Genomic DNA, 67,632 nt, shown 5'->3' with positions numbered 1-67,632 from the left:
GAAGGACATCCAGCGCTTCTTCAGCGGCTACGGCCGCCTGCTCGAGGTCGATCTCAAAAACGGGTGAGCGCCGTTGGTCCGTCCGCCCCTGCCGAGGCCCCGGGCCGGCCGGGCCCGTCCATGTCGCGGCCGCTGCCGCGTGGCGCCGGCGCAAGATGGCGGCGGGGGGGAGCGGAGCGGAGCGGCCGCGGCTCGCAGCGGGCACCGGGGCGCGGTGCGCCCGCCGCCTGACCCGGCCTTTCTCCTCTGCCCAGCTACGGCTTCGTGGAGTTCGAGGACTCCCGCGACGCCGACGATGCCGTGTACGAGCTGAACGGGAAGGACCTGTGCGGGGAGCGGGTTATCGTGGAGCACGCCCGCGGCCCCCGCCGCGACAGGGACGGCTACAGTTACAGCAGCCGCAGTGAGTCCGGGCCCGGCCCTCCCCGAGGGGCTCGGGGCGGCGGCGGGCAGGGCCGGGGGCGGGCAGGGCTCGGCTGGCACCGCGCCCCGGGGCTGGGTGGGGGAGGTCGTTAGCGGGGGGTACCCGGTGCACCGCTGGGGCTGCAGCGTTTTCCTCGGCACCAGCGGTGCCCTCGGGTATCCCGGAGCAGTTGTGGCTGCCAAATCGCGGCCTTCTAGAAAGGGTTTGCTCTGCTAATTAACGGCTCCAGTATTCCTGGGAGCATTTAGATGTGACAGCGATGTTGCATCAGTAATGTTACTGTATAAATTATCGTTGTGTAGCGGGGGCCCAGCTGTGAGCTTTGACGTGATTCATTCAGTTGGATATATGGGAGGGGCGGGGGGAGGTTTTGGAGCAGGAATCTGTTGCTCTGAAGGGGGGGCGGGTATTGTAAATATTTCTGTGCTCAGCTCGCTTGTGTAGCTTCTTGAGCCGAGCTGTGTAGAGCTTGAATGGCCTAGTACTGTAACTAAAAGTACTAAGGTTGATTTTTCGTTGGTGTTTGGAATCGTGGTGTTGGGGGGGGTGGGTTTTTGTCTTTTTAAAAAAATCAAATGTATGTTGTTTTAAAATTGTTGCATGTTCAATTCAAACTTTTTAACAAGTCCTTGATGTTTCAATTTAAAAGTGACCAGTGGGGCTGAGGCTGTGTCCACTGAGGCTAAGATGACTGCCTTTCCTGGCCATGGCTTTTCCATACATTGTGTGACCCTTGCCCTATGACCCTTTGGCTGACCTTACCGGAAGCCATGACGACAGCAGCCTTTTGCCATTAGACGCAGGGTGATGGTGAGGATTCCAAGGGTTAGACAAAACTGGTTAAACTGAACTAGGTGACTGTTACCTTGCGTGTTTTGTGGCCAATCCACCACCAAAAACCTCATACTGTGATGTAAGTACTTAGTGTAACTAGTAAACGTTTTTGTAAAATGTAGAAATGCATGTAATCAGTTAAGTTTTATATTTTACAATGTTCTGTAAAATAAAACTTAGCAAGGTGAATCTAATAAGGAGCAGTCACTCTCTAACAGATCTTAGGAGCACAGACTTGTAGGATGTTAGTCTGTTTGATTTGCCATTAATATAGATCATGGCAAAATTGCAAAGTTTATTGGAGGCTTAGCGAAATAAAGTCCTACTCCAGTAAATATGACTGTTAAACTAACTTTTTCAGAACATTGAGCTTCCTTCGTGCTAGGAGACAACCTAACTTTGTTTCTTTGTACAATCAAGGTGGGGGTGGTGGCGGATATAGCAGTCGGAGACAGTCGGGACGAGATAAATACGGACCGCCCGTTCGTACAGAGTTCAGGCTGATTGTTGAGAACCTTTCCAGTCGCTGTAGTTGGCAGGATTTAAAAGTAGGTATTGATGTTCCGTGTGAAGTCTGTTGTGCATATCAGGAAGCAATGACTTCCTTTATTAGCAATGTTGATTTTGTTGCAGTAGAATAATTTGAAAGTGTTTGTGCACATTGCGTGCTGCGGGCACAGCTCCCCGTTCTGTAGCTGCCCTGTGCTCCCTGCAGGATTTCATGAGGCAGGCTGGGGAGGTGACCTATGCAGATGCCCACAAAGAACGTACAAATGAAGGAGTGATCGAGTTCCGGTCATACTCTGACATGAAGCGCGCCCTGGACAAGCTGGATGGCACAGAGATAAATGGCAGGAAGATCAGGCTGGTGGAGGACAAGCCACGCTCCAGCCACAGGAGATCCTACTCTGGCAGCAGGTCCAGGTAACTCGGGGGACACGCTGGTCACTGCAGCAAAAGTGGTTACAATCAGCCTGGGGATGGGTGCCCTACCTGCAGCAGTTACCTTGAGCTCATGGCTTAGGAGTAGGAGGAGGCCTCAGTGTAGAAGGAAATATTTTGCATCATATGGCAGAGCCAGGTTTGAGCAGTTTTTCCACATGTGAAACTTCAGATGTGATTCACTAACAGTATGTTGAATCTACCCTGGTAGGACCACCCTTGCTCTTGAGAAGTTCTGTAGCAGCTTTTCTCTGTTAGATTATGCTGCTAGATAGCACAGTGTATTAAGTGCAATCAGGAAGATTTTCCAGAGAAACTGTGGCTGTCCCTTGATCCCTGGAAGTGACCAAGGCCAGGTTGGACAGGGCTTGGAGCAACCTGGTGTAGGAAATAGATTTGTAGAGAATTTTTAAAGTTTAATAGAAGGTTTATATAATATGTATGTAATCACCTGGGGTAGTGGAAGGTGTCCCTGCCCACGGCAGGGGGTGGAACAAGGTGATGTTTAAGATCCGTTCCATCATACACTTAAAGATGTTGGGCACAACCAGGCCAAGAGAAAGGGAATGACATTTTAAATGTCTGCAGGTCACGATCCAGGAGACGGTCTAGAAGCAGAAGTCGGAGGAGTCGGAGCAGCCGCAGCAGATCCCGTAGTGTCTCCAAAAGCCGTTCCCGGTAAGTGCCTCAGTGTTAGCGCTGCCAGTGCAGGAGCTCCCTCACTGACAGGTGTTTACAGCTGCTGGGAGTGCAGTGCAGGCCATGCAGAATAAACTCTCTCTCTCTTTGAAAGATCTAAATCCAGGTCACGAAGCAAAGACCGCTCCCGTTCCCGATCAAAAAGCAGGAAGTCCAGATCAAAGAGCAAATCCAAACCCAAGTCTGACAGGGGTTCACGCTCGCACAGCAGATCCAAGGAGAAGTCTGAGAAGTCCCGGTCCAGATCCAGGTCCAGGTCTCGATCTCCCAAAGAAAATGGTAAAGGGGATGCTAAGTCTAAGTCCAGGTCCAGGAGCAGGTCTCGCTCCAACTCGCCACAGCAGCAGCCGTCTGCCAAGGCTCGCTCCGAGTCGCCGCCCAAAAGAGCCACGTCCAGATCGCGCTCCAGGTCTCGCTCAAAGTCCCGCTCACGATCAAGATCCAGTTCAAGAGATTAGGACTACAACTCTCCTCTCACCTTGCACACTTACGGAACATTTTCCTACCTGTCAGGCCATTAGTGTTATGTTAGTACTTCAGAAGTTGGGTATTTCGCTTGCAGGAGTGAATGGCCTAAGAACTAAGGCATAAAGGTTTAATTTGTATCCAAGATTTGACAATACCAGGTGGAATGGTGGTACAAAGCAAGAAGAGTCCCCATTTTGTAGAAATTGAGCTGAAAGTTTGATTTTATAGCATTTCTGCAGGAGTAACTTAACTACTCTTCAATGCAAAGTGGTTTTTATATTAAAAATAAACTGAATATAAACAGGCTTAAATATGGGCTTTTTGAAAGTATCCTTTTTTCCTATTTTTTTTCATGGCATTAGAACTATGGGTGTCATTAGTTTCATAGGTTTCAGCTTGCTGCCAAAGGCAGGATTGCCTTGCTGGACAGGTTGCACAGTCTATCTTAATTTTGGAAGCAGTCAGCAAACTGTATAAAACAGTAACAGTACTAGGAAGATTTTAGACCAGCAATAAATTCAAGTTGGAGGACTTAGGTTGACTTAGGTTGTACCTTGACTTGCCAAAAGAACATTCCCGTCATACTGAGACTGTATTAAAGGTAACAAAGGTACTCTGGAACCTGTATCCTACAGTATTGCTGAAAACCCCTTTGTTCCAGACTTGAAAAGAATAAAAACTTTTCTTGCTTGAATCTCAAGTGTCACTGTTGTCAGGCACGAAGGTGTCTCTTGGCTGTGGTCCAAGTTGTTAGTATGCTGTTTGGTTTGTCAGCCTCTGAATCCCCATTGGACATGAAACCCAGGTAAAGAAATCTGTCTTCCCTCACCTTTGACTCACTTATGTTAACGTTTTGCTTCAGACTAGGAGAACTATAATCCTCTTGTGTGTAGGTCCGAACTTTATTGGAAATGTATTCTCTTGGAGCTAGAATTCTAGTTTTAACAAAGGCTTTGCTAAACCACAGTTGCCAGTTCACTTAAATTGTGGAATAAGATTCATCCCAAAAAATCCCCTTTATAGTTAAATTGATTTTTGTAACATGCAGTAGCAAATACTAGAACTGCCTTGTACTCTTTATACAATGTGTAGTTTGACTTGTATAAAATTAAATTGGTGACTCAGACTCTTGTGTTCATTGCAGTTAAATGGGGTTCTTGTTCTGCCTTGTGCTGGGGAAATCACAACATACCCTTCTTTTATGGAAAAAAACTACTTTGGTTTAGTGAAAGACCTGGTAGCTCTTGACAGGCTCTTGGTGGTGTGCTTGAAACAGCACGAGCTCTTTGTGTCCCCATGTGTCATCTTGTTCTTTCTGCAGGTGTGGCTGGGCGTGACATCTGCAACTCTGGTCCCAGGTTACACATTTGCCCAGAGGAATTGGGTCAGCACAGGGCACATGTGAAATGTGACTTGTCTTTCCTGGAATTTCTTTATCCTGTAAACAATTCTTCTGAAATTCAGTTTCTCACCTGATGGCCTCTGAAAAGCTGCATTTTGCCTGTTGCAGGTGAGTGTCCATGCTGGTGGCAGAGGGAGTCCTAGGGAGAGTGGTCAGGTCTGAGCTCACCCTGAACTTGGAGTGGTTCCATGCCTGGTGTTGCCATGAGATCAGGTTGTCAGCCTGGGTGCTGCAGTGTTATCTGTGCCTGACCCTGGTGGTAATTGGTGATAAGGAGTTCTTGGGTTAAATTGGAGCTGCTTGCTAAGGGTGGTGTATTTTAACATGAGTACAAAAATGGTGTTGCAGTATTGATTACTGCAAGATCTCAGGGGAGTACTGGGGGCTTCCTAAGGAATTCACACTGGGCAAGAATGGTTCAGTTCAGGTTTACAGCCTAAGATACACATACTTGAGTTAAGCTGCTTTGCTTATACTTCTGATCATGGAGTAGGTCAGACTTGAGCAGGAAGTGCTCCTCTTTGTAAAACAACTTCACAGAGAACTCTGCTAAAATACACATCACACGCAAGGATTGAGCTTGGAGCTCAGCAAGTTGAATGTGCATATTCCCAGTATGTGTGATAACAAGACATTGACCATTACTTTTTCTGTAGGTACAATCCCTTTTTTTGAATCTGACCCCAGTGCCAACCCAAGATGTCCTGGCCACTCCGAGGCCGTGGGCACCCCAGCCTTGGTCAGGAATGCAGAGATGGCTCCTAACCAGCTGCACTCAGCTTTCTGAGCCAAGCCTGCAGTGACAGTGGCTGTGTTTTGAGTCCTCCTTATTCATGAATTACAGGGAGGGGGCAGATTGTGTTTAACCAATTTACTTTAAGTACTCCTTTAAATATCAAGATTTCTTTCAGTGTTACTGGAGCCACATTGTCTGTCTCGTTTGGCTGCTGCCCTGCACTGTGCAAATGAAGCAAGCATGACTCATCCTTCTGGATGGGTTTCCTCTGGAAAGCCAGGAGGGTTTTGGTAGTGCCAGATCCTGAGCCAGGCAGTGGAGTGTGTGGCTTGTGATAATGCTGTAAGGAACCAGCAAAGCCCAAACACCCACAGTGTTCCAGCTCTGCCAGCAGCACTTTTTTGTGGGAGTGGAACACTGAGGCTGGTGTGTGGTGGTCATCACAAGTGTGATTATTCCTGAGATCTCTTCTGGGTATGATGGAAGGGGTTGGGATAAATCTCTATACAAGAGTAAAAGGCTAGAGGACCTGCATGCTGGCTGCATGGGCTTTGTTTTGCCTGCAGTAGGAGCAGTAGTTTGATGGGGAAAGCACCTGACATTGTCATAACTCGGTTTTTAACCTGACTCTGGGCACAACCTTTTGAGAATGTGTTTCAGAATTGGGCTACCTGACTTTTTTTTGTTGTGTTTTGTGGGGTTTTTTGGGATTTCCTTTTGGTTTTGGTTTGGGTTTTTGTCTTTAAAAAGACAAAAGAGAAACCTGCCTTCTCATCAAATGCAGGGTGCAGGATTGATCAAATCTAAGTGTCCTGTAGTGAATTGTGAAAGGGAAATCAATACTGCAGTTAAAAGTGAAAATTAGAATCTGGGACTGTATTTCCAGTCTGGTCCTGGCCTTTTCCTATATTTGAAAAAGCATTCCCTCTATTGTTAATGTTTTTTGACATAAATACAAGTTTTGTCCTTAAATCAGAGTCACAGGCTGGTTTGGGCTGGAGGGACCTTAAAGCCCATCCAGTGCCACCCCCTGACATGGGCAGGGACACCTGCCACCACAATAAGTCTCTTACCTTGCAATATCACTGCTTGGACCCTCCTATTTCCTACTATAACATTTCTACCTCTAAAGTCTGTGGTTTCAGACTGTTTACAATTGGGAGATGACTGTCCCAACCCTGATTGTCACCATCTTTAGATGAGCAATGGGGAGGGGCATTTAAAACAATTTTTGGATTTATTCTTCACACATGGAATGGCTTGAACTATTTCCAATTCCTACTGAAGTCTAGTTTAGGTTGGTACTATAACATTCACACAGCAATTTCATACATCAAAGAGCAAAAGTCATGAAAGCAGGAACTTGGCTGAGGAGCCTGAAAATCCCAACAAATAGCTGAGGGTGCTGGGAATGTCTTTGAGAGGTGATGCAAACCCTGGGATCATTTGAAAGAGTCATCATTTTGATGTGGTTGGTGATAAAGTTTTTCCTTTGGGTAAGAACTGAGTACAGTGATTTTGGTCCAAAAAACCAAAAACAGGGGGGAAAGGTGCAGGTGGCACAAGGGTTGGAAGTGACAGCCTGTGCTGGCATGTGGATGGAGTTGGGGGGTTGTAGATTTATTACTGGTGTATGCAGCTCCTGGAACAGGATTATCTTGCAAATGGGAATAAGAAGTTAGTGCTGTTAAGCCAGCAGGTGTTCAGTGGGTCACAGCTCATGGGCCTGGTGTAACCACAACTGCACCCAGAGGAGCTGTTGGAGCAGAATGGGGTAAAGTGCAAAATGCTTTCCCCTGCACAGCTCCTGTGCTCCTTGTTCTGCTCAGCATTGGCACAAGAGGAAAACAGCAGTCTCTTGTGATCGCAGTGGTGACAGGGATGCTGTACAATTCACCTGAGGGATGCCACAGCAGCTCCTGATCTGCTCAGCTCTGGTTTCAGCATGGAGCATTTGCTGACAGTAACGGGAGACACAAGAAAAGTATTTTTGAAAGAGCCTTCCAATTACCTTGTCTGGATTTATTTGCTGACAATTAAAACCGGTTGCTCTGTGACACTGAAAGTGTAATCCACCACTTGCCATCATTCAGGTGTCAGCTTTGTACATGTGGCAACCCAGACCCACTTCTCCACACACATACCCCTAGAAAGCATGAAAATGATACACAGCACTGCAGTGACCTTCCCAGTAGGAATAAAAGCTGTGGATGGCAGCAGCTTCCTGGGGCTTCAGGTTTTATGAAGTCTGTGTCAGGCTTTGGGACATGACTGTGGGTGAAGACAGGATGTGTGCATGCTGCTGCCATCCTGGGAATAGCAGGACGTTGTGGGGATGAATCCCAGCAAAACAAGTCCCAGAGCAGCACAGCCCTGCACACATTGGGTCTTGGGGGACTAATAGACCAGCAGGGTTGAAAAATTCATGTCAGAATAAATTAAGTCATAAAAGCATTACAAAGAGATAGGTTTACGTAAACAAAAGTTCACAGAATCCCAGGACAGGTCAAGCTGCAGGGGATCCATAAGGATGATTGAGTCCAAAACCCTGATCCTGCCAGGAGCACCTAAAATGAAACCAAAGGACCAAGTGTTGTCCACACACTCCCTGAACTTGGTGCTTCCCTGGGGAGCCTCTTCAAGGCACTGAGCAGCCCCTGGGTGAGGAACCTTTTCCTAATGTCCCACCTGAACCTCCCCTGAGGCAGCTTTGTTCCATCTCCTCGGGTCCATTGCTGGTCCCACAAGGGAGAGATCAGCACCTGCCCCCGGGAGGAAGGTGCAGACAGCAACAGGATCAGCCCTCAGCTTCTCTCCTCCCAGCTGAACGGGCCAGGTGGCCTCAGCTGCTCCTCCCAAGTCCTGCCCTGGGGACCTTCCACCATCCTGGTCCCCTGGACACAACTCCAGCCCTCAGCTGTCCTTTGTGTGCTGAGGGGCCCAAACTATTCCCAGGGCTGGAGGTGAAGCTGTCCCAGAGCAGAGCAGAGCAGGACAGTCACCCCCTGATGTCCCCCAAGGCAGGGCTGGCCCTTGGGGCTGCCAGGGCTCTGCTGGCTCCTGTTCCACTTGCCCTCAGCCCAAAGCCCCTGAGTCCCTTCCCTAGGACAGCTCCCCAAGCCTCGAGGTATAAGTTGAGATCCCTTCCAACAAAGGTCACAGAAATGGAAGTTAAGGCACAGAGAGGGAGATGGTCTGAAGTTACATCAGTGAGAGGACTCACTGGGAAGCCAAGGCTGTTTCCTGTTTTTTACCTAATGTAGCTGCTCCCTAGGAATTCATAATTCTGAATTCCTGATTGTTTTATTTTACAGCAAGCTCAGCCAGGAACAGGGAACTGATGGTTGCTTTTCAAGTGACTTAGTTTCACTCTGCTCCTGATTCAAATCTGTTTGACCTTCCCTCTGCAGCATAAAAGGATTGATATTGGGAAACCTTTTTCTACACTGTGCCACTGGAGTTTGATTTGAAAGTGGGGAAGAAGGCAGTAGCAGTGAAGGAAATATATTGTTACTTCCCTCCTGATTTGCAGGATCTGTTGCTTCATCAGAGTCTAACTCAATATTTTTAATATGGTAAAAATTTTGGAGTAGAAAACTCAAGGAACTTGCAGATGCATTAAAACTGTGAGGTTGTTCCTAGAGTCTCCAAATTGAGCAGGAACACTGTGCCCTGGGTTTAGAGCAGCCAGAGTTTTGCTGCCGTGGTGAGCAAGCAGTCACCTCTCTCCAGCCCATCCAAAACACAGCGAGGGTTCTTCTCAGCAGCTTTTTGTACATTTGGCCCTTGCGCTTCCAGCCTTGGTTCCTTCCACTCCCACTTTCTGCAGGTAAGTGGGACAGACCTTGTGTAAGTGTCTGAAGGCACTTCTCATGTGGCCACAGAATACTGAAGGGTGGGCAGGTGAGCAGCCCTGGCTTTGACCAGAACTGTTTGGAAGCACTCCTGCACTGTGTCCACCCTGCATTTCCACTACAGGACCAGTCAGAATGATCCTTTCACTTCCCAGGGATCTTGGGGATGTCACATTAACATCCTCTGGTCCTTCTTTGGGGCTGTGGTTGGAGTGCTGGGGAGTGGATTCTGCCCTGGTACTGAAGCCAGACAAGGGCTGGGGAGCTGCTATGGTCTCCTTGACTGCTGTGAAGGTCACGTCCCCAACTGATCTTGTCTGATTCCTCTCAGAGGGGTGTTTGGTTAATCACACAATCTTAGAATGGATTGGATTGGGAGGGACCTTAAAGGCTCATCCCATTCCACCCTCTGGCATGGGCAGGGACACATTCCACCATTCCCAGGGTGTTCCAAGCCCCCTCCAGCCAGGCCTTGGACACTTCCAGGGATCCAGAGGCAGCCACAGTTTCTCTGGGCACCCTGTGCCAGGGCCTCACCATCCTCATTCCTTCCCAGTACCCCATCTAAGTCTGCCTGCTGGCAGTGGGAATCCATTCCCTGTGTCCTGCCCCTCCATCCCTTGTCCCCAGTCCCTCTCCAGCTCTTCTGGAGCCCCTTTAGGCCCTGGAAGGGGCTCTCAAGTCTCCCTGGAGCCCTCTCCTCTCCAGGTGAGCACCTCCAGTCTCCCAGCCCGGCTCCAGAGCAGAGGGGCTCCAGCCCACCCGCAGCACCCGCGCCTCAGCGAAGCATCACCCCGCGGCTCTGTGCTCTCCCGTCCCGTCTAACCCTGGCGCCGCGGCCCGGGGCTGCCCGGCCGGTCCGGGGGGCTCCCGCTGTTGCCATGACGACGCCCCCCTTTCCGCATCCCCCCGAAAAGCTGCGGCGGGGCTGAGCGCGGCCCTGCGGATGCGGCCCCGCGCGTTTCCACGGCGACGCCGCGGCTGAGCCGCCCCCTCCCCGCGCTCCCCGCGCACACTCGGACCGGCCCCGCGCCCCTCCCGCTCCGCGCCCCCCGCACCCCGGGCCGGGCCGGGCCGGGCCGGGCCGGGCAGCGCCGCCGGGCTCGCAGCAGCGCCCGCCCGGGTGCAGGTAAGGAGCGCGGCCGGGCGCCGCCGGCCCGGGCTCGCCGCGTCCCCGCCCGGCGTCGCCGCAGCCCGGAGCCCGCACGGGCGAGGCCCCGGCCGGGCCGGCGGCGCCGAGCCCGGCGCTGAGGGGGGAAGCGCCGACATCGCCGTGCCGGAGCCGCGGAGGGAGCGGGGGGCTGGCGCAGCGGGAGCGGCTCGCCGGCCGCGGCCGGGCCGCCGCTCCCCGCCGAGGATCGCGGCGCTGCGGGCCCGGGCCGCGCTGCGTCCCGCCGGTGCGAGCTGCGAGGCGCTGCCCGCAGGCACCGCGCTGCCCCGGGCCGGCCTCCCCGGACCGCGCCGGGCCGCAGCGCCTCGCACCGGGGACGCCCGGCCGTGTTTCTCCGGGCGCTTCTCAGGCGGCGGGGGAGCGGGTGCTGTCCGGAGCCTGCGGTGACGGCACTGCAGCCCTGCTCGGGGCCCTGCGGCGTGCAGGGCTTTGCTCCAGCCTAGCAGTGCACAAACAGCCCCGGCTGTGGACAGGGTGCTCCACATGGTCCAGGAAAGGTCCTGGACTGATGTTACTAGTTTTTACCTGGATTTCTTTACTAGTTATAAAAGAAAGTAAAACACTGGACAGTTAGAAACAGTTTGAGGTCAGATATCCATCCTGTTTAGATGTTTCCGTCTGCTTATAAGCGTGGAAAAATACCGAACTGTGGCGCTCCGGGTGGTGAGCGGGGCTGGTGCTCTCAGGGGCAGTGGGAGGTGGGTGTGGCGGTCCCTGTTGTCCTCCTCAGAAGTGCCCGGGCTTCAGGCTGCCTGCTGGCCTTGGCGTCCAGCTTGGATGGTGTCACCTCGACCCCTTTGGGGTGGCACATGGGATGGCTGGCAACTGCTCATCCTCTCCACCTGTGGATCTGAGCAGATCTACAGGCCTGAAAGCTGATCCTGGTGACAGTGAAACTCCTGGGGACAGCAGGTGACACCCACCTGAGTGTCTCTGCTTTGTCGTCCGTGTCTGAACCTAAAGCTGAAGATGGCTTGCTGCTTTATTGCCCTTCTCTCTCTCATCTCCATTTCCACAGAACCTATTTTCTCTATTGAAACGTGTAACATGAACAGCCTCTTACTGCACAGAGGGACATTTCATCTGGTTTTGAGATGTTGATAAATACCGTGGCCTACTCCAAACCTCACCATGCTGCTAAAGAACCCAGCAGCAGAACTTTGTGGCCCCTGGTTTGTTCCAGAGGAGGCATTTGCTCCTGGCTTTGGAGCAGCATTCAAGTTTGGAAGGGAAGAAGTGTGTCATCGTCTTTCTCCACTGGGCCACCTGCCTGTGCCAAGGGTGTTCCTGAGTGCTCATGTGTGTTTACAAAGCAAGTATTTTCTGCCATTAGTTTCCTAAACACCTGCCCTGGGCAAGGCCAGAAGACAGGGGAAGATCTAAAGGAGCAGCTCTCAGCCCCACAGGTCTCTGTAGTACTCTGTGTGCCACTTGCAGCTTTAGCATGATCCCAATTAGTGGTCATTCTCACAGGCTCAATTTTGCCACTGGAGGGAATTAAAAATCCATATCTCTGCTGATGGCAAGGATGGGGAAGTTCTCTGTTACGGCTGAGGAAATTCCTGAGAAAAATAATTTACAGAATATTGGGCTGGGGGAGGCTGGAGGCACCTCTGCAGGTCACCTTGCCCAGCCCCTGCTCCATCAGGGCCACCCAGAGCCAGCTGCCCAGGATGTGTCCAGGTGGCTTTTGAGTGTCTCCAGGGATGGAGACTCCACCACCTCCCTGGGCACCTGCACCAGTGCTCGGCCACCCTCCCAGTGCAGAAGTGTCTCCTGAGCTCGGAGGGCCCTTCCTGTGTGTCACCTGGTGCCCGAGGCCCCTGGGGCTGTCCCTGGCTCTGTCCCCTCTGCAGCCTCCCCCCGGGTGTTTATCCCCAGGGATGAGATGCCCTGAGCCTGCTCTGCTCCGGGCTGGGCAGTGCCAGCTCCCTCAGTCTCTCCTCATGGCAGAGGTGCTCCAGTCCCTCCATCACCTTCATGTCCCTGAGCTGGACTCTGTCCAGTCTGTCCCTGTCTCCTGTACTGGGCAGCCCAGCTCTGGGCCCAGCACTCCAGGGCTGGCCTCACTGGTGTGGAGCAGAGGGAAAGGATCCCCTCCCTCCACCAGCTGTGTCACAGCTGCCAGTGCAGCCCAGGACGCTGTTCTGCATTGTTGAAGGAGGGCATTGCTGGCCCGTGGGCATCCTGGTGGCCAGCAGAACTTTTCCTCCCAGCTGGGTGGCTCTCAGCATGTACCAGTGCAGGTTTTAGGAATATTTAAAATTCTGAGAAGCCACTATGTGAATACTCATTAATATTGTTTGAATTAGACTACTTTAAGCCAATTTTGTGATGAACAGAAGCACCTCTCTCGAGCAGATCATGCTTTATAAACACTGTCAGGGCCGTGCAGCAGCTCTGTGCTGGGAGCTGCTCTCTCCATACTCCTCTGTGGCCTGTTGCACACAGCATGTCCTTCCTCTTCCCAAGGAGCAGGTCATTCCCTGGTTCTGCTGTGGTTTGGTGAGAGGGTGTGTGAGGGTATGTGTGAGGCCGTGGCAGAGCTGGAGGCTTGTGTGTACAGCAGCCCTGGAGATGCTCTGCAAGCCCCAGGGTCACTGCTTCAGAATGTGGCTATGCCAACAGCTAGCAATCCCTGTTGCACAGCTAAACCTCTGTGAGCAGCAGGACCAGTGATCCTGGTTGCCTTTAAGTGTGTGTTTTGTGGCCTGTGTCCTTGGTCCTTGTGACTGTGTGCACAGGCTGGTGTCCCCAGCTGTCTCAGGTACTCAGGGTGGTCAGACTCAGGTGCCCTGTGCTGACACCCTTCCCTGCTGGGTGAGAGGCCATGCAGGGACCCCTTCTCTGTGCTGATGCCTTGTTTCCTGAACCTGAGGGTTTGTCTTGGACAGTTCAGAGACACTGATCTTGCTGTCAGAACTGGTTAGGATAGGCTGGTGGGGTCTGGCTGCAGACAGGCTCCATGTGCACAGCCCTCTTACACAGAGCATGGGATTCCAGGAGCAAAGCAGGAGGGAGCAAAGCACTCCCAGATGAGAATTGTCTTGAAAAATTCCACCCTCCAGCAGCACATTGTGGTGCTCTCTGGAGGGACCATGTGTATGTGTGTGGGGTTTCTTGGGGTGGCTTTCCTCCTTCCTGGCTTTTCCAGCCAGGGATCCTTGGCTGTCCCTCAGCAGAAGGCAGAAGTGAGGAGTCTTTGTGGATTAGTTGGGTAGGTGGTTGAGGAGTGGGGCTCATCTGCACCCTCTGTAAGACGTGGAGTAACACCCAATACCAGGAAAAATTGAGAAGTCAGGGCCTCACTGTAAAGGCCAAAACAGCTGCAGCTCCACTGCTGGTCTTTTAAAAGCTGCATTGGGGAGGAGGGGTTGAAGGTTGCTGAGCAGTCTGGTTCTGTTTTGGTTGGGTGGGCAGAGCTTTATCAGATGTCACTGGGACATGTGTAGGCCAAAAGCTTTTCAGACAACAGCTAAAAAAAAATCCCATAAAGATTAATAAAGCTTTTGTTCAATATCTAGGGCAATCAGCAGAACAAATCATAGAATATCCTGAGCACAAGGATTCTGGTCCACCTCCTGGCACTGCACAGACACCCCAGCAATCCCACCCCGTGCCTGAGAGCATTGTCCAAATGCTCCTGGAGCTCTCCCGGGGAGCCTGTTCAATGCCTGGCCACCCTCTGGGGTTAAAACCCTTTCCTAACATCCAAGGAAAAAGTGTGAGTTTGGTTTGCTTATTGTTGTGCTAATTTGCAGATTTGCATCCTGGTAGGCTGGAGAAGGAGCAGGCTGGGTAAAGCCCTGGGCAGCCTGGTGTGACCCCACCCTGCTGGGAGCAGAAGGTTGAATTAGAGACCTCGGATGTTCCTGAATTACCCTGTGATGATACGGGGTCAGGTCGCTCCAGGGCTTGCAGGATCCCCCTGAAGGGATCTCTGGGGCAATGGTACCTCCTGGGCTCTGGCTCCAGGGGCTGAGGCCACCAGGATTGTCTGAGCTCTGGGCATCCCCTCGATGACCTTTTCTCCTCCCAGGGAGCAGGGTTATCCAAAGTGTCTTTCTCCTGCTATGGCAGTGGTGCTAGGGCACAGCTGTGGCAGAGCCCCTTTTCCTCATGTAGCACTCCTGACCTGGAATACTTCACAGCAGGTTGTTTTTATTACAAAAACTAGTGAATTTACATGATATAATTAATATATATTAGTAGTAAGTGTTTGAAGGTGTTAATATTTTTAAACATTTATGTAATATTAAAAATAGTTACTATGTATTGGTATACTTATAGAAAACAAACAACAGAAGTTATAAGTTTATAAATAATAATTTCTAAAACTTTGAATCATTGGGGAATTAGCTGATGACTTTGTATATAGGATTTGATTGAAGTTTTTTAAATGTTTTGTTTTTAGAGAAATTTCTGGTAATTGAATTATTACTAATACTTGTATCTTTATATGGTGGTTTCACTCGTTGGGAAACACTTTTTATAGTAAAATATTTGTATTTATGTTGTATTTGGAATAGTACTGATTTGTACAGTGTCCTTCCAGGGGGTTTTATACCAGGATTTAAAAAACTGTGAGCACCAAACAACACCTCCAACCTGATTCTCAGTCCTCCAGGTGGGGATGGAGCTCTGCAGCCAAGGTATTGTCATGCCCACACCTGTGGGGCCATGGTCCAGGGGCTGTGGGGGTTCTCCCAGGAATGCTGAGTTAAAAGTTTACCAGCGTGTGCTGTGGTTGATGGGAGCAGTGTCGGTGGCAAATTGTTGTCTGACACCACGGAAGCCCCAGATGAGAGGTGGGAGAGCCCTGGGAGCCGCTGAGTTTCAGCTGTGGCAGGAGTGTGCTTAGGCAGCTCATGTGTGGCCTTGGAATAGTTTTGGGCTTGGAATAGAATTTGTGCTCCGTGTGTGCTCAGAGGGTAGGAATTGGGACAAGGAGTTAGGGAGGGAAAGGTTTCCACCAGCAGGACAGAAGTTGCTCCAGCCCAGGGTGCTGGGGCAAGCACTCACACTGCTGCTGAGGGACAGGCGAGGGGAACAGGAGGCACAGTTTGTGGTAGAATGATGGCATTGTTAAGGTTGTAGAGGACCTGTAAGATCACCAAGTCCAACAGTAGAGCAGGGACGTGGGCTGGACGGGCTCCTCTGACTCTTGGAGGGCTCCCAACCCTCTGAGCTGGGCTGCCCCAGTGCTGGGACATGCCCTTTGCTGCAGTGAGGCCTTTCCCAGGAGGCTGTTGAAGGAGGGCTTGGCTGGAGGTTAAAGCCTAAATCTCAGTTGTTTAGCTTTTCCAGTTTAAAGAGCAGCACCACAATATGTAATCCAAATTCATTCTGTTCACCCTGAGCTCACAGTGTCCACAGCATCAGCCTAGTCCTGTAAGGCTGTAGAGAGCGAACCACAATTGCAGAATATCTCAAGCTGGAAGGACACCAAAGGACCATCAAATCCAACTCCCTGCTCCTGGCACCCAAAATTAAACTATAATGTTGACTACTGCTTTGCATTTCCTGAGCAAATATTTGCTCTTGTGTTCACACCAGAGACTGTGAGAAATTCAGGTGAAGCATCATGAACCTGAGCACTGGATCTAGTTGTTTCTCTTCCTTTCTAGGCATTTCCAGTCCCAAATTCTGTTTGAATTTTTAAAAAAGGCAAAAGTTCCCACAAAATGAAGAGCTGTCCTTGAAATATTTGACCCAATGATGAATCAAGGATTGACTGGATTTAAGTGCCAAAAAAAGCAGATAGATTCCTACTGGCTATTAGGAAGCACTGAAACAGGTTGGCTGCTAAATTAATTTAGTCTTTCACTTGGGAGTGTGGTGTCTAGATTAGTTTCTCAGTTCCTTCAATTGTCCTGACACTTAAGAGTGTTTTTCTGCACCTGGAGAGCCTGAAAGGTCTGTGCTGTTTGCCAGTTGACTATCAGGTGTTTCTAGTCACAAACCTGACAGAACTGGGAGAAGTAGATCATCCCCGTAATCTGATCACACCATCCCACTCTGTACCCTCTGATTGTAACACCTTTATCTGAGTGTCTCAAGTTTTAAAATTCCAGGCTTTATCCTTTGTAGCCCAATTCTTAGCTAACCCTCCTTCACCAAAATGATTATCCTGTTTTCCCCTTTCAAATTCAAATTGGATCAGGAGGGGCCAAGACATGACTGTGGTCCTCTCTAGCCCTGCCTCCATCCTGGCAGCAGGTGCTTTGGAGAGGATGCTGCTGCAACGTGGAGCCCCTGGGCCCATGGGTGGGGGGCTCGTCACAGTCAGAGACAGCCAGTCGTGCCCTCGAGGCCCTGACACTTTGCTTCCTCCTTGAGATTCATGGCTAGACAGGTTGAGCATCACTAGCCCCCTGAGAAACTCAGGGGGGTACAGGGACATCAGGTCCCCCCCACTCACACCCCCAGTAACTCCTGTCACTTGTGAAATTCTCTTACAGCTGCTTAGAAGATCGAGGGTGACACCCAACGGGAGAACAGGAAGGGGCCCTGCAGGGAGCTCTGCCTGCTCCAGGGTGGGAGTTGGCAGCCCTCAGTCACAGTCTGTCAGAGCATTGTGGGCCCCCGTGGGAGCCAGGAGCAGCTTGTGGTGGACCTGTTGTGCTCGTGCCATCTTATGGTGGTGCCAGGTGAGAAAAAAATCCTCACCATTTGCAGGCTCTGAGCTGGGACCTCACAACTGGGGCTTTCATGGGGCATGACCTTCATGTGGGTTCAGTGGACCTTTAATACATCTTGCAGGGATTTCTGCTGGAAGAGACCATCCTGTGCAGTCACATTCTTGCTCCTTTGTTGTGTTTATACTGGTATCCAGCTTGATTTGTTCCCCACTGCCCTGCAGGGCCTCGCTGTGTGCCCAGGCAAGGTGATGGACAGCAGGGGGGAGATGGAGGTGGTGAGGAGCACCAAGGGCAGTGCTGCTGGAGAGGTCAGTGTCCACGTGGTCACCACCGAGAGCACTGTGCAGAGCACCCACCTGCCCACCACTGCCTTCATCATACCAGGTATGTGGAGCAGCCCCCTGCAACTGCTGCCTTCCCAGCCTGGGTAGCCCACACTCCTTGGGGAGCTGTGCTCCTCCCAAACCTTGGGAGGCAAAGCCAAGCTGCTGTTGCCATCTTGGATGTTCTCTGTGCATATCCCACATCACTTGGACTGTTTGTGGTCAATCAAATCTTCCTGAGCTTTAAACTGAAGTACTGGTGTGAGGGGCCCTGAACCAGGGCAGCACAGTGTGCTGGTTCCTGCTCTGCAGGGCTGTGAGCTCCTGGACTGCTGCATTAGCATGGAATCCCACAATAGCTCAAGCTGCAGGGGATCCATAAGGATGATTGAGTCCAAAACCCTGATCCTGCCAGGAGCTCCTAAAATGAAACCAACAGGACCAAGTGTTGTCCACACACTCCCTGAACTTGGTGCTGAGCAGCCCCTGGGTGAGGAACCTTTTCCTAATGTCCCACCTGAACCTCCCCTGAGGCAGCTTTGTTCCATCTCCTCGGGTCCATTGCTGGTCCCACAAGGGAGAGATCAGCACCTGCCCCCGGGAGGAAGGTGCAGACAGCAACAGGATCAGCCCTCAGCTTCTCTCCTCCCAGCTGAACGGGCCAGGTGGCCTCAGCTGCTCCTCCCAAGTCCTGCCCTGGGGACCTTCCACCATCCTGGTCCCATGGGGACAACTCCAGCCCTCAGCTGTCCTTTGTGTGCTGAGGGGCCCAAACTATTCCCAGGGCTGGAGGTGAAGCCGCCCCAGAGCAGAGCAGAGCAGGACAGTCACCCCCTGATGTCCCCCAGGGCAGGGCTGGCCCTTGGGGCTGCCAGGGCTCTGCTGGCTCCTGTTCCACTTGCCCTCAGCCCAAAGCCCCTGAGTCCCTTCTCCACAGTAGCTCCCCAGCCTTGGTCCCCATGTCATACAACTTTTCAGGATTATCCCATCCTAGGTGCAGAATCCAGGTCTTACTCTTGTTTCATGCATATGGTGATTGTATTGCCCAGCTCTCTGGTCTGTCCAGATCTCTGTGTAAGGCCTCCTTATCCTAAAGGTTGTCCACAGCTCCTCATAATAAAGTGTAATTGATAAACTTACTTAATGGATATTCTATTCCTCCATCCAGATTATTTATAAAAAAATTAGGAGCACTGTGGGGAACCCCACTGGTGATGGCCACCAGCCTGATGTTCCCCCAGTTCCTGTAAGGCTTTGAACACAACTGTAGGAGAGCAATCACCCACTTGTTCACCTGATGGACAATGGACTGGATGAGCTCTGTACTGGACTTTTTGTCCAGAAGGGTACTTTGACAGGCAGTATCAAGGCTTTGCTAAAATCCAAAAACTCACATCTATTTGCTTTGTTTGGTCAGCCTAGTGGGGTGACCTTTCCATAAGGGGAGATTCAGCTGGTTAACCAGGACTTTTCCTTGTGAACCTATGTTGGCTGTGACCAACAACTTTGTTGTCTCTCCAGTGTTTTTCAGTAACTCCCAGAATAACTTTCTCCATAATTTTACCAAGCACTGTAGTGAGACTGACAGACCTGTAATTATCAGGGTTGTCCTTCTTACCCTTCTTGAAAATTGGGACAATTTTGAGTGCAGCTGACCGGTGTCTTTTAGGAGGTGTTTGAGCAAAGCATGGTTGTGTGTAAGGTGAGATGAGGAGTGTTCTCATCATAGAATATTTCTCATCATAGAAGCAGATCTCCCAGTTTTTCCTGGTGCCTTGGTTCTCACTGCAGAGAGGCCCTAGGTTGCACAGTGTGTTCCCTTGAAACGTAACTTAACTGGAAATTGCAGCCCAGGAGCAAACTTCTGTCACATCAGGGCACTCTAGGCACAGAAACAGTCTGAGATCAGGCTGAAGTAGAAACCCTTGAATGTGGATAGTGTCGTTGCCACCTTCCAGCATGAGCTATTACTGGCTGCAGATTTTTTTGCATCACTCTGCTTCCTTTGTGCTTTGGCCCACAGCAGAGCCCTCACCTGGGAGACCATGTCCTCTGGGATCCTGGGCTGCCTTTGAGCCTTGTTTTCATCAGTGAAGTGTTCTGTGTATGCCTCTGGTTTTTTGTCTCCTTTCTTTCCTTCTCAAGCAAATGCCACTGCCATCAACCTTCCCACGAGCACCTTAGAAATCCAGCGATTCCCCCGGGAGCCGCAGAGAAGCACAGGGGCCGAGAAGCCAGACAGGGGAGCAGGGAATGAGCCCATCACAGCTGCTGTCATTCCCCAGATCAGTGGGGTGCAGACCTGCAGCACAGTCCGTGTGCTGGAGTGGAAAGATGGGGTGGCAACTTTGCCTGGGAGTAACCTGCGGGTAAGTGTAGCCTTGGGCCACTGGGTTTCACCCCTTTGCCTCTCCTCACAGATGCTTGTGCTTGTAAATCCCTCAGCCTGTGCCAGGTAAGGAGCACCAGGATGTGCCATGGGCCTCCTGCACCCCAGCTGGCTGATCCCTCAACTGTGCCAGCTCTTCTTCTGCCCCTGCCATCCTGTGAGCTTAGCACAGAGCTCACCGAGGTGCCTGAGGGGCTGCAGCAGCTCTGCCCTGCACAAGGAGGCACAGGGGTGCTACATGCTGTGCAGGACATTTTCCCTTCCAAACTGTGCTGTGGACTTGGCTCTGCCCTAGCTCCTGCCCTCACCCTGGGAGCAGCAGCCTTGTCCTCATCTGGCAGCAGGTGCCTCAGTGCATGACAGCTTGTAGAATATGCAACCATTTCTTAGCTGCTACTCAGCCTCAGGGCACCTCATCCTCCAGCCACCCACCTGCCAGCTCCAGCTGAGTGCCCAGCACAGGCTGCAGGCAGGGCACCTTCACAGGGCCTGGGGTGCTGTGCTCACCTCTGGGCTCAGAAGAGTTGTCCTCATGTTAGACACACTGATGAACATCCCTGTCCCTCATTTTCAGACTAGCCACCCAGTTACACGTCTGTCCTGCTGAACTTTTTGTTTGCTTTCTGTTCAATGGCAGTTCCGGATAAATGAGTACGGCACTCTGAAGGTGGTGAGTGCTGATAAGATGCCTCCTGTGGAAGCTGTGAAGGAGGGTCACACAGAGAAAGATGGGGACTCTGAGGTGGCACCTACCAGCAGAGACAATCCTACTGTGGCTCAGGGTAAGGGCACCGTGGTGGCACTTGTGTGGTGGGTACCAGCATCCAGCAGATGCTGCCTGCTGTCTCCATGGGTGAGGCAAATGTCTCCTGTGTCTGCTGTCCTTCTGTGTGCCTCACTGTTGCTCCTCTTGTCGCAGACGTGCCGGAGCAGCCCACGGCAGAAGGTCTGTGCCACTGCGATACCTGCGGCCGCAGACACGTGTGGGACGGGGCCCGGGAGGGCAGGGGCTTCTGCAGCGAGCACTGCCACCAGCAGTTCAAAGAAAGGTAAAGGAAGGGGGGGGTCTGTGCCCTGCAGAGCCACATCCATCCCTCTGCCCTCCCTCCCTGCCCTGCTCCATATGCTTCAGCGAGGGTTGGGAACGCCTCTGCCTCCGGCAGGTGCTGGGCATCCCGCGTGTTCCACTTGTTCCTGGAGGCAGGTTGGGGAGGGAAAGCTTCCCAAGGGGTCAGCGCGAAGCATGGGAGCTAGATTTTCTCCTGCCCAATTTGTGGCCTCGTAAACACATATCTGCTGGAGCAGGAAGTTGCTGCAGTGGGGGCTTCCAGGCTGAGCAGCAGTGGAAGGCCACAGGTCACGGGGACATTTCCAGTCCTATTCCTGACCACTCTGTGGCTCTCAGGACTTGTTTTCCAGCATCTCCGGTGCAGTTTAGAGCCCTGCTACTAAACTAGATCCCTTTTGATTTATCCCTGGGTTCAGGTTTCTAACACCCAAGTGTGTCAGGGTGACTCTGGCCTGTGCCCTGTCTATAACTCTTGACAACTTACGTGTGTACATCCCCCCACAGGAGGGGTGGGGGCACATGTGAGTAAGAAATGGGGGGACAGTGACTGTCCAGCAGCCCCTCCCTTAATGAGACCCCAGGCAGTGTCACTGTGCTGCACTGGCTGCAGTGCTTGGCCCTGCCTCTCTCTGTGCAGGTCTGTCATTGTGGAAAACTCTGCCAGCAGCACCAATGTCACTGAAATCCTCAAGCCTGTGAAGAAACGAAAGAGGAAGGACTATCAGAGCCCCTCGGAGGATGAATATGAATCTGAGCAAATGGTAGGACAAATACGGGGAGGGGGTGGGTGCAGCCAGTGTCCCGGGGACTGGAGGCCAGCCCTGTGTGCACAGATCTCATCGTGCTGCTCAGGGCTCTGTCAGCTGCAGGTCAAAAGGGAAACAGGTTGGCCAAAATGCCAAGAAGACTTGAATGTGTGGAGATGAGGGCTCCTAGCACCGGGCTGGTTGTTTGGCATGTGGAGCACTGAGGCCTGGGCAGTGCCAGACTGTCCAGGCTGGGCTGTAGGTAGTGACCACTCTCAGCTACTCTCTTGTGTCTGGGCCACCAGAGATAGGGTTGAAGTAGGGGAGTGTCTGTGTGCTAGGTGTCTTGGGGAAGGGAGAAACTTTGACAAGGTAAGGAAGCTCTGCTTGCCAGCCCTGACTGTCTGTAGCAGGTCCAGTCCAGGTGTGATTTCTACCAGTCCCTGCAAGCTCCCATCACCAAATTCTCTGGCAGTCCATTTCTGGGCCACACATTGGTCACACTGTGGACCTTGTTGGGGTGCACTATGGTCCTGGGCACCAGTGTGAGGATACAACACATAGCAAAAAAACTGTGGGTTCTGTTCTGTCTGCTCTCATGTTTAGGAGGAAAAGCAGGATGAGAAGAAAAGCTCTGTGGAAGACTCTGCCATGAGCAATCTGGAGGCTGAGGCGTGGAACGGGAGCCAGCACGGTACGGAGGGCAGGGTGGGCTGTGGGATGAGCACTGCTGCTGGGGCTGGGGGGTCCCCCTGCAGGGTTGGACCGTTTTGGTGCTCCTGCAGGGTCAAACACTCACTGCAATGCGCTGGCATGTGGTCCTGAAGGCGTGTGAGCTCCTCTGCTTGCTTGATCCTGCTCTCTCTGTCTCTTTCCATTTCTCTCCTTTCCTCTCTCTCTCTCCATGGGAAGGGGGCACCGTGCTGGACAGAGCTTCCTGTCCCTCCCCTTGGGAGCTCAGTTTGTTACTGGCTCATGGGCACTGTGTTTGCTCCCAAGAACACTGTCCTGAGCACAAACAGGACTGCACCACGTGTGGCTTTGCCCCTCTTTGGGATGGGCTCATGGGGAACTTCTCTTGTGGCATCAGGAGCTCACAAGTTTGGGAGCTGCTCGTGTAGGTGCAGTGCCACTGAAGCCCTGTAATTTGGGGTTGTCTCATTCTGTGGGGATCTATTCCATGACTGTATCAGAGATCTCAAAAGCAGAGCTGTCGACATGGAAGGAAAGGAGACAAGCTGAGGGATGCAATGCTTTCTTGGTTGGCTTTTTCCCTGCAGTGTCAAGCAAAATTTTGGGAAACACTGAAAATAAACATTTATGGGAAACCTTTTGTCTTTGAGTACTGAAAGTCATACTCAAAATAATTTTAAAACTAAACTGTTCCAACTTCATACTCCTCTGCATAACCAAGTGGAGGGACAGTGGCAGGGTCCAGGTGTCATTAACACCTGGTGTTACAGTGAGATCATTAAAAAGAATCTCAGATCTCATACCTGCTTGTCACTCTGAGCCCTGAGCATGTAACCTTCCCTGCTGCATACAAGTAAGCAGTGGTGGTCTTTGTTACTTCAGCATTTTATTTTCTCTTAGAAGTACTTCAGCAAACAAAATACACACCTGGCTGCCTCAGTGCAGCAGTCAGTGTATGCTCTGACTCTTGGTGTATTTGCCATTTCCCAGAAGTACAGAGCTTATACTCACAGATTGCCCAGCTATGCCTGGCACTTTTTCTGTGTCCTAAAGAATAGTAAAAGTGTTTTTCAATCTGAAGATGTCAGCAAAGCAAGTTTAGTTACCTTGTTCACTGAAGTTCACCTTTAAATTCTTCCCTAAGTTTCTGTTTTTTTCCATCTCTTCCTCCCCTAAGCCCAAAGGAGGAAGGAGTAGATATGTTTTTCCCCTGCATTTCTAGCCTGCCCTTCCTGAGGCTGTCTGCCATAGCTGATCTGCAGCTGGAAATTCCTCAGCTCTGGAATAGGCACAGCACCCCTGGAGTCCTTCAGCTCCTGCAAATTAGGGAGACAAAGAGGCTGGAGAGCAAGAGACTTGGGTTGTGTCTCTTAGGTCTTGGGCAAGGCCTTTGTGGCCTTCTCAAAGGCATGAAGGCTCACCTCCCTGCCTATGAAGAGACAGTGCTGTCTTCTTTGTCATGGGCAAACACATCTCTAGGGCATCAGAGTGGCCTTGCTGTGCCACGGGGACTCAGATGTCTGTCTCAGAGCAGAGGATGGCAGAGCTGGTATGGGAACCTGCTGCTGGTTTGACTGTCTAGGAGGCCATTGGAGCTGGGAATGATTCCCAGACCTGTGCATGGATCCTGGCTTCCACAGATCCATCCTCTGTGGACACAGCATGTGTTCTGGCTGGAAGAGGGTCTGGTCAGGTCTGGTGTCCTGATGGCTCATCCCTCACACTCCCTGTAATCCCAGACTTGTTGGAAAGGACCTTAAAGCCCACCTTGGTTCTACCCCCTGTCATGGGCAGGGACATTTTCCACTAGCCCAGGTGCCTTACTAGGACATGGTTCAGGATATTCGGGTCATGGGGGCTCCTGGCTCTGCCCCTCGTCATGCAGCTGGCCAGGTTTGCTGGAGAAAGGGCTCTGGCAGGATGGTGCTGAGCTTTGCAGGGATGCAGGACCCTGTGTGAGAGTGGGACAGGGCTGGAGCGGCCCCTCAGCAGCGTTTGTGTGCGTTTGTGCTGCGCTCAGGTGCCAGTGAGGAGAAGAAAGAAGGCTGGTCTTGGGCGTCCTACTTGGAGGAGCAGAAAGCTGTCGCTGCCCCTTTAGATCTCTTCCAGGATGTGAGTTGGGATTTTCCTGTCTTTTTCCCTCTTTCATCTTCTCTTTTCTTTCCCTTTTTTTTTCCCACCCCTCCTCCTTCTCCTCTCTTCCTTGCTTCCCTGTTTTGTGGGACTCTGAGCAATAGCCAAGTTCCCATTGTCACCTGGAAGTGCCTGGGCCACCTCCAGTTCTGATTTGCCCAGAGTCCCACTCCCCAGCAGGTGCTGGCCCCATCCCAAACACCCCACCTTTGTCTAGGACACTGCTGTGACTCTGGCAGGGTGGTGGAGCCTTTCCAGCCCTTCCTGGAAGCCAGGTGGGCTCCCCTGAGGCTGTGCTGCAAACAAGTCAGGCCTGTGTCCTGCTCCCCCAGCTGCAGCTTTTACCCCAGGGACACCTTGTCCTGCCAATAGCAAGAGATGTAAATCCGTAAGGAGGTGTAACACTGTTTTTTTTCCTATGGGAAAAAATTAAAATTTGTATGAAACCTAACCTGTGGCCCAGAGTCTCTTGGTCCCAGCAGCTCCCATTGCTTGGTGGTTGCTCCCCTGGTGGGTTCTAGACCCAACTCCCTGTGTTGGTTTTACATTGTAGTTTAATTTTTATTTCCAGTACCAAGTAGCTTCCCAGCACAAGAATGGCTTTAAAGTGGGGATGAAGCTGGAGGGGATCGACCCGCAGCACCCATCTATGTACTTCATCCTGACAGTGGCTGAGGTGAGGAGCCTCCAGTGCCTGTGTTCCTTGGTTCCTCCTGGCTCCCACTCAGCCAGAGGCTCTGGGGCAGGGGAGCTGCTGCCAGATGGCCCCTGGAGGAGACAGGGCCTGACACTGCAGGAGATGAGCTGCTGCTCCAGCACCTCAGGCAAACAAGCTGGGAGTTCCCTGCCAGCTTGGAGGAACAGGACACAGCACTGTGGGCCTGTGATGGTCTCTGTCACCCTGACACAGGACAGGGAGAAGGATTGTGGTGATGGCAACAGCATATGTCCCTAAGACAGGTCTGAGCCCTTGAGGTGGAGGATGTGGAGGCATCCCGCTGCTCTTCTTTGTGTCCCTGTAGATCCACTTTCCACTCAGCCACGTGGCAGCTGGACCAGCTTTGCCTTGCAGAGCTCCCCAGGCAGCCAATGTGGCATTTAGCCAAAATCTTTGCATCAGCAGCTTCCTAGGCTGCAGAAAAAGGAGTCTGTGCACTTGCTGGATCCAGCAAGGTGCTCCACCATGGCATTTAATGCACCCTGAATATCCCTTCTACGGGCTGGCTTGTGGTGGCTTTGCACTGACCTTGCTCCATGCTGGACACCGTTTGGGACTGGTTTGTGCCTCCCAGTTTGGGCACTGGCCTGTGACTGACTTTTGGCTTCCCAAAGTGACCCATGCTGAGCGGATGTGTGGGAGGGGGTGTGATGCTCAGCCAGGGACAGCAGCAGGTCTCCATGGCTCTTTCCCCCTCCTCCCTCCCTGCTGGCAGGTGTGTGGCTACCGGATGCGTCTCCACTTCGATGGCTACTCGGAGTGCCATGACTTCTGGCTGAATGCTGACTCCCCTGACATCCACCCTGCTGGCTGGTTTGAGGAGACGGGGCACAAGCTCCAGCCCCCCAAAGGTAAGGAGATAATTCAGCCCCGGTGTTGGGTCCTGCTGAAGGAGGGGGATGAAGACTGGGCCAAATGTAGAGCTTGAGGTGGGGACAGGCTGGCTCCATGGGGCTGACTCCACGTTGCTGTACTGGTGGAGTTCCACAGGACAACATTTCAGGCACCCATCTCTGTTTGCTCACATTCTGCAGCAAATCCCTGATGCTCTGGACCTCCCACTGCCACCAGCTGTGCCCCAGGTCAGGCCGGACCGGAAGAGGAGCTGTGTCCTTCTACCCCACTGCTCATGTTTCCTAACACCCCTCCAAAACCACCCATCAGCCCTCAGCCATGGGCTTTGGGCATCCCAGGGCTGCTGCAGATCCTGCTGCAGCAGGATATGCTGGCAGGGTGACAATTGTTCAGGGATGGCCAGGCTTGCCCTCACATCCTCCTGGCTGTGAACTCACTGCTCTCATTTCTCTTCCTGAGGGGTTGTAGGTTATAAAGAAGAAGAATTCAGCTGGACAAACTACCTGAAGTTAACAAAGGCTCAGGCAGCTCCTAAGCACCTCTTCATGGTCCGAAACACTGTGAGTAGCAGCATCGCCTTCCTGCCAGAGCCTACAGGTTCAGGTGGGATTCTTCCCCTCCAGCTGAGCAAAATGCTTCCACCAGCACTGGGCTTTGGTTTGTCCATCCCACACCCCTCAAGCCCACAGTGCTCAAGAGCCAGGAGCATGTGTCACACCATTGCTCAGGATCTGTAGCAGTGTGTGTGATGCAGTGTTTTGCACAGAATCTGGATCCAAGAAATAAAGGCAAGGAAGGGAGAAGGGCCCCATCCCAGCTCTTCCTGCCATGCCTGAGTCATTGGTTGCTGCTGACTGACCACAAACAAGTGGTTTGAGACAAAGCAGAACTAGTGTCAGTTGGAGGTTTTTTTTTTTCTTGGAATTTACTAGTTATAGAAGATCCTGAGGGTCTGAAGATTATTTTTTCTCTTTGTTTGTGTGGCCCAGCTGAGTTATTTACCCACTTCCTCTTTCCTTGCACCGCAGCACGCTGCCCATCTGGGAGCCTCAGTGGTCCCAGGCCTGTCTGGAGGTCAGATGGGGTATGGCTTTGGGAGGGTTTGGGCAGGTGCCTCCTTGCAACAGGCATAGGCAATGGTGAGGAAGGAGCTGGGGCTGCAGCTCTGAAAAAGCCCTGCCCCTCTCTCCTGCCAGCACGAGGTTTCTCCAGGCTTCAAGGTGGGCATGAAGCTGGAAGCCGTGGACCGCATGAACCCCTCCCTGATCTGTGTTGCCACAGTGACTGACGTGGTGGACAATCGCTTCCTGGTGCACTTTGACAACTGGGATGATACTTATGACTACTGGTAAGTGCACTGAGGCTCTTGGGAGCCAGTGGTGGGGAGACTTCCACAGGGAGCCCTGTGTAAGAGCTTGGGTATATTTTCTAGGTGTGATCCCAGCAGTCCATACATCCACCCAGTTGGATGGTGTCATGAGCACGGCAAACCCCTCACACCTCCTCAAGGTGAGTCAGTGATCAGTCAGGTGCAGCCTGGGAGTGCATCCCCTTGGGGACAGGCTTTTCAGGGTGGCATGGGGGTCCCAGTGCACAGACCTCCTGCCAAGGCTCCTTTACACATGTTCAGGTGCAGCATGGTGCTTGTGTTAGGCCAAGTCTCCATTCAGATACAAGGAGGACCTCAGCTGTTTCTGTTCCTTGTACTGTGGGTTGCATGGTCCATGAGAAAATAGCAACACTTCTTGGTGTCTCTCAGGTTCCCGTGTGCCCAGCAGATGTGGTTGGCCCTCGAAGGCAGTGGGGCATTCTGTGGTACTTTCTGAGTTCCTGCAGGCGTGTCTCACCTTCTGCATCTTCCCCCTTCCAGATTATCCTGATCCTGACAACTTCACCTGGGAAAAGTACTTGAAAGAAACTGGAGCATCTGCTGTCCCAGCTTGGGCCTTTAAAGTGGTGAGTGTCACATCATCTGCTCCACCCCACCTGGGCAGGAGTTTGCATTTTCTTCATTGTCAGGCCTTTGCTTTTGTGACAACTTCTAGTGATGTTCTGTATTCTTCTGCCAGAGGCCTAGGCTTTGGATCTACACTCACAGAAATCAGGGGTATCCTGGGCAAATAGTTCAAATTTGGGAAAAATGAGGAGTATGAGTGTGCCCTCAGCTAAACAGGGACTGAGTGATGGGAAGAATTTTAGGTTTGCTTGATTAGTTTTTGTGTCAAACTACACCACCAGCAGCCATGTCCAGCCAAACGTGGTTACAGTATAAATCCCCAAAATGTGTCTCTTAGAGACCTTCTTCCCTGGAGCACATCTTGTTAAAGACAGCTCAAATGTTTCTGCTTTCTCCTGTTGGCACTGTAAGCTGGGATGGCTCTTCCTGGGCAGGCCAGGGCTGGGAGCTGGGCTCGAGTGGGACACAGTGCTGGGAAAGCTGCTGAGGGGGCAGGAGCCTGAAGCTCTCTGCTCCCCCTGACTGGGCTCTTCCAGCGCCCGCCCCACGGCTTCCTGGTCAACATGAAGCTGGAAGCAGTGGACAGGAGGACTCCTTCCTTCATCCGAGTGGCCAGTGTGGAGGATGTGGAAGATCACAGGATAAAGGTGGGTGCTGGAGCATCGGTACTGAGCCTGTGTCCAGGCTCTGGGCTGGCTCACTTCTGCCCTTCTGCTCTCTGGGACTGTGCAAATGTGGGCAGGTCCCAGTGCCTGGCTCCAAGAGTGGAGAGCCTTGTGCTGCACTTCAGCTCTACCCTGCTGCTTGCTCTCAACTAGGAAGGCTCCAGAGCTCCTCTGAAGAGAGGTGTCTTGGCATTTGAAGGGTGACCCCTCTACTTGCTTCCCCAGGTCCATTTTGATGGCTGGAGCCATGTGTACGATTTCTGGATTGATGCGGATCATCCGGACATCCATCCCATGGGCTGGTGCTCAAAAACAGGACACCCATTGCAGCCTCCTCTCAGTAAGTGCTGCACCTGTGTCAGCTCCTCTCCACAGGGCACAAGCACGCCAGATACCTCTGTCACTGCCACCTGCCCGTGCACTGAAACAGGAGGGCAGGTTCTGGCTGAGAATGGGCAGGGAGGAGAGGCCACTCCATGGATTTGTCAATTGGAAAAGCCCTCCCTGTTTGGTGCAGGCAGGGAGCCCAGAGCCCTGGCTCTGCCTGGGCTTGCAGCTGTGACAGCCTTTCTCCTGTTCCTCTCCTCTGGCTGCAGGGCCAAAGGAACCAGCCTCCTCTGCCCATGGGGGCTGCCCAAGCCTTGGCTGCAAGAGCATCCCTCACTCCAAGAGCTCCAAGTACAGCTTTCACCACAGGTGAGCTCTCTGGCACAGCCTGGAGGGGCACAGCTTCTTCCCTGCCAGGCTGGGCCAGCTCTTCCTCTGCTCTTCCTCACCTGCCACCCCCACCAGCATCCAGCCTTTCCCTGCACTCACCCCACACCTGGCTCTGCCCCCTGCTCCCCTGGGCAAGGCCCCGGGGCAGAAGCAGAACCCCAGTTGCAGTAACCCCTGTGAGCCCCTCCTGGGCCTGTCCTGTGTCCCCAGAACCCCTGAAGGTGTCCTGTGTGCCCACCTACCACGGGCACCTGTGGGCTATGGAGAGGATAGTGCGGATGCTGTTCGCTGACACCAGCTGTGAGAATGCTGTCCCCCCACCCCTCCTGGATGCCTTTCCCTGTCAGGCTTTGAGCTGGGAAGTCCCAAGAAGGAGCAGTGTATGGTTCCAGCTCCCTCACTTGAGGGGCCTTTTCCAAGGGAAGCCAGTCTAGTGCCAAGCCCAGCACTAGGCTGGTGTCAGGAAGAGCCAGTATGGTGGAGTATCTGTGAGGATGGGGAGGGCAGGTGTGCCTCCTGGGGGTTTCTCTGCTGGCCACACTCCTGGCACATGCTTACTGCTCACTCTGAGGCTGGTCTGGATGCCTGTGGGGGCAAGGGAAGATGGAGACTCTGGGAGCTCCGATGAGCTGCTCAATCAGCACATGGGTGCCTTGCCCAGGCTTGCAGGTTTGTATCTGGAGGGACTGGCTGTGCCCTACTCCTGGCCCCAGCAGCCTGGCTGTGGGAATTTGCTCAGCACATTTTTCCTTTGCCTTCCATGGCCAGGGCAATGGCTGCCCATGCTGGGGGGCAGAAGCATGGCCCTGCTGGCTCGTCCCCCGATGCTGCTCCAAGCTGCGCCCAACGCTTGTGTCCCCTCTGTTCTCTAGGAAGTGCCCCACACCGGGCTGCGATGGCTCAGGCCATGTCACGGGGAGGTTCACAGCCCATTACTGCCTCTCAGGGTGCCCGCTGGCAGAGAAGAACCAGGGCAGGCTGAAGGCTGACTTGTCTGACACCGAGGCCTCGACACGCAAGAGGAGCCCAATGGGTTTCCCTCAGCGAAAGAAATCTCGGCACCACGGGAGGTAAGGTAGGGGCACGGGCAGTGAGCCCCGTGCGGGGAGGGCCCCTGTGCCACCACTGCCCGCCCTGGCAGGGCTCACCAGGCCGCAGACGCTCCTTGGCCTCGGTCCTGCCAGCTCTGCCAGGCACCTCTCTCACTTTTTCTTCCCACGGTTTCTGGTTTGGCTGTCAACCCTTTGGGTCAGGGCCCAAGGGGTCCCTGCTCCCTCTGCTGAGGTGTTGCTCTGGGCGCTGGGGAGGAGGGCCCTGGGGCCGGTCCCAGCCCAGCTGGACATCAGTCTTCCTGTCTCTTTAGAGGGAGACCTCCAAAGTACCGGAAGATCCAGCAGGAAGACTTCCAGAGTAAGTGCCATCCTCTGCCATGGTGTCATTGCAGGGCAAGGCTGGAGCAGCTGGGGTGGGTGGGGGTGCTGGGGAGGGGTCTTGGCTCACACAGGTCCACCCCAGGGAGGGGCTGTGGTCAGCTGCCAGAGGTGACCATGGGTAAGAGATGTTCCTGCCTTGTGCCAGGGCTCACAAAGCTCCCTCGGTTTGGCTCTGGGGTTATGCCTGGGAGTCTTTGAGTGCTTTAGAGCATTGAATTAGGATCCTCTCTATGACACTGTATTTTCTGTGCTGCTTTGTCCTCTTCAGGCAGGGATAGTGGGGAGTTGTGCCCCAAAATTTCAGTGTGGTTGTGAAGTGCTAAATTATTACTGCCACACAGAAACTGATGCTGGACGACAGTTGGCTTGGCATTTAGTTCTGATGCCTGACAGAAGCAGATGCCTGATGTATATTCAATCCAGCATCCCTTTCACCGTGGGCTGTCTTGCCACCTACCCCACTGCTGGGAGTGAGTGGAAAATGAATGATTAAAGGTCATGAGAACAAGGCAAAGCCAAGCTTGTCTGAACTTCTTTTCCTAGGATCCCTATTCCCATCTAAGTGAACACTTGGATACACTGAAACCCTGTTGACTCAAGGGACAGCTACTAGCTCTTGATACCTGCATTGGGATGTTCCTGTCTTTTACCTCATATCACACGTTGTGCTTTATCCCCAGCTGTTTCTTCAGACAATGTGCACCAGTCGCTCTTCATGTCTGCCCTGTCCGCCCACCCCGACCGCTCCCTGTCCCTGTGCTGGGAGCAGCACTGCAAGCTGCTGCCAGGGGTGGCTGGCATCACAGCAGCCACGGTGGCCAAGTGGACCATTGATGAGGTGAGGTGCTTTGGACAGCTCCATGCTGGCCCCTGATGTGCTGGCATGGCTGGGAGCACCCTGCCTGGCTGTGCAGTACTGTGGCACACGCACCAGGCACTTCAGTGGCCACGTCTCTGGGCTAGCAAGGCGGGGTCTACTGGACACGTTGTCACCTTTGTTCACTTTCTTCATGGCTTAGTGGTGGCCTTGGCAGTGCTGGTCAGTGGTTGGCCTCGATGATTACAGAGGGCTCTGACAATCTTAAAAATCCTCTGATGTCCTTGTGAGCCCCCATGGTGCTCCTCTCAGGCCAGTGCCTGTGCCTGGGGCCAGGGGTAGGCTCTGGCATGGGAGGGCAAAGCAACTGCATCCTCTGCCCCAAGAGCCCCGTGGCACCTTGCAGAGCTCAAAATATGAGGATGTGGGATTGGGGGGGGTCTCCAGCCAGAAACATTGCTCTGTCTTGACATTTCTCTCATTTATTCCAAGGTTTTTAGCTTTGTGCAGACTCTGACGGGCTGTGAGGACCAAGCCAAGCTCTTCAAGGATGAGGTGAGAAGGGTTGGTGGCTGAGAGCAGGGGGTCAAGGACCGCTGTGTGCCACTAGGGCTGGGAGGAATTGGCCAGTGGCCTCCCTGCAGTGGCTTGCTGCTGGATGCTAAGGGCACATCCAGCACCTGGCAGTGGTCCTGCCCTGCAGCTCCACTGCATGGGAGTGTGCAGCCATCTGGCTGTGTCCATGCAGGGCAGGAGGGAAACTGCTGAGCCTGTGCTGCCCTGTTCTCCCCGCATGAGGAACTCATGGGAGGGCCTCTCTGAGGGGATGCAGATGGGGGGCAGGAGTAAGATGGTGCTGCAGCCTGAAGAGCACCATCACCTCCAGTGGGGAGCTGCTCCTCCTCACCCTTTCATCCTTCCCCCTCTGTCCCTCTCACCAGCACAGCAGCTGGGTGGCACTGCTGCCTGTCAGGGTCGGTGTTTTTGGACCCTCTGTGGGCAGATGTGGTGGGGGTGGCTCTGGCACCCGACACCCTCTGCAGCACCCTGGCTACAGCCACTGTCACAACCTGTCTGGGAATAGCCCCTGTGCTTTAAGGGTGCTCAGGCAGGCAAAGCTGAACCGGGGCAGCGTCCACGAGTGCTGGTCCCTGGAGTAGGGAATGGACAGCTGCTTGCCCAGAGCAGGTTGTGGTGGCTCTGTGCTGTGCCCGTCGGGCTCCAGCACAGAATCCCAACCTGGCTGTAGTGTGGGCTCCTGGGATGGCCTTGGAAGGGCTTCTCCCCCTCTGCCCTGTTCCTGGGCACATGAGCTGCCAGCTGGGCTTCCCCTGGGGAGTGCTGTGGGTGGGCCCTGCCCTGGTCTCTGGAGTCACCTGTGGTTTCTGCCCAGGTCATGCTGGTGCTGGCTGTCCCCAGGAGTGCCAGCCCAGGTTTGCAGTAGTACCTGTGTCCCTGCTCTCCTTCCCAGATGATCGATGGCGAGGCGTTCCTCTTGCTGACGCAGGCTGACATCGTCAAGATCATGAATGTCAAGCTGGGTCCGGCACTCAAGATCTACAATGCCATCCTCATGTTCAAGAACGCTGATGACACCTTAAAGTGACTTCTCTTGGCCCAGCCGGGAGCCTCCCTCATCACTGGTGCTGCCAAACTGTCCAGTCAGGACAGAGATTCCCCCAGCCGACTGCAGCTTGTCACGTCCTGCTCGTGTCCTCCCGGATGCCACACCTTGCCTCTCCCACCAGTCCATCTCCCACCGTGTTCCTTGCACGCTGCCCTTCTGCAGCGCTGGGCCCAGGCTGGCTGCAGGCCTCGGGGGCGGTGGCAGGAAGGAGGGCAGATGTGGCACTGGCCTGTCTTGGTGCCACAGCTGTCCCCACTGTGTCCTGCTGTGCCTGCACCGGGTCGGAGGTGCTGAGGGCCAGGGGAGCACTGTGGAGGGTGTCACAGCAGCGGGCTGACACCTACTCGAGTCACCCAGGCAGGGCAAGGGACTGACTGCCTGCACCCATGCTCACACCCACTTAAAGGCTGCTCTTGCCTTTGCTCAACAGCTGAGAGAGATTTGGGATTTTTCCCTCTGTATGATCCTCTGGGGGTACTTGTACTAACATAATTTCCAAGGAACATTCTTTAGGAGCTTCTGCTCATTTTGCCTTTTTCTCTGAATTCTTTTGACTTTCCCTTTTTAAGGCCAGTTGATGACTGCTTTGCCCCTGCACTGCACTGCAAACCAGTGGCCACCTCTTGCCCCTTCAGGTAGCAGCTGTCCTGGCAGCTGCTCTGCTCATGACCATCACCTGTGCTTTCTTCCTCTTTCCTGAAATTCAGCAGCCCCAGGGCCCTGCCAGGCCAGGGCTGGCTGGGTGCAAAAAAGGCTCCATTTCTTCTTGTGCTTCAGACTGTTTTGTCCAGCACTTCTCTGGGAGAAAGGATGCTTGGATAGCTTGTTCCCCCTGTACTATTAAAGAGTCCTTTACAAAGGAAGTTGGGCCCACTTTGGTCCTTGTCTTAGAAGCAAGGCCCTCTCTAGGATGGAGACAGCTGCCAAGGACAAGAAGCATCCATTGCTCCAACAGGCAGATCACAGTCACTTCTGGAGGTGTTCCTGAGTTGGCTGAGTCAATTCTGCCAAGCTGCCTTCTCCCCACTCTTTGCCCTCACAAGGCACCCAGGTTTTGCTGTCTGAAGAGCAAGATCTTTTGCTGTCCCTAGATCCCTTACCTGCAGAGCTAAAAGAAATCCAGCACAGAACTGGTTTGTTTCTGTCCTTTTCAGAACATAGCACCTTTCCAACAGGGCCGCAGGCAGTTTGGGAATGTTCATGTAACACTGTCCCTTGTGATGGAGGAGGGAACAAAGGGCTGCAGAGCCAGAAAAGCCAACATTCCTGGGGGTCCTGGCATAGTTCCAGCAGCTTCTGATAGGCTCCTGTGCCTCCTGGCAGTCCCCACACTGGTCTCCATGGTCCATCACCCTGGCACAGCTGCTGTGGGAGCTGTTGGAGCAGGGGTTGGCCATGCAGTGCTGCAGGATGGCCACCTGCCCAGGCATCCAGTCCCAGGTCCACTTCCTTTCCCATTCCCAACAATGACATTCTAGTAATAAAACAGCTTCCTCCCTTTTCCAGTGCCCAAAGACAGGGATGCAGAGGTGTGAGCAAGTGCACCAGCAATGTCTCCTGGAGCTGCACTGCCCTGGGGAGACACTGTCACATCTGGGTCAACCTGTTTGAGGCTTCCCATGGAAATGTAGCATTTTGACTCTGTTACTGAATATCTGGGGTCATGTTTGACCTGTTCTTGAAACGTCTGCTGCTTGCTCTTCCCACAGGACTTGCAACTTGTCCATGCCTTTGTTTTGTCATTGCTTGGGTTTGATTTAGGCAGCTTTCCTTCTCCTTGCCTTTTTTATGTCCTTGCATCTTTTCAAGCACTGCAGTGTGGCCAGCTGTGGAGAGGGCGAGTGGGAAGAAACAGCTGTGTCCCCGAGTCACAGAGTCACTCCCTGAGCCACCCTTCATCTGTAGGAAGTGGTGTGGAAGTTGGTCTCTTCAGCTGATGGAGAGTCTCTTTCTAGGCAACTGTGTGCTAGGGGAAAAGAGGAGGAGGCCTGGGACCTTCAGCCCAGGCTGTGAATGGTGCTGAGACTTTTCCGTGTTTGATCTGGAATGAAGAGGCTCCCTCACACTGGACATAGACCTTGAGTGTGCAAGGACCTATTCTAGGAAAGCATCCTGTTCTCATCTGCTGTATTCCCACATGTGAAGTTGTTCCTCCTGCTGGGGAAGAGACTGAGCACCATCCCAGGGTGCTGGGAGAGGAGCTGCTACCCAGGCATCACATCTGAAACTACTGTGAAGGAGGGAGAGCCTTGTGTCTCACAGGGCTGCCTGAGGGAGCAGAGGTGGTGAGGAGCTCAGAAGATCCTGCTGAAGAGGAGCCATGAGCCAAGCCCTGGCTGCCCTCCAGGGCTGGGTACAACCAGCACCACTGGCTCTTGCTCTGCTCCTGGGTGCAGCCAAGCTGTGCTCTGCCTGGGCACCAGCCACACAGGCAGAGGTGAATCCCCCCACTGTGCCAGCCACGGCACCACCTGCCCTGGGCTGTCCTCACCTTCCTCTTAAAAACAGACATGACCTGGACTGGACTGCCAGGGTGCTGCCCCTTGTCTGGGGGGGTCTGGCAGTAGAGCTGGAGCCCAGGTCCCCACCAGGTCTGAGCTCTGTGCCGGGAGCAGCTGTCAGGAGCACCAGTCCCTTTGGAAGGGTGGTGGGAGGTGGGAGGCTGTGTCACACACCTGCTGGATTGAGCATCACTTCCTCAGCCTCTCAGGCTGATGTACCTGATGGGGTACAAAGCTGCTGGATTTGTCTGGGTGAGGGAGTTACAGGGTTTGTAGGTGGTCAAGGGCTATTTACTGTTAAAACTTATAACCTTCTGTGTCCTTTAAAACCAAACCCAAAGCATCGTGTACACGTGGATGGGTGATTGTGGGGGTACCATGACGCCATTCCCCTGCTGTTGGTGTGTTGCTGTTTTAGGGTGGGGGTCTCTAGGGCTGTGGAGGCAGCAGATGCCCATCCCACAGTCTCATGTGATGTGTCCTCTGTGAGCAGTTGATCCTGGTCCCAGCAGGGAGGCCCTGGTCCCAGCAAGAAGGAAGGTTTGCTGCACCCCTGGCCTTGGTAGGTCCTCCATCCCCACAAAGCATTGAGTGGGAATTCCCCCTCAGGGACTGTTAAGGACAGTTGTGACCAAGGCAGAAGCACCAAAGTTTTCTGTCCTTCCCCTGTTGCCTGACCAGATTCCTCACAGAGACGTTTACTGCTGTGTCACTAACAAGCCAGAGAGGACAGTGGGCTGGGTCTGGCCCACACGTTCTTCTCTGGGGCCTTTCTGGGAGTTGTGACTGCAGCCAGCATTTCTAAGTCAATGAAGAATTCTACAAGTCGAATGTTTTTCTGAGTGAAGGCCCCCAAGTCTCTGTTTCTGCCATTTCTGCCCCTGCAGCTGGTGTAGGCAGGGCTTAGCTGGAGCCATGGGAGAAGTCCCACTATGTGCTCCAGCCTTAGTTTTGGGGTGTCTCCTGTGGGGGCTGGTCTGTGGCTGACTCTGGGTGTGTGGGAGCAGTTGGAACCTCTTGGGAAACTGTTTTCTCCTCCTTGTGGAAATGGGCAGCACTGGGACAGTGTGAGCCAAGGTCTCCATTTCCACAAGAGCAGCCAGCCTGGAGCTCAGCAGGAAGGGTGGCCGTGCCTGCCCCAGCAGAGCACAGCCACATGCCCTCGCCTTCCTCCGCTGCTCTCCATGGCAATCACAAGCACTTTCAGAAGAGAAATGCACCCTCCAATTGTTTAGGAGGGCTGGGGGCTTAGGGCACCCGCTGCCACAGGGGCACATCTGGGCCTGTGGGCACGATGAGGTTGTTGGAAGAGGGAGCCAGGAGAGGGGTGTGACTTTGCCACTTGGGTTCCTCACTCCTCATCCTCCAGGAGAGCTCCTTGATGCAGAGAGGGAAGGACAGGAGGGCTACAGCTTGGCTCCCTTCTTCCAGCCTAGCCCTTCCTTCTGGGCCTGAGGCTCGCTTGTACTTGGAGGGGGGAATGGGAACCATATTGTGGAGGGAGTGTGATTATGATAACAAAAGCTTTTTTGCACTTTCATTCATTTTGCACTCTTTCTTAATTTCTTTTTTTCTGTGTTTTTGATATCAGCGCCTCCTCCCTGTGTTTTCATAATGAAAATCCTGTTGTAGCCAGTGCAGCTATTCTGGAACTGTGTGTCCTGAATGTACAGTAATTTAAAGGCTCTATATATATAAACTTATAGTGGTACAAAGGTAAATTTATATATATAGATGATGGTGTGATGTGTTTTGTCAGTGTTTTAAAATAATAAACAAATGTGAGCAACAGAGGCCTGTGAAGCAGGAGTGGTCACTGCGCTGTGTCAGCAGTCGCTGCAGGGCTGGAGCAGTCACTGTGCTGCAGGGCAGTGGGAGCAATCACTGTGCAGTGGGGCAGCAGGAGCACTCACTGCGTGGTGGGAGAGCTCAGTGCACTGCTCATGGTTTGGGACCAGTCGCTGCATGGCCAGTGTGGTCACTGTGCAGCAGGAGTGGTCAGTGCAGTGGTCAGTGCAGCAGTCAGTGCACAGCAGGAGTGGTCAATGCAGTGGTCAGTGCACAGCAGGAGCGGTCAGTGCAGCGGTCAGTGCGCAGCAGGAGCGGTCAGGGCACAGCAGGAACGGTCAGGGCAGCGGTCAGTGCGCAGCAGGAGCGGTCAGGGCACAGCAGGAACGGTCAGGGCAGCGGTCAGTGCGCAGCAGGAGCGGTCAGGGCACAGCAGGAACGGTCAGGGCAGCGGTCAGTGCGCAGCAGGAGCGGTCAGTGCGCAGCAGGAGCGGTCAGTGCGCAGCAGGAGCGGTCAGGGCACAGCAGGAACGGTCAGGGCAGCGGTCAGTGCGCAGCAGGAGCGGTCAGTGCGCAGCAGGAGCGGTCAGGGCACAGCAGGAGCGGTCAGGGCACAGCAGGAGCGGTCAATGCAGTGGTCAGGGCACAGCAGGAGCGGTCAGTGCACAGCAGGAGCGGTCAGTGCAGCGGTCAGTGCACAGCAGGAGCGGTCAGTGCAGCGGTCAGTGCGCAGCAGGAGCGGTCAGTGCAGCGGTCAGTGCGCAGCAGGAGCGGTCAGTGCAGTGGTCAGTGCGCAGCAGGAGCAGTCAGTGCGCAGCAGGAGCGGTCAGTGCAGCGGTCAGTGCGCAGCAGGAGCGGTCAGTGCAGTGGTCAGTGCGCAGCAGGAGCAGTCAGTGCGCAGCAGGAGCGGTCAGTGCAGCGGTCAGTGCGCAGCAGGAGCGGTCAGTGCGCAGCAGGAGCGGTCAGTGCAGCGGTCAGTGCGCAGCAGGAGCGGTCAGTGCAGTGGTCAGTGCGCAGCAGGAGCGGTCAGTGCACAGCAGGAGCGGTCAGTGCAGCGGTCAGTGCGCAGCAGGAGCGGTCAGTGCAGCGGTCAGTGCAGCGGTCACCGCGCTGCCCAGGGGCGAAAACCCCACCCCTCTGCGTGTTCCTGGGTGTTCCACCGCCCGCCCGCCCCGCGGGATCCCCCAAGGCAGCCGGGATCGGGACCAGGACGGGCACAGGAGCCGGGACAGGGATGGCGACAGGGTCGGTTTATTCAGGCCAGCGCGGGCCGCTGCCGGGGAGTGCCCGCGGCGGTGCCCCGCGGGCCGGCGCGGCTGCCCCAGCCCCCGCGGCAGCGGCTCCGCGCCGCCTCCGCCGCCATCAGCCCCAGCAGCAGCAGCAGCCCGGCCGCCAGCGCCAGGCGCACGGTGTTGCACAGCGTGTAATCTGCAGGGACGGAAGGGACCGTCACCGGGGAGGAACCCACTGGGAGATCCTAGTCCTCCCACGGGGGCAGCAGAGGATCCAAAGGGACACATAAAGGATCCAAAGGGCTAGGGGAGACCCCAGGGATGTCCTCGGCTAAAGAGACACAAGCGGAAGTTCATAGGGAGCAAAGGGAGCGCCGAGGGGACCCCCAGCTGCAGCTCCCACATCTCTGTCCTCTGGGACACCCCCTACTCACAGCCTCTCACCTGTGACCCCACCAAGTGGGGCCAAAGATGGGAAGGAGGGAAAAAACACGGACCTGGTCCTCAGATGCCACTGCCAGCAAGATAATGACACTAAGCCATGACAAAACATGACTGTCCCTGGGGCTGGGAGGTGCAGGGATAGGTGTCCTCTGACTCTTATCCCCACCTGGCAGCCCAGCAACCCTGGTCTCTAGGTCATCTATAGGGTCCCTGAGGAGCTGGCCAGGCTCAAACACAGGTGAAGGAAGCTGGAACCCTCTCCTTGGTCCCCTCATACAGCTGCTTTCCTGCCCTAAATCCTCTTTTCTAGTGCCCCCAGGATGTACAGATTGCAGGGAGGAAGAGCGGAGCAGGATGTGGCTGGGCGGATGTCTCACCTCTCACCACCAAGTGCAGGGTGTTGCTGGCAGCAGACCATTCTCTCGAAGCATTGAAGGTGTAGCACTGGCAGCTGTAGCGGCCGCTGTCACCTTCCTGCACGAGGGAGAGGTTGTAGTCCTCTTGTTCCCTGGGGAGTAGCTGGGCTCGGATCTGGCCCTCCAGGTACAGGTAACAGCCGGTGCTGGGGTACGTGGTGGTGCAGCGGAACATCACGTCAGCTCCCGGAGCCACCTTGTGCCCAGGCAGGACTGAGAGGCTGGGTCTGGGCAGACGGAGCTCTGTGGGGACAGGAGAGGGAATGAGAAGGTGCAGAGAGCTTTGGTGTGCCAGAAGCACCAGGATCTCTCTGAAGCCACCAACTGGCTCAGGCAGAGGTGAAAATGGTCCCCAGCTCTCCAAGCCAGGGAAAAAGAAAAAAACCTTGTCCATCATGGGAGTGGCCACAGGCATCCTGGTGTTCCCTGGGGCATGTGACCTCACAAGAGGGGAAACAGCACAGCCCTCACCTTCCACAAAGACTTCCAGTTCAGTGCTTCGAGCCACCTCAGTGCCTCCCTCCAGGTAATGGCAGTTGTAGCTACCTCTATCCTCATAGGTGGCACTAGAGATGGAGAACTCGGCCATGCTGCCACTCTGCTCCAGGGCAGGGACCTGGTCACCGTTCTTGTACATCACAAAGCTGCCATAGCTACACTGGCAAATGCAGCAGATGGTGATGGAGCCTCCAGGTGGGATCACCCCAGGTGGCTTCTGGAAGATGGAGATTGTGGGGGCACCTGCACAGGGAGAGAGATGCAGCCAGCCAGACAGGGAGCCCCCAGCAGCTGCCCTGCTGTGAGCCTGGGGCTCCACCAGGCCCCATCTCCACACAAGGGTGAATTTTGTTCCAGGGGACTATGGAAGAGCCCTGAGAGATGGGTTGGCCCAGAAATGTGTCTAAACTCCCTATCCACCTTCTCAAGATACTCACTTGGTGTAGCCTCACTCTGTGACACCAGCCAAGTACCTGCAAGAGAAACAAGCACCGCTGTGTAACATCTCTGTGGAGTGTCTGGACACCTCCTGTTGCCCTCTGGGAATCCCCACAGCCTCTGGCACTCACCTAAGGCCAGCACACAGGTCACAGGCAGCATCACGTCTCTCTTGGCTCCCTCTGGATTCAGCTCAAGCAGGGTTTCTTCAGAGCAAAGTGCTGGCCAGAGGCACGAAGCAGCTGCGTGGCTTCTTGTGGCTCCTGATACAACCTCGTCACAAGGCACCTTCTGTCCCACGGCTTGGGTTTCTGCAGCACAACTGCAGGGCTGGGAAGGTTGAACTGAGACCACAACGTCCCAGTCACATGCCCAGGGCTGGGCCCCTGTGACAGCTTAGGTTTTAGGCTCTGGCAGACCTTGGGCGAAAGGCTATCAGAACTTTTTGTTTCTCTTTCTTAGGGACGGTCACTTGATGGTGAAATGGCTTCTTCTCTGCATTATGAAATAGGGGGTTGTTTTGCAACCACAAACCCACAAGCTTGGTGGCTCAGCAGAATGAAATAGGAGGTAAGGAACTTGACTTCCTTTTTGGCCTTTTCCTGGGCTACAGTGTCTGTCTTTGCAGGAGGGACAGCAACACTTCCTACCTGTAGGTCTGGGTGCACCCCACAGGGTTGGTCCTGCTCCTCATCCATCCAGACCCCTCAGCCCCACACTGGAGCAAATGATGGTCCTTATTCCAGACAGCTGCTCCCTTCCACCCACTCCTGGAGCCAGGTGCATCTCAGCTGCATCTTCTCTGGGTTGGCCAGTGATGTAGGCAGAGCTCCCTTTGACAATAATGAAGAGCTAATGAAACAGGGAACGGATGAATCCTGGCACTGGGGCTGTGTGGGACATGTGCAGCTTGTCCAGGAGTCCTGTTCTGAAGGTGGCAGCGTTTGTAGCTCCCTGCCTTCCTGTGAGCTGCAGGCAGCACATCCTGATCCCTCTGCACCTGCAACCTCTGCCACAACTGGTCCCTGGAGGAAAAACAGGGAGTGCTCAGGGCTGGGTGGGTGGGGTTATATGTGTGCAAACCAGGGGAAAAAGGCAAAGCTATACTTCTTCCAGACCCTTTTCTTTCTTCCCCCTTTAGCCCTTTTGTTCTCCCTTGGAGATTCCATAGGCAAGGAGAAGTTTTGGCAGCAGGGTGCCCCATGGCCTTTTTCTGTTCTGGGCGCCTCTTCTGGCCCTCTCTCCTGTCTACCTGCCCTTTGCCTCCCCCAGCCTCAAGTGATTCTTGGCATTGATGACTTAGCATTTTAGCTTTTATATTTTTCATATATTTGTAATCCTGAAATTCTTTAGTGTATAACTCTAAACTCCATATTCAGTGTGAGATGCTGCTTTCCCATTTTGGGCAGACACAACAATTCCTCTCCAGGCCTGGCAATCAAGGACACCTCACTGTCTCAGGCCCCAAGAAATGTAAACAAAAGTGAATTGGGGGGAGCAAACTGGGGGTAAATGTCTTCATTAGCTGAAGCTGTAATTGGAAGATTAGCCCCCAATATGCAAATGGATCAAACTTATGAAAGTTATAGAAGTATAAAAACCTGTGAACCAAAATCGATTTTGGGTGTAGCCCCTGGGGGGCTTTGTCTGCCCAAAATGTACCTGAAGGCCCTTCAATGAATACAATTGCTTAATATGCCCTTAATTTTGTCTGGCCTCTGGTTTTAGGTAGCCCCAAAAAGGCATCAGCATCTCCTTGGAGAGCCTCCTTTCAACCCCACAGCCCCCAGTGGCCACACCAAACTACTCTGGCCTCACCAGTGCCCAGTGGAGAACAAGCCCTGGCCATTCTGTGGCTCTGGCTTGGCTCACACTGTCCAGGATGATGTTGGTGGCATTGCCGTGGGCCCATCCATGGGCACACTGGAATCCTTGCTCCCCTCTCCAGGCCTTTTCTCACATCCCTCAGCCTGAGACCGACCTCTGGGTGCACATCCAGGGCATGGGACCATGGAAAGAGTTTTCCCCCCTCCATAACCGCTGTTAGGAGTTGCCTGATCCAGCAGCCTGAGAAAGAGGAGTCTGCCACAGCTCCAAGGCCCCAGGTCCAAGCAGTCATGGAGTCCCCAGAGGACAGGTGGAGTCACACACAGACACAGCCAGTCCCACAGGTCTGGACAGGCACAAGGGCCTCCCACAAACAGCACCAACAGGATGCACCTCTTACTGTATCCCTGCAAGCACATTTGAGCTTAAATACCAAAAACTTTAATGAACAATGTACCCCAGAGCCCCACCACCATAAACGGTTGTACAGGCAATAGGGAAAGATGTGGCTGGAGACAATTCCTCATCTCCACTTAAGCAGCTCCAAAGAACTCCCCTGTGATCTGGGCTTCACCTCCAGCTACAGCTACACCTCCCTCTACTGCCCAAAGGTGGCTCCTCGGCAACTGCATTGCCTACAAGACAAGTGAAATGGCTCCCTCTGACAGGGGTCAATATCCCCAGCATTCCTGATCCCAGCCAGTTTAGCTCTTTCTGCCATTGGACAGTCTCACCTCAGAATCACAGAATATGATGACTTGGAAGGGATATCAGAATAATCGAGGCAAACTTTTGGCTACAGTGCAAATATGTGAATCAGTAGGTTCTTCTATTTTCAGCCCTGAAGGAAACCATTGTCACATAATATTTTCCTTTCAGTCATCTACCTTCCCCAGTTTAATTCTGTAGCCTCAAGTCACTGGCTAGAACAGAAGTATGTCCATACTAGGAACAAAATAGGGAAGAATAAAGAAATACAATCTGTTTCCAAACCTCACAAGAAAATATCACAAGAAACTACCCCTGCTGCAAAATCTAGCAACTGCTGCAGTGCTCCCAGTCAGCAAAGCAGACTCCAGCAATGATCTTCCACCTGCTCATTGGTGGGACCACCGCATTCATAACACCTGATAGCCCGCAGGCCTTGGCTAGCGCTTCCCACCTGGATTCTCCCTGGCTGTCGATGGAGGTCTTAATTACAAACTCTAAAGACACGCAGAAGCATCTTCAGACAAGCTAAGCATCTACCTGCCTGTTCACAAACCACCAGGTGAGCTTGCAGCCATGTCTCCCAGTGCCGAGGCCAGAGAGCAGCAAGAACCAGTCTGCAGCAGACCTCCCAGGAAAGTGACTTTAGAAATGTCTGGGCAGACTTCACAGCATTCTACACCTGCCTCTGCTGAAGAGAAGCAGCAAACTCAGGCTCCCAAGGCAAGCAGCATCAACCCACAGTTCACTGAAGTACAACCAAAATGTGACATGGTGCAACATTGACTATAATTTGTGCCACAGACATTTTGAGATTTTAACCATTAAGCTAAGCCACAAATGATTTTTTTACCTGTCACACAAATTTTAGAACTGTGATAAAAAAAAGCTAAAAACTTGGGAAATAATACCGTCCAAGAAGACAAGTGAGAAGACATTCCTAAGATTAAATTTTAGAAATATTTTATGTAAATGATATTTTTATCTTCTTTTTTTGGTTATACTTTAAACTATGCATTAATTCAAATACTGTGATAAATGCATCATCTTGAATTATAAAATAGTAAAATATTCTTGTTGAAAATATCAACAGGAAAATGTTTTTTCCATCTGAGTTATTTCAGATTAGTTCAGAAAAATAAGAATTGATTCTTTCTTACAAGCAGGTTTTATTGATTTCTCAGTGAACATGCATTTTCCAAAAGAGAAAAAAAACAATTATAATGTCTGATTTGTTTTGGGTTCTACTTCCTCTTCTTGTGATCTGCCTATTTTTGCCTTTCATTTTCAGTTTCAATTTTACAAATTTTCCCTTAATTCTGAGAGCTAAGATGCTGGAGAATAACTATCTAATTAGATCCCTCCCTATCCCTCATCTCTGAACACCGGTGTTTGTCCTGGCCATGCTACCTCTGCAGAGAACTACAAGGAAGACTTTGCTCCAGACATGAAAAACTGTTCCAAACAGCCCAGGAGGTGCCTCAGCTTGCTCTGTCCACCTCTCAGCCCAGCACATGAGAAAAAGCAGGGAAGAGAAGGGTCAATTTTATTGCACCTATTGAGGGAAGAACTCGTTTTACTTACCTTCTGTCATGGTATAATCCCAGACAGCAATTACACACGATCCCTGGTGGGATGGTAGAGAGAATCAAATGGCCAAAGTGACAAAAAAGCCCCTTGCTGTTTGAGATACAGTCGTTTAATAAGGGAAGGGAAAGCTGCACATGGAAGAAAAGCAAACCACAGAATTTATTCCCTATGGCAGCAGCTCTGTGGTCACAGAGAGCAGGCACAGACTTTCCCAGGTATTTCCCAGGGAAGGCTGTGAGAGAAGCAGAGAAAAAAATGATCAAAACAATCCTTATCTCCCTTGCTGCTGCTGGGTGTTTGTGCCCATGTGGAATGTGTTCTGGAGATTGTTTACCCAAGGTGATTGCTTGATTGGATTCTGGTGATGGTGTTTGGATTCATTGATCAATTGGATCTACAGCTGTGTCCAGACTCTCAGGAGAGGGAGTCACAGGTTTTCGAGTTAGTAGTGAGTGAGAGCTCTTGCTAAGGGAATATAGTGTAATAGAAGTAGAATAGAATAGACTATAAGATACTAAAATAATAAAGTGTTATAAATGAGAGTTTATTTTGGCCAGATTAAAAATAAACATAATTTTATTAGCGGTCAAATTCTATCTAGCAGGCCACACAGAAAGGACAGAGCCGAGCCCGGGGTCGACCCTGGGTGTGCAACAAGGAGTCAGCCTCAGCAGAGGTTTTCCCCTATGCCCACACACCTCCATCTTGGCCCAAGTGGTTTTTCTAGGGAAAATTCCGCCTGAGGCCAAGATTTTAGCAATCAGTCCTTTCTTCTATTCGGAGTCCATATGTTAATAAGGATTTCTTTTTGGTGATGAGGAGAAAAAATTCAATGTTGAGCGTTTAAGGGAAGGCTTCATTCACATGGATCTGTCTGAGTATTTCCATGATATCCATCTTGGATGATCAGCACAGATGATCAGCACAGACATGGCCCATCTCCCGGCCGAGCCACATCCGTTTACTTTTAAATCAGTTTCCAATATACACCCAGTCTCGCCTGCAAAAGGGGGGGGGGGGGGGGGGGGGAGGGAGGAACTAATACAACGGGCATGATTTAACAAGCATCCAATATTACATATTTCATACAAGGAATGGCGCGAATTATATTTACTATACATAACATAAAGCAATTGATCAGCCTTCTGAATCATGGAGTCAATGCTAATTATTACCCAGCTGGGGGCCTGCAGCAACAATTCCCCACCTCCCACTGTCAGGTTCAGCCATCCCCGGGACAGACTGGCTCCATCACAGTAACAGTGACTTGGGAAGACAAATGCCATTACCCAAACATCCCCTTCTCTCTTCCCTGGCCTTCCACGTGAGCTCAATGCCATCCTCTGGCACAGCAGCAGCAGCTGTGTGTCCCACTGTCCCGCAGCTGGCCAGAGCTCCTGGCAGCACTGCAGGGCTCATCCCCCTCCCTGCAGAGGGGAAACACGGAGCAGAGGCCCATGGCTATCTGCAGTCCCACCACAGCTCTGAGGGTCACAGGGATGAGGATCTTGGAGGAATGGGAATCTGCCTGCAGAGGGGTCAAAGCAGTGGAGCACTGACGTGAGCACCATTGCACTCAGCAGAAAGATGAAAGAAGGAAGAATTGAGGAGGCTTCCCTGTAGAGGTGCCTCACTGCATCCCCTGAAATTTGTCCTACATTTGCCCCAAGTCACTGTGTCCTACAGGCTCCTTCTTCATACATTTCAAGTGGTCTCATGTCTTTGTGGTCTTTTTGCCTTCACTCTGCAGTCCACATAGCCTCAATGTGGTGTCCTTGTGAAGTCGTGTGGTCCCCACATGGTCTGTAACAGTCCATGGGGCTGATATTTGTCTTACGTGATCTCTACAGTGCAAGAGCTCTGCATATGGTCCCATGAGCCCTTTGATAGAGCCCTTTGGCCCAGGACAGTTCAGGTGCTTCTGCAGGCCAGTCTGAGGCAGGAGACCAGGACTTGATGGCCCTGGGCCCACAGCAGTGTCCCCACATATTCACATACTACATCCCTGTAGCCATATCCCCACGTATTCACATACTACATCCCTGTAGGTGTATCCCTACACATTTCCATATCCCTGTAGCGCTATCCCCACATGTGGGAAATGGATTTGTAGAGAGTTCTCAGGGCCTGACAGAAGGCTCACACAGTATGCATCCATATGCAAACTTTGAGATAAGAAATGCTGAATTAGAAATGCCATGGAATAGGTCAGATATTGTTGAGAGAGAAATGGAGCTAGGGAAATGTTTCAAAAGATGGCCTTGCAAATAAGACTGGATACTTTAGAGAAATAGAACTATGAAAGATGCAGGTTCCACAAGAAACTTCACAAGGAGTCATTTTAGATGCTTGGCTTTAAAGCATCTATAGCATGACTAAAGCTGATAGGCCAAGAAACATTTGTAGTGTTTTGTAATTAGGAAATAGTTGGCTTCTGATTGTGGTGGTGTGAATTATAGTATCTGTATTGTCTCATCCTTCTCATGAGACTGAAACTAGAATAAAAGTTTTTTAAACACCTCTCAGTTACCCCATCTCTAAATCGAAAAAAGTATTATCCAACATCCATGCATTCCCATACCCCATCCAGGTATCCACATTCCCATATCTCCGCTCTATAGGCAAGTTCCTGCCCCGGTCCTCCCCGCCGCCTTTCAAGTCTCCTTGCTCCTCGCCGCTATTTTTGGGAAAAAAAAAAAAAAAAAAAAAAAAAAAAAAAAAAAAAAAAAAAAAAGCACATTTCCCCGAATGAGCGTGTGCAACGGGAAATCGAAACTCGGTCCGGGAGACGGGACCAGGGAGGCGGAGCAGCGGGCGGAGCGGAGCTCCGAGCGCCAGCAGCGCGCTGCGGCACCGGGCAGCAGCAGCGGCTGTTCCAGCTGCTCCAGGAGTGGGCAGGGGTCCCCCGCAGTGCCCACCATGGCCCTCAAGCAGCCGAAGGCGTGAGTGGGTCTGGGGGCGCTTCTGGGTGTTTGTGGGGGGAGACAGGGCATGGCTGGAGTGTTCTGGGGGTCACAGGGGCCGTTGGTGGGGCAGGGGGCTCAAGGGGTTCTGGGGAGAACTGAAGGGTGACTGAGGGAGGTGGGGACTGCAGCGGTCAGGGCTCACAGGGAGGGTTTTTCACTGGGGGCTGCTGGATGTCTTGGTTTTAATTGGGAGAGAGATAATTTTCTCCCCAGAAGCTGCTCCAGTGCTGTGTTGGGGATTCAAAGTGAGAGCAACGTTTGTAACACGCTGAGTTGGAGCCCTGTTGAGCTCACTCCAAGTCAAGACTTTTCAGTGTCCCGTGCTCTGCCAGCAAGGGGGAGCATGGCCAGGAGACCCAACTCAAACCGGCCAGAGGGATATTCTGGACCACCGAACCTCTTGCCCAGTCCAGAAACTGGGAGGGGGTTGGCCAGGAGCCACCGATTGCTACTGGGGAACAGGCTGGGCATTGGTCAGTGGGTGATGAGCGACTTCTGGGCACTGCTGGTTTCTCTCAGGTTTTATTCTGTTCTCTCTCCTTCCCATTACTATTAATAGTAGTAGCAGCAGTAATGTCAATATATTTAGTCTTGTTTCAGTTATTTAACTATTCTTTACCATTTCTGGATTCTCTCCCCCATCTCACCAGAGCAGCAAGCAGCTGTGTGGGATTGAGTTCCCGGCTGGGGTTCAGGCACGACAGTCCTTGGTGCTCAACTGGGGCAAAAAGAGTTGAGATAACAAGAGATCTGAGCAGAGTGTGTTAAAACAAAGTTGTTGTGAGCATCTCTTGTATTTCTTTAACAGCTGTGGTCACAGTTTGGTCTCAGAGTTCCTGCCCATGCACTCACAGGTGCATTTTATAAAAACCCTCCCTGGTGCGTGCAATCCCGTGGGAATGTTCATCCTCCCTGGCTCTGGGCTAAGGTTATCATTCTGTTGTGGTTGGTAACACGGGAGAGAACGGCTGGAGCTGAATCGAAGCTGCCGGCTGTGCTCAGCATTGCCGTCCCCGCTGGGCTTCGGGAGCCATCCAGTGGGAACTGTCAATAATTACACCTTAGGCTTTTCTCCAGAGAGAGCCAAGCTATGAGACAAGTCTCCCAGCATAGTCTTCCCCTTCCCTTTCCCCTTCCCTTTCCCCTTCCCTTTCCTTTTCCCTTTCCCCTTCCCCTTCCCCTTCCCCTTTCCCCTTCCCTTTCCCCTTCCCCTTCCCCTTCCCCTTCCCCTTCCCCTTTCCCCTTCCCTTTCCCCTTCCCTTCGCTGTACTCTGTGGTTACCCAAACCCTCAGGACAGTTTAACCCCTGCCCGCAGCTCACACCATAAAGCCACTTGCTGTTCCCAGTGGGGCAGAATCAAAAAGGAAAAGGTAAAGCCTCTGAACTGACACAAGAACAGTTTAATGATTGAAACAAAACTAAATAGATTGATATTACTGCTGCTACTAATAGGAATGAAAAGGACAGAGAATGGAATAAAACCCAAGAGAAACCAGTAATGCCCAATAGTTGCTCATGCCCCACTGATCAATGTCCCACCCATCCCACAGCAGTGATCGGTGGCTCCTGGCCAAACCCCTCCCAGTACTGTGCTGGGCAGGAGATTCTGTGGTCCGAAATATCCCTCTGGCCACTTTGGGTTGGGTGTCCTGGCCATGCTCTCCCCTTGCTGGCAGAGCACGGGACACTGAAAAGTCTTGACTGGGCTCCAACTCAAACCTCAATGTGCAGCCAACACTGTTCTCATGCTAAATCCTGAATGTAGCCCTGGACACACTTCTGGGAAGAATATTAACTCTATCCCAGGCAAAACCAGTGCACTGGAGCATCCCAGGAAGAGATAGGGCTTTGGGGAAGTGTAGCTGTCATGCTTGGAGGTGGTTGTTTCAGTGTGTCCTGGAAGGAGATGGGGTCCTTGACCCTTTCCAAGGAGAGACACATCCCGTGGGATCCAAGGAGAACATGGGCATCTTGGTTACAGAGCCTCCCCCACACCTTCTCTCCCTCTCTCTGCTTTACAGGGAGACCTTCTGCCAGCGGGCACCCAGCTTCCTTGACTACCTGCACAGCATCCTGCAGAAGTACCCGGACGGAGGGCAGATCCTCAAGGTCAGATGCCCATCACCCATCCGGGATCTCCTGCCCAGCGGGGCAGCGTTACCGCAGGCAGTGCGACTGGTCCCTGTCCAGCACCAGCCCAGGGCCTCGGTGCCCAGCTGGGAGAGAGGGTTGATGCTGTTCTCAGGGCCTGGAGGGCCCAGGTGACCGGGCACTGATCTCTAATTCCAGGAGCTGGTGCAGAACGCAGACGATGCCGGCGCTAAGGAGGTTGTGTTTGTGTCTGATGAGCGGGAATTCAACATCACCAGAGGGGGCCTGGAGGGCACCCAGGGTGAGAGGCACTGTGGGCACCGGGAGAAACGGGATAAAGCCCTCGGGGGGCACTGGCTGCTGCTGGGAGGGACTGGGGGAACTGGAACTGGTGAGGGGTTCTGGCATGTGCTGGGAGCACTGAGGGCACTGGGAGGACTCAGTGCTACTGAGGGGAGTTTTGTGGGACTGGAGCTTGTGGGAACACTGAGTGTGAATGACAATTCCCATGCCATGTCCCAACTCCCCCCTTACCCACGGATGGTGCTGACCACCAGGCCCAGCTCTCTTGGCCTACAACGATGCCGTGATGTCGCCCCGGGACTGGACAGGGATTCAGCGCCCAGGGGTGTCACACAAGCGGGAGGATCCTCGCAGCGTGGGGCGCTTTGGCTTGGGCTTCACCTCTGTCTACCACCTCACCGGTGAGTGGCACTGGGAGCCCCAGCTGGGACTGAACTGGGGATGTGGGTTTACTGGAGGCACCAAACTACAGGTGCTGGGGAGAACTGGGGGGCACTGGGGGTGTGCAAAATGGAGAGCTGTGTACAAAGTGAGGAAACCTGAACCTGGAAACCTGAAGCATTAGGAGGCTGGAGGGAGGCTGGCTGGCAATGGAGAGCAGGGCTAGGGGGACAAACTGAGGGAGGACTGCTGAGTTGGGATTAAGCTTTGGATGGTGGGAGGCACTGTGGGGATAAACTTGGGGCCATTGGGTGGGCATCTGGGGCTATGATGGCTTGGGATGATCTGGGAAGGCAGTGGTGTCCATGTCATCTCCTTGGCCTTACGGTTCCCTTGTCTCCAGACCTACCAGGTGTGCTGAGCCCCCCATACTTGGGGGTGCTGGACCCCGAATGCCAGGTGCTGCCTGGTGCTGGCAAGCGCTGGGACGTCTCTGAAGCCCAGGACCTTCCTGGCCTTTTTGAGCCCTTCTGGGCTGGGCTGGAAGCTGTGGGACAGCACCGTGCTTCAGCCCAGGGCACCCTCTTCCGCTTCCCCCTTCGCCGGCAGCCCTCAGAAATCGCTGCAGGGGTCTCCAGTGCTGAGCGCATCTGCAGCCTCATGCAGACTTTCCTCACAGAGGCCCCTCTTGCCCTCCTCTTCCTCCGCCATGTCCGCCGTGTGGCCCTGCACCGTGTGGGCCCTGATGGGGTCCAGACACTCATGGGAACACTTGTGGCATCCCCTCAGCCTCTCCCTGTCCCAGTGCCGTTGGGGGGTGAGGGGCTGAGTCTGGTGTGGTGCCTGGTGGCCCTGCACAGGGATGGGGTTGGTACTGGCAGCGAGTGGCTGGTGGCCACGGGCAGGGCCACTGAGGGGCCAGTTGTGGATCTGGGCAGACGGCTGGGGTGCTGCCCTGAGCTGAGCCTGGCACACCCCCTCCAGGGGTCCTGCCAAGGGCGGCTCTGCTGCTTCCTGCCACTGCCAGTCACTGATGAGACGGCCACAGGGCTGCCCGTCCATGCCAGTGCTCCCTTTGCCCTCTCCGATGATCGCCGCCATCTCCGCTGGCCCCAGGAGGGTGAGGAGGGTGAGGAAGATGCCCGCTGGAATGCTCTTCTGCTGCTCGACCTCCTGCCCCGGGTCTACAGCCACTTGGCATCCGTGGCCATGGTGCTGCCTGGTGCAGATGCCTACAGCTTGTGGCCAGACCCCGAGCGCACGCCGAGCTCTGGCCGGATCCACAGCCTGGTGACCCGTGTGTGCCAGGAGCTGGCGGCTGCCCCCGTCCTGCTGCCGGCCGCAGACGGGGTGGCAGGGCGGCTGCGGGCCCTCGAGGCTGTGCTGCTGCCAGAGGCTGCAGGCGATGCAGCCACACGGCAGGCGATCCAGGCCTTGCTGGTGGCAGCTGGGGAGACCGTGGCTGAGGTCCCACCCCACGTGTGGAGAGCGCTGACTTTGGGAATGCCCAAGGGTCTGCGGGAGGCCACAGCGGGATGTGTACGGGAGGTGCTGCGGCACCACGGGGCCGCGGAGCTCCCGGCTGCCGGCCGCCTCTGCCTGCTGCGCTACGTGGCCGGGGATGGCTGCCACGCTGAGCTCCGGGGCCTCCCCCTCCTGCCTCGCGCCGATGGAACCTTCGTGGCCTTTGGAACTGTGTCAGCCGTTGTCTACGTAGAGACATCCGACTGCCCCAGGTGAGCCCACAGCCCCCAGCAGTTCCGTTCCTTGCAGAGTGGGCAGCACAGCCAGTTGCCCGCAGTGACAGCTCTTGCTCTTGAATTGGGAATGGGACGCACGGCCAAACCTGGATATTTGGCCCTGGATATTTGGACTCCTCACTGCCCTCCTTCTCTCACCTAGTGTCACCAAGTGGGAGCTTAGGCAGGTGCCCAGAAAGCTGCTCCCCATTACGCTTCTGGTCCCCCAGCACATCTGTTTGTTCCCACAGGGAGCTCCTGCCTGGCTTGGCTGGGTCCTTCCTGCCCTCAGACCTGGAGCCAGACTTGGACAGCCTCCTGCGGGGCATTGCCAAGGAGGGTAAGAGATAGGAGTCTCTGGACCACTTTTACATCCCCTGCTTGCCCCCCCTAAATCCCAACATCCCCAGGCAACCTTGTACACCTTGGGTTCCTCTGCAGCCCCTGTACCTCCCTATCTCTCTGGAGATCCATGTCCTTGTTGTTCTTCCCACATTCCTCTGTCCCCTCTGTGCTCCCTTGGGTCCTGGGTCTCACTGTGTTCCTCATCTGAAGATCTCTGTGCTCCCCAATACTGGTTCCCCTAACACCTTTTTACTTCCCCCATCTCTTCCTTATATCCCCACCCATCTGGGCTTTCTGGGTTCTCTGTGCTCCTACTAAGGGTATCCACCATCCCTTCAGAGCCCAGGTCCTCCCACATCCCCCATAGGGGCCACTCATCCCCTGCAGTTCTTTTTCCCCCATCCTGTGTCTCCCTCCCTGCCAGGTCCCAGGTGCCACAGGTTTCTAGTCCAGCCTCTGCCTCTCATACACAGGTCTCTTCCCCAACCTGGTTCTGCTGGATCCAGCCGTGACTGTACAGACCCTGCGCTTGGCTCTGCCCCCCACCTGGACATCCCAGTCTTCGACCCCAGTGACCTGGTGCCCAGCCCAAGGCCCCCCCCAGCCCCCAGCCTCCTGGTTCCCAGCCCTATGGCAATTTCTGGCCCACCACATAGAAGACCTGGGCGCTCTGGAGAGGCTCCCTCTCATAGCTCTGTCCTCACTGGATGCCCCCACTGTCCGTCTGGCTCCACTGATACCTGAATCCAGTCTTATCTTCCAGGCATGGGAAGACCAGCTCCTGCCACTTGCTGTGGCCTCTGTGCTGGAGATTCTGGGTTGCCCTGTGGTGCCACCAAGCATGTGGCACCGCTCCCTGTCCCGCTATGTCCTGCCTCCATCCCCCCTCAATGCCCTGCGGGCCCTGGGTAGGCAGGGGCCTGCAGCACTGGCCTCCCGCATGGCTTCGCTTCCTGATGCAGATGTGGTCATCCTCCGTCTCTATCTGGCAGACGTCCCATCCCTGAGCAAGCAGGACATGGCCACTCTGGCTGCTCTGCCCCTCTTTCTGCCACTGCCCTGCTTGGCCACCCCACAGCCCACGGAGCTGGTGGCAGCCTCTGCCACCCCGGCGCTGGAGCCAGAGCTGGAGCTGCCCCAAGGTGTGGTGCTGCCAGAGGCCATGTTGCGGTGCCGGGATGAAGTTGACCGGCGGCTACTCGAGAGGCTCCAGAGGCCCCTCATCAGTGCAGCCTGTGTGATGCTGAAGGCCATCAGAGCCGTGGCCCAAGGTGCATATGCGGGGAGAGCGGCTGAGACACAGGCTCTTATGCTCTGGGTACTGCAGCACGGAGACACTGTTTTTGCACAGAGCCCCCCGCTCCAGCAGGCCTGCAGCAAGCTGGCCTTCCTGGAGACCCCTGATGGCCTCGCATGCCCGCAAGACCTCTACGACCCCTGTGACAGCACCTTGCAGGCCCTGCTGGCACCCGAGCGCTTTCCTCCTGTTGCCTTCCACAATCCATCTGTCCTCAGTGCCTTGAGGACCGTGGGCTTGCGGCATGGTCAGGGGTGCCTGCTGCCCTCAGACATCCTGGAAGCTGCAGCAAAAGTCAGTCAGGGCGGCACGGCAGCTTTGGACAGGGCTGAGGCACTGATCACAGTCTGCAACCAGCCCAAGGCACTGGATGGCTTCAGCGCTGCAGAGCTCAGGCAGCTCCAGGCCCTGCCATGGGTACCTCACTCCAAGTGCACAGGAGAGCCTGGGCAGCCCTTCCTGCCCCCCAGAGAGCTGCGATCCATGCAGTACCAATCCCTGGTGGGGCTTGCCATGCCCCTGACTGATGCCTTTGTGCCTGAGGCAGAGAAGAAGTTGGGGCTGAGCCAGACCCCACCATTGGAGAGAGTGTGGGAGCAGCTGAGAAAGCTGGCGGGGCGCAGGGACATGGAAGAGGTGGGTCCCGCTCTCCAGCCCATCTACTGGCACATGCAGGAAAACCTGAAGGCCTTTGGGACTGCCCCAGATGGTGCTGTTGTGTGGACTGAGTCTGGGTTTGTCTGGCCACATGATGCTGTACTGGGCTATCCTGAGAAGCTGGAGCTGGGGCTGCTGGTGCCCCGGGTGCCCCCTGACTTCCTGCCCTACAGCTGCCTCTTCAGGGCTTGGGGGGTGGCGGAAGGGGTGAGTGAGGAGAGGGCAGTGTCAGCCCTGCGCTCCCTGGGGCAGGACATAGACAGGCGCAGCTCCAGAGCGGGCACTGCCACAGAGTTGCAGGTGGTTGTAGCAGTCCTGGAGTGGCTGAAGGGACGGGGCCACCAGGGCAAGGGCACTGTGCCAGTTCCTGTGAGGATCCCGCAGGGCTTGGGCTTTGCCCTCCGTCCAGCTGCCTCTGCCGTGTACCTGGACATGGAGCTGGAGGAAGAGGAGGATGTTCAAGAGGTGGTGCATGAGGCAGTGCCTTCCAGCACAGCCATGTTCCTGGGCACGGAGCGTCTCAGTACACGGGTGCTGGGCCCGGAGCCATTCACAGCCTGTGGCCCCTCGGAGCCCATCACCCTACGCCTCCGCAACATCCTCCAGGAGTACGGCGAGGAGGGCGACCTCTTCACGGAGATGGTCCAGAATGCAGAGGATGCCGGCGCTACTGTATGCCGCTTCCTCCTGGACCTGCGGTGCCACAGAACGGTCACGTCTGGGCTGCTAGACCCAGGCATGGCTGCCTGCCATGGCCCAGCCCTCTGGGCCTACAACAATGCCCTGTTCTCAGAGGATGACCTCCAGAACATCACCCGGATTGGGGCTGCCACAAAGGAGCGCCAGGCAGGCCAGATTGGGCGCTTTGGTCTGGGCTTCAGCTCTGTCTACCGTGTCACAGATGTGCCAGCAGTGCTGAGCTGGGAGACACTGCTCATCTTTGATCCCAATGGCAACCATCTGAGCAAGCACATCCCCAGGGCCGGGTCCCCTGGCATCCGCCTGGACTTCTCTAGCCGGCCACGCATCCTCCGTGTCTTTGCTGAGCAGTTCCAGCCCTACCACGGTATCTTTGGTTGCTGCCTGCCTGAGCCAGGACCCTTTCCAGGGAGCCTTTTCCGCTTGCCTTTTCGCACTGAAGAGGAAGCTGTAACATCGCAGATTTGCTCTGAGGCCTTTGGTACAGAGCGCATCCAGTCCCTTGGGACTGCTTTCCTTGGCTCTAACAGGCTCCTGCTGCTCTTTCTGAAGAACGTGAGGGAGCTGTCTCTGGAGATGCTGCCAGACACAGCCACTTCTGCAGAGGATACCATGCCTTTGGCCATACTGCAGCGAAAGGAGATCCGAGGCTTGGAGTCCCCTGGGGATCCCCCAAGTTGGGCAGCCATTGAGCAGATCCTCCTCTGTGAGGAGGAATCCAGGACAGCGTGGCACTACCTAGTTTTGGTGTGTCAGGGTGATGGGGAGTTGCTGGAACTGTTTCACCAGAACACACAGGCAGGACTCCATCCTCCACTTCCCATGGCTGGTGTGGCCCTTCCTCTTGCCCCTGCCAAAGATGGCAAGTGGGTACCACGTCTGGATGCTGAGAAGGGGCAAGTTTTCTGCCACCTTCCCATGCCTGTCATCTCAGGGCTGCCAGTCCACCTGCATGGGGCCTTCAGCATCCTCTCAAATCGCAAGGGGCTGTGGGACACGGCGGAGCGGGGCAAGTGGAACCGGGTGCTGCTCCACAATGCCGTGCCGGTGGCCTGGCTGCGGGCACTGGACCATCTCCGTGCCATGCACGAGGCAGGTGACTTGAAGAACTATGAGTATCATCTCTTCTGGCCAGACATTAGCACTGCCCGTTACCCCTTTACAGAGGCTGTGACTGGTTTCTACCAGGCTGTGGCAGCTAGGAGTGGCCCAAGGCTCTTTTCCGATGGCCACTCCTGGTGCTCACTGCAGGACGCCTGCTTCCTGCACCAGACTGTGGAGAGACACCCTAAGCTGGGTACTGTGGCGCAGCGAGTCTTTGCCATCACCGTGCCCCATCCCCTGTTGGCTGTGGCCTTGCCTGGGAAGGTGCAGGAGGGCCTTGGGAAGGCACTGGATGCTGGAACCTATGACTGGAAGCGCTTTCTCTGTGAGCTTGTGCTTCCAAACTTGGAAAATCTCCCTGACATTGACCGAAACCTGCTGCTGCTCCATGCGCTGGATATGTCTCATGAGGATGTGGACAAAGTGCTGCAGACAGTGCCCTGCATCCCTGCCACCCCTCATGGCCACCTACAGTTTATCAATCACCTGGTGCATCCCAGAGGTCGCGCTGCCCCTTTATACAGCCCTGAGGATGGGCGCTTCCCCACTGGGCATGCCTTCCTGGAGAGACTAAGCCAACTGGAGAGGCTGGGCATGGTGAAGAACACCGTAGCCTTGCCAGAGCTGCTGGAGAGGGCAAAGACCGTGCAGCTTCTCTGGACCAAGAATGTTGCCCAGGGCTGCCAGAGGGCTGCCTGCATCCTCGAGTTACTTCAGGATGCAGTGAAGAAGAGAACAAACGACACCCTGCAGGCCACTTTCCAGACTGTGCCCTTCCTCCCTGCTGTACTGCACAATGGCGAGTCTGTGCTGCTGCCAGCTGCCCAGCTCTACCATCACCTCCATGACCCACTAGTGGGACTCACCAAGCCCATCTTGGCTCCTAAAATGCTGGGGAAAAACTTCAGCCTCTCCGAGGAGGTAGCATCCTTCTTGGGGCTGGACCGGCAGATACCATCAGCTCAGGTCCTTGAGCAGCTGCGGGCACTCAGACATTTCTCCAACACTCTCCCTTTGGAGACCCTGCAGTACAGCACCAACTGCTGCTACAAGCACCTGAACATGATGCTCCGGGAACATCACTCCAGCTGGGATGAGGTAGCTTCTGCAGTGGACTCCAGAGAGCCCTTCATCTTGATGGGCTCCTGCTTTGTGCCAGTCACAGCTGTGGCTGAGAAACTGTCATTTGAGGCTGCTCCATACCTTCATCAGCTGCAAGAGCAGTACAAGCCCTACAGAGAGCTCTGGGAGTGTGTGGGGCTGCGCCACACATTCACCTGGGATGATTATGCCCAAGTGCTCTGCACCCTGGCAAAGACACATGCTGGAAAGCCACTGCCGGCCACGGAGCTGGATCTGGCCCTGCGGCTGGTGTCTTGTGGCTTGATGGAAGATGGCACCCAGCCAGATGCCTGCCACACCCAGCAACTCTTTCTGCCTGATGAGGAGGGCATTTTGCACCCATGGTACAAGCTCTACTTCAATGATGCACCATGGATGCCGTTGGACAGAGATGTCCTGCTGTGTCATAAACAGCTGTCCCGAGATGCAGCCCTGCGCTGTGGGGTGGCCACCATACGCCACCGAGCACTGGAGAGGAGTGAACTCATCACTGATCACCTGAGCCTCTGGGCACAGCCATTTGGTGCCCATGAAGATTTGCCAACACGACTGAAGAACATCTTGAAGGAGTACTCTGAGTCCGCTCCTGATATGCTCAAGGAGATGCTCCAGAATGCAGATGATGCTGGTGCGGGGCTCGTGCACTTCGTGTGGGACCGCCGGCAGCACCCAGCAAAGGCCACTTTTAGTGAGAAATGGAACATCCTGCAGGGCCCTGCCCTCTGCATCTACAACGACCGCCCCTTCCAGGAGCACGACATTGAGGGTATTCAGCATCTGGGGGTGGGTGGCAAGCAAGGCCGGCAGGATGTCACAGGCAAATATGGCCTTGGCTTCAACACTGTCTACCACTTTACTGACTGCCCAGCTTTCCTGACTGCAGACAGTACCCTGTGTGTCTCTGATCCCCATCTCTACTACGTGCCCACAGCCACAACTGCAAAGCCTGGTAGCATGTTTGCTGTTGACACTGACTTCAAGAAAAATTTTCCAGACGTTTATGACACCTTCCTACCATCCTTCTTCAACCTGAAACAGGGCGTCCTTTTCCGGCTGCCGCTCCGCACTGCAGCTGAGGCTGCCAAGTCCAGGGTGTCTGACATGGTTGTGCGAGACCAAGACCTCAAGGACATGGAAGAAACACTGGCTAAGGAAGGTGAGGACTTGGTGCTCTTCCTCCGGCATGTCAACACCATCATCTTCTCTGAGATCCCCCCAGCTGGGAAAGAGTTGGTGCAGAAGCTGCGGGTGAGCACGGAGGTCACGGAGGAAGATGCAAAGTTGAGACAGGATTTTCAAGCAAGATTAAGCAAAGCCGTGGATGGGAACAGCCCGACCTCTCTCTCCTATACCATGAAAGTCAAAAGTAGCATGGCTAAGACCACAAGTTTGTGGAGGGTGATTGCCCAAATTGGGGTGCAAGGTGGAGCTGAGGAGTCTCCAGTGCTTAAATGGCTGCCCTATGGGGCTGTGGCTGCCTGCGTGGAGCCTCTGAACCAAGTCACGGGCAGAGCCTTCTGCACCCTCCCACTGCCCTTGATCACTGGGCTGCCTGTGCACATCAATGCTAACTTCTCTGTAGATGCGGCCAGGTGCAGTCTCCACTGGGACAAAGGCGGCACAGGGGCAGCCTGGAATGACTTCTTGCTCCGGCGCTTGGTGACTCCACTGTACTGTTACTTTCTCTCCAGGCAGTGGAAAGCCCTGGAGCAAGAAAAGCTCCAGTACAGGTCCCTGGAACTCTGCCAGCAGCACCTGGACTCCCACTTGCTCCAGTTTTTCCCTGTTATGAAAAGGGTGTTACCTATCTTCCAAGGCATGGTGAGAGAGGTCTACAAGCACATCAGTCATGCACGCCTGCCCCTGGTGCCTGTGTACCACAGGAAGTCATCTGTCATGGTGAGAATAACATGGGCATCTCCAGGTGGAGGGGACATACTAACAGAGCCGTACTTCCTCAAGGAGAAGCCTCAGCCAGAAGTCCAGGAAGTGCTGCAGCAACTGAACATGAAACTGGTTCCAGCATTCACCCACCTGCAGCAGATCCACGAGGGGTTCATTGAAGCCCAGGTGAATGCTGTGGTCTTAGGGCCAGCCTCTCTCCGGTGCTTCCTCAAGGCCCTGGCTCTGCCTGTGCCCTGCAGGCTGGCTGAGACACCCCTGAGGACCCCAAAGAGCTGCCTCTACCTGCTGCAATACTTAACAGGATGGAATAGGCACTCCCAAGGTACTCACAGGGAGGGGGACAAGGCAGACCTGGAAGGCCTGCCCTTGCTGGCCACAGAAGATGGTCTTCTGAATGCTTTCAGCATCCACCACCCTGTCTTCAAGAACTCCTTTGCCCACCTCTTCCCCAAGCACAGCCACCATTTTGCCCAAAAGTGTATTCCTGAATGGATCCCACCTTACTTTGTGAAGGAGCTTGACCTCCCAGAGGCCACACCACTCATCCAGGAGGCATTGGGTCAGCTGGAGTGGACCAGAGAGGGGGAAAAGTGGCTCGTGGGGCTGTGGACCTTCTTTGAGAAGATGGTCCACCCTAGGACCTCAGAGGTGGACATGAAGTCATTCATGAATCATCTCCAGAATATGGCAGTGCTGCCTACTCAGAGGAGTAAGACAGACGCGAAACACCTACTGCCACTATCGTCTCTCTCCAAGGTTCTTTTTGAGTGTCACTCTAAAGTGGAAAAGGTGCTGCACAAACTGGGCATCCCTGTGCTCCAGCAGTCCTTGCTTCCCTGGAGTTTTGCTTACCATTGCCTGAAGCCAAGGACACTGCAGGTCAAAGATCCCAGGGCTGTAGTGGCTCATCTGGCAGACACAAGAGCTGATCTGTGCTGGGGGGATTTAGGGGAGCAGGACGTGTCAGCCCTGCTAAGGTTTTTCAAGGATGGAAAGCTGGATTCATGTGCACTGGAGCAGCTCCAGTATCTGCCTCTCTTCCAGAAGTTTGGGGGGGGCTACGTAGCTGTGGCTCCCTACCGCAAGGTGCTGTTTCTCTGCAGACAGTACCTGCTAGTGCCCTCGAGTGCCCAAACCCTGTACGAGTTGGACAAAGACATGCTGCTTCTCACACCAAGCCTGGACCACAAATGGCTGGCCAAGCCTTTGAAGTGGGAGTTCACCAGTGACCAAGAGCTCTTTGTGACTGTGGTACTTCCCCGGCTGGCCCAGCTCACACAGCAAGACCTCCTGGAAGCGGTACGCTTGTTCTTTTTCCTGAAACCCAGCTGTTCCACTCAGAGCATGGACGCTATTGTGGCAGCTTTTCAGAAGGTGGCCTTTATACCAGATGCCCATGGAACACTGCGCCTGGCCTCCTACTTCTACCATGACACGCCCTCCTTCCACACCCTGCGGCTCCAAAACCGCTTTGTGCCTAAGTCTTTCTTTAATAAGCTACCTTTGAACTGCAAAGAAATTGTGGATTTCTTCCTTATGGCAGGTGTCCGCACCAGCCTCTCTGTAGAGGATTTTGTGGCACTGGCTGAGGAGATAGAGCATGAAGCCACTGAGGCTACGTGCCATGCTGCAGAACTGCTGGAGCGACAGCAGGAGATGCTCAAGCAACTTGCAGTCTTGTTGGAAAATCCTGAGTCAATGTGTTTCCTGAGGAAAATTGCCTCAATCCAATTCCTGCCTCCACTGGATATCCCCCCAAACTTGATGAACCTCCACCCTCCTTTTGCAGGCTGCACTAAGGCCGTGGCTCTGAAAGGCAGCATTTCCTACTGCAAAAATGTGGCTGAGCTCCTGTGGACATCAGCCACCCTCCTGCCAGAATCCCTTGAACTTGAGGAGAAGTCCCTGAAGACCATGGAAGTCCTTGTAGAGATACCCACTGCCCTGGTGGTGGCCAACCTGGAGCATGTGTGCAGGGCAGCCTGCTCGACACAACTGCAGGTAAGCACACGGGCCAGAGTGCTCCATAGCATGTACAGCTTCCTGCAGACCCATCTGAAGGAGGTGGACGCAGAGCACCTGGCTGAGCTGCCTGTGGTGCTGGCCAAGTCACAGGACATGGCCAGGCCATGGCAGGTGGTGACAGCACTCCCGGACGAGGCTGACTTTTACCCCTACCTCCTCACGCCTCACCCCCACGTGGCTGCCTTTGGGGATCTCCTGCAACACCTTGGCGTCGTCCTGGTCCCCACACTGACTCACTACACCCGTGTCCTGGCCCAAATCTACCAGGAGAGCCATGGCACTGGAAGCCTTTCCAGTAGCCAGAAGAAGACAGTCCTGGTGGCTACACGGCATTTCTTCCAGCTGCTGCGGGAGGAACCAGAGCCCCCCGATTGCTCTGCTGTGGCTGAGCTGTACCTGCTGAGCACTGCTGACTGCCTGGAGGCATCCCACAGACTGTGCTTCAATGACTGTGTGTCCTCAGAGACCTCTCAGGCCCTAGAGAAGACCTTTGTGTTCATGGCTGCGCTGCCAGTGTCTGGGTGTAATGTCAGGTGGCTGCTGCAAAGGCTGCCAGCACACCTGCGGCCACGGGCGCTCTCAGAGGTGACAGAGAAGCAGCTGGAGGAGGGTAGTCCTCAGCCATGTCGTTACGGCTCTCAGTGCGCTGTGCAGAGGCGTCTCCAGACGCTGCTGGTATCCCCGTGGTTTAGGCTGGGGCTGGAGTCCCTGCTCCATTGGCAAACCCCCAAGGCAATGATGGGAATGGAGGGGGATGGTGGCTTTGCAGTGGAACAGGTGAAAGTGCAGTGCTGCAAGGACATCTGCACTGTGCTGGTGCACAGAGGGGCAAAGGTGGAGGGCAGCTCCCAGTCACAAGTTATCCATGTGTGCCTGTCTGGTGGTGCTCAGCGGCTCTTCTACATCCAGCATGCAGACATGGTGCTGAACCGGCAGCAACTGAGGGTCGTGGAGACACTGGCACAGGAGATCAATAACATCCTGGGTGGGCAGCTGGAGGCACGTGCTTTGTCTGTGCTGCGTGAAATGCTGGTCTGCCAGGAGCCACAGGACGTGGCCTTGGTTCTGGAGGAGAACAATGTGGCACTGGTGCGTACTGCACCAGAGCCAGAGAAAAGGCTGCAGGAGGAGGCTGAAGCTGATCCATGGAAGGATCCCAGCTTGCCAACCTTGAGGCCTCTGCTTGGTGTCAGAGGGCCAAAGGTGTCAGTCCCATACAAACCTGGGAATGCTGCCCAGCACCACAGACAGGGAGGCTGTGGCTCCTGCCTGAGCAGCCAGGAGCTCATGGGCCTGACTCCATCCGTCCCCGAGGCCCTGCGTTGGCTGTGTCAGGCCACGAGTGACCTGCAGGCAGCCCGCAATGACATCCAGCACTGCTGCCCCAACTGGGTGCTCTTCAAAGTGCACCAGGCCCTGGAGAAGGCACTGGTGGCAGCCGTGCTTTGCCGTGGTGAAGCTTTTGCAGGCCATAGGGGGCTGATGGGTATGGCCCAAAGGCTGGAGGCGGAGGAGCCGGAGCTGAGGGGCCTTGTCCTGGACATGCAGTGGCTGTGTGACTGTGGTATGGATGGCAAGGCCACACAGTACCCGAGTTACCATCCCTTTCCTGTGACCCCCAGTGAGGCCTTCCCCAGTGTGGATGAGGAGGAGGTCCTGAAGCGGGCACAAAAAGTGCTGGTAACACTGAAGGACCATGTGGGCAGAAAGTGACAGGTCCCTAGCAAGGCGCACAGCACCTGGGCCAAAGGACCATCAGGTGCCCATCAGAGACCCAGCATGGACCTGTTGTGGACTCGCCGTGGACTTGCCACAAACCTGCCACAGGCCATTCCAGACTGTCCAGCCCTGGCAGGGGAGTTTAGGCGGCAGACCAGGGCCCAGACCACTGGACATCACAGAGTTGCCTGTGACATTGGCATGTCTTGAGTGTGCAGTAAATAAAGTGCAAAATAAATGCTGCAATGCTGGAAGACCCTTCACTGACAGTGGAGTCAGGGACATGAAGAAGTCATGGGCAATAGGTGTGGAAAAGGTAGAGGGGTTGATGAGGGAGTTTGGAGAACTGTGTTTGGTCAATTTTGGCTAGCCAGATGCTCACTGAGCCACTCCATTACTTCCCCTCTTTGACTGAAACGGAAAAGAAAATGTGATAAAAATCCCACAGGTCAGGGAGATCACTCACCAATTACTGTCACAGTGAAAACAGACTCACCTTGGGGAAATTAATTTATTTTAGAACCAATTAAACAGAGTAGGAAAATGAGAAATAAGAATAATACTAAAACCACCTCCCCCTACCCTCCCTTCTTCCCAGACTCAGCTTTATTTCCAACTCTTTTACCTCCTCACCTTGAGCAGTGTGCAAGATGGGGAATGTGGATTGCTGTCAGCTCATAACATTTGTCTCTGCTGCTCCTTTCTCCTCACAGATTCCCCTCTCCATGGGAGACAGTCCTGCACCAACTTTTCCAATGTGGGTCCTTCCCACAGGCCGTGGTTCTCTAAGAACTGCTCCAGCAAGGTGCCTTTCCATGGGGTACAGTCCTTCAGGAACAGACTGCTCGTAGTGTTCTGCCAGCTCCTGCATGGACTCCTCTCCACAGAGCATAGCCCCTGCCAGGAGCCCGCTCGAGCGTGGCCTTCTTCCAGGCTGCAGATCCCTTCAGGGCATCCCCACCCGCTGTGCTGTGGGCTCCTCACATGGGATGCACTGGGGATCTGTTCCTCTACTCACCTACACGGGCTATGGGTCAAAATCCACTGTTGCTCTCACATCTTCCTCCTCCCTGCCAGCTGCTGTTGCACAGCAGAGTTTACCCCTTTTTTAGTATCGAATCTCTGAGGCCCTCCCAGCATCACTGGTTGGCTCAGCCTTAGCCAGTGGCAGGTCTGTCCCAGAGCCCTCTGGAGCCGGCTCTGCCCAACACGGGAGCAGCTTCTGGTGTCTTCTCATCCAGGGTCACCCTGCAGGTCCCTGCTACCCAGATGTGGCCATGCAAACCTGTGACAAGGATGATGAGGTAGTATCAAGGGGGAGCATGGGGGTCTCAAGAAAAGCATAAGGTAGGGGAAGCAGCAAGAGAAGCTTAAAAGTTTCAACGATCTGGAGTCACTGCCATAGGCCCAGAGACCATCACCAAAGTCCCAGTGTGACTCTGCTGGTATGAGGCCAAGGACATGGCCTGCCCCTGGGCCGGGGCAATCCCAAGCACAGACTCAGGCTGGGCAGAGCAGGGGTTGAGAGCAGCCCTGAGGAGAAGGACTTGGGCATGTTGGTGGACAAAAATCTCAGTGTGCCCCAAGCTCTTGCGCTGTCACCCAGAAAAACCCCATGTCCTGGGCTGGCCCCACAGAGTGGGCAGCAGGGGACAAGGGGGATTCTGCACCTCCGCCCTGCTCAAGCAAGACCCCACCCACATAGCTGCCTCCAGCCCTTGGGTCCAGCATCAGAAGGATGTGGAGCTGCTGGAGTGAATCCAGAGAGGCCAAGAAATGTTGCAAGGGCTGGAGCCCCTCTGCTCTGAGCTGAGCTGGGAGAGCTGGGAGTCTTCAGCCTGGAGAAGAGAAGGCTTCAGGGAGACCTTAGAGACATTTCCAATTCCAAAAGGGGCTCTAAGAGAGCTGAGGGGTAACCTTGGACAAGGGCTTGGAATGGCAGGACAAGGAGAATGTCTTTCCACTGGCAGAGGGCAGGGTTAGAAGAAACTCTTCTCTGGAGTTGTGTTTTGGGGATGTGTGGCCACACGAATTTTGAGGGGATCCATCTCAGGCCTGAGGGTGTAGACTTGCAAGCATACCCACGCTCCCAGGTTACTAGGTCATAGGGTCCCTCCTGCTGCCACATTTCTCGGTTTTTTATCATGACAGGAGGTTTCTCCTTGAATTTAGCTTCTGGGTAGGTGTGAAAATGCTGGATGATTGGCGGGTTTAGATTTTCAAAGGAACAGTTCAGGAAATTGATTGTGAAAAGTGCCCTAGCAAGCTGGACCTGGGGGGACTCCACCTTCATTCCTGGTTGCTGTTGTTTGAGAACTCTTTTTAAGCTCTGGTGGGTCCGCTCCACCACGGCTTGACCTGATGGGGAATAGGGGATACCGGTTTTATGTTCTATTCCCCATTGTTGCAGGAAGCTCTTGAGTTCCTTGGAGGTATACTCTGGGGCATTATCTGTTTTGATCCCTTTAGGGACACCCAGCATGGAGAAAGCCTGTACCAGGTGTTTCTTGGCATCAGCAGCTCTTTCTCCTCACAGGTTGGTATGTGACCTGATATGCATTACATAGAAAGGCTGCTTTCTGTGGGAGACTAATTTTATTAACTTTGAGAGCAAGTTGTGCAAAGCAATGTTGGAAACCCCCTGCAAAACCACATCTTGAGCTCTAGACACTATACCTGCTACATAGGCCAAATTAGTGACCAGATTAAAAGGTTCAGAGAACCTCTCAAAAGCTCTGATGACTGTGGCCAACTCAGCTATCTGAGGCAAGCCTTCCACCTCAGCAACATCTGACTCCCACTACTGAGTCTGAGGATTCTTCCAAGTCACTACAGACTTGGGCAACCCTCAGGACGCATCAGTAAAAACGGTCATAGCCTTTAAGGATTTTTTGCTTTGAATAATTTTGGTTGACAATGTGAATTGAGCATTCAGATTAAAAATTTTGTGGGTCGGTCTCAAAACAGAAAGTTGACCGGTGTAGCTATCTACAGCGAATTGCAGAGCCCGGTTTTCTTGTAATAAATGTTCTAACATGGCCTTGGTAAATTGGCCCGATTCTAATTTCAAAGGAATGTGAGTGCACTCGAAGTCACATCCAGCCAGCTCCCTGATCCTGGCTCTGACCTTGCAGATCAATTCTGCTACCAGCTCCTGTGTCCGTGTCATTCTTTTGGACCTTTAATGACTTATGAAGACCCACTCTATAATCAGGAGAGAATCCTTCCGGTCCTGGTCCTTCTTTTCCCTGTGAGTGTCTTTCCACTGAAACATGACTTCCTGGAGGTGTGGCAGTCTGCCCAGCACTATAAATTTAAAGGGCAGGTCTGGATCATATCTATGGACCTGCCGGGCAGACATTGTCTCCTGGACTTTCTCCAGCACAGCCCTGGCCTCTGGGGTAAGAATCCTAGGAGAACTAGGCTTCTCTCCCCCTTTCAATAAATTGAAGAGCGGGGCTAGGTCTTTGGTGTAACTAAGAAGAACAATGTAAGGCCATCAACTGACCGACCCGTCCAAGTGATAAGATAACCGTGACACAAACCAGAGCAGTGGAGGACAATTAGGGAATATCATGTTAAATTTAAGGAGCACATACTAAATCCTTATCAAAGGATGTAAAACAGCAGGATGGAGACACAAGAAGAAATCAAATATATTGACCTGATACCCAGGATGTCATGCAGATAAGCTGGAGTGTGAAGAAATCAAACAAAGGAGTTCCCAAAACATCAGAAAGTTTGAAAGAATGTTTGACTAAGGTAGGAAAGACACGAATATGCATGTATCTCAGTGATGTAAGTGTATAAAGATAACACTGTCTGTATATACCTGTGTGTTCTTTGGCTGCTGGCCAGGAGCACCCCAGCACTGGATTTTTGTCTCTTATTTTATCCCCTCTTAAACTTTACAAAAAATTCTTTATCTTCAACTCTGTTTCTCAGAAGCCTGCATAAGGAAAAATTGCAGAGCTGGGAGCTTGGAACTAAACTGCCATGTGCTCATCTAGAAATATTTCTATTCCTGGGGGCTGTGTCAGCCAATGCTGGCCCTTCCCAGAGTCTGTCTGCCAACTCTCCTTCTCCACCCATCGGTGGAGACTTTCTTGCAACCTGACTGGAGGTGAGGTGTTGTCACGCTGCGCCTGCTAGCAACAAGCTTTTCCCATGCCATGCAAGGGACACATGTACATGGCCTCCTTTCACAAGGCTTTCACAGCCAAGGCTGTCTGGCAGCAACAATACTGTGGGGGGAAGCGGACTATGGGAGAACAGAGGATGTCTAAACAACAAGACTACGATAACATAACTCCATATCTTTTAACATAAATACACTTTTCATCCCTTCATTGTGCAAGCCAATCCCTCACATTATCTGTCTATAAAAATTTCTCCACCCAGAGTGGACATCAAGCTAATGAGAGCCCCCCCCCAAAGTCCCGTGTCACCTTTCCCAGACCCCCAAAACCTCTCCCGAGACCCCCCAAGCCTTGCTGAACTGGTGGATGAATGGCTCTATGTGT

General features: G+C 53.8%; 4 protein-coding genes across 5 annotated transcripts in view; 3 read left to right on the top strand and 1 right to left on the bottom strand.

Moving 5' to 3' along the window:
* SRSF6 (serine and arginine rich splicing factor 6) overlaps positions 1 to 3,482 on the top strand; it is a 3,707-nt gene extending 225 nt beyond the window's left edge. The window contains exons 1-6 of the mRNA XM_021548102.3: positions 1 to 63; positions 255 to 403; positions 1,679 to 1,806; positions 1,974 to 2,182; positions 2,789 to 2,878; positions 2,994 to 3,482. The exon at positions 1 to 63 is cut by the window's left edge and continues 225 nt beyond it. Coding sequence (XP_021403777.2) covers positions 1 to 63; positions 255 to 403; positions 1,679 to 1,806; positions 1,974 to 2,182; positions 2,789 to 2,878; positions 2,994 to 3,357 — 1,003 coding nt within the window. The 3' untranslated portion in view covers positions 3,358 to 3,482. The remainder of the gene's footprint in view (positions 64 to 254; positions 404 to 1,678; positions 1,807 to 1,973; positions 2,183 to 2,788; positions 2,879 to 2,993) is intronic.
* Positions 3,483 to 10,393: 6,911 nt separating this feature from the next.
* Positions 10,394 to 37,607, top strand: L3MBTL1 (L3MBTL histone methyl-lysine binding protein 1). 2 transcript variants are annotated; one of them, XM_077787043.1, is made up of 23 exons: positions 10,394 to 10,488; positions 16,992 to 17,180; positions 17,393 to 17,555; positions 19,640 to 19,863; positions 20,521 to 20,665; positions 20,803 to 20,932; positions 21,590 to 21,713; positions 22,305 to 22,392; positions 24,412 to 24,503; positions 25,096 to 25,200; positions 25,958 to 26,093; positions 26,557 to 26,657; positions 27,294 to 27,445; positions 27,530 to 27,606; positions 27,968 to 28,053; positions 28,591 to 28,701; positions 28,945 to 29,059; positions 29,316 to 29,415; positions 30,309 to 30,506; positions 30,800 to 30,846; positions 31,550 to 31,707; positions 32,179 to 32,241; positions 33,158 to 37,607. In XM_077787043.1, the coding sequence occupies exons 3-23, from the start codon at positions 17,420 to 17,422 to the stop codon at positions 33,290 to 33,292; spliced, it is 2,523 nt and encodes an 840-aa protein (XP_077643169.1). In that variant the 5' UTR covers positions 10,394 to 10,488; positions 16,992 to 17,180; positions 17,393 to 17,419; the 3' UTR covers positions 33,293 to 37,607. The 2 variants fall into 2 exon arrangements, with proteins under 2 accessions (XP_077643169.1, XP_077643170.1); XM_077787044.1 differs by lacking the exon at positions 10,394 to 10,488 and adding an exon at positions 12,626 to 15,182 and having other exon boundaries at positions 26,566 to 26,657.
* A 1,250-nt stretch (positions 37,608 to 38,857) lies between these two features.
* On the bottom strand, positions 38,858 to 40,792 carry LOC110480277 (osteoclast-associated immunoglobulin-like receptor). The gene is made up of 5 exons (XM_021548109.2): positions 40,762 to 40,792; positions 40,630 to 40,665; positions 40,166 to 40,435; positions 39,605 to 39,937; positions 38,858 to 39,030 (listed from the first exon to the last, which is right to left on the bottom strand). The coding sequence occupies exons 1-5, from the start codon at positions 40,790 to 40,792 to the stop codon at positions 38,858 to 38,860; spliced, it is 843 nt and encodes a 280-aa protein (XP_021403784.2).
* Positions 40,793 to 47,601: 6,809 nt separating this feature from the next.
* Positions 47,602 to 63,355, top strand: LOC110480276 (sacsin-like). The gene is made up of 7 exons (XM_031506566.2): positions 47,602 to 47,697; positions 49,744 to 49,831; positions 50,012 to 50,114; positions 50,371 to 50,517; positions 50,901 to 52,233; positions 52,488 to 52,576; positions 53,055 to 63,355. Exons 1-7 carry the CDS (start codon positions 47,675 to 47,677, stop codon positions 63,101 to 63,103), a joined length of 11,832 nt encoding a protein of 3,943 aa, XP_031362426.2. The 5' UTR covers positions 47,602 to 47,674; the 3' UTR covers positions 63,104 to 63,355.
* Positions 63,356 to 67,632: the final 4,277 nt, after the last annotated feature.

The sequence above is a fragment of the Lonchura striata genome, chromosome 17, assembly GCF_046129695.1.
Source record: "Lonchura striata isolate bLonStr1 chromosome 17, bLonStr1.mat, whole genome shotgun sequence".
Classification (NCBI taxonomy): Eukaryota; Metazoa; Chordata; class Aves; order Passeriformes; family Estrildidae; genus Lonchura; species Lonchura striata.
This window is presented reverse-complemented; position numbering and strand designations above follow the sequence as displayed.

What these genes read in the sequence shown, in the direction of transcription:
- L3MBTL1 (XM_077787043.1), top strand. Translation starts at nt 17,420, where the DNA reads ATGGACAGCAGGGGGGAGATGGAGGTGGTGAGGAGCACCAAGGGCAGT. An exon ending in CACTGCCTTCATCATACCAG is followed by an intron (nt 17,556 to 19,639) that starts GTATGTGGAGCA and finishes TTCCTTCTCAAG; the next exon opens with CAAATGCCACTGCCATCAAC. An exon ending in CAAGCTCCAGCCCCCCAAAG is followed by an intron (nt 26,094 to 26,556) that starts GTAAGGAGATAA and finishes TCTCTTCCTGAG; the next exon opens with GGGTTGTAGGTTATAAAGAA.
- LOC110480277 (XM_021548109.2), bottom strand. Translation starts at nt 40,792, where the DNA reads ATGCTGCCTGTGACCTGTGTGCTGGCCTTAG. An exon ending in GACCTGTGTGCTGGCCTTAG is followed by an intron (nt 40,666 to 40,761) that starts GTGAGTGCCAGA and finishes TTTCTCTTGCAG; the next exon opens with GTACTTGGCTGGTGTCACAG. An exon ending in GCTCTTCCTCCCTGCAATCT is followed by an intron (nt 39,031 to 39,604) that starts GTACATCCTGGG and finishes CCGTCCCTGCAG; the next exon opens with ATTACACGCTGTGCAACACC.
- LOC110480276 (XM_031506566.2), top strand. Translation starts at nt 47,675, where the DNA reads ATGGCCCTCAAGCAGCCGAAGGC. An exon ending in ACGGAGGGCAGATCCTCAAG is followed by an intron (nt 49,832 to 50,011) that starts GTCAGATGCCCA and finishes CTCTAATTCCAG; the next exon opens with GAGCTGGTGCAGAACGCAGA. An exon ending in GGGCCTGGAGGGCACCCAGG is followed by an intron (nt 50,115 to 50,370) that starts GTGAGAGGCACT and finishes GCTGACCACCAG; the next exon opens with GCCCAGCTCTCTTGGCCTAC.